Below are 72,089 nucleotides of genomic sequence, written 5' to 3' on the forward strand. Positions count from 1 at the left end.
CCCCGATCCCGACGCGAGTCATTTAATATTGAGTATCTGCCGATACCAAGTCCCGATCTGATATTTGTATTTTCCTAGGTAATACAGCTGCACAGTGCAAGTACATCAAAGTTATTAAAACCAATTCACTGTATATGCTTGACAACTGAATAGCAAATGCATTAAGGAAAAAAATTGCTGTTCCTTATTATTATTGTTATTATTTTCTTTATTTTACAAAATAACAAAGTAAACCTTCCTGTAAAGCTCCGGTAGAGCAGTGTCTGAAACGTAGTGTCGAGAGGGTAAGGCGTACTGTGGGAGTTGTATCAGAAAATATACGTAAGTGCTCGATTTTATTTAATCTTACAATAATTCAAGTGGTTAACTTGTCTATTTTGATACTTTTTCTGAAAGCCTATTTTGTATGCTGTCGTTATCAATCCCTAGTTAAGCGACTGTATTGCTCTTTGTGGTCGTTAGTTTAGGATAACCCGCATACATTATACAGCTAAAGCGTTAGGTGTTTCAATTTTTAAACGATACCTTGGTTGTTATTAGTAGCCTTGAGGATTAATATCGTCGGAGTATGCTGACCTAAAAAAAACGTGCAAATTTAAAAGTTGAAAGAAAACCCGTTCGCCTGGAACGCACCCCAATTTGCCGAATTTGAACGTACCTCTGTATTCGCTACCACATGGACTTGACATTCTTTTTGGCCTTGCCGCTGTCTCGAGGAAATTTCTCTCTCCTTTTAAAAGTATATCCTCCAATGTGTGTTTCTTCGGAGCAGCCTTTGTCTGTGTTACCTGAGTGAACTCACTGTATTCTGCAGAGTGTTTATTTTTTAGGTGCCATATCTAAGTGGCAGTAGCCTATTGAACGCAGCTCTGTGTTTCTACCGCCTCGCGAAATGCTCACATTGCAAACATTATAAGTGGCTGTTGGACTGCTTTCGTTTCTTGCAGACATTTCCAGACATTTTAGCCACGTCCTGTCACAAATTGTGCTCTCCGTTTACGACACCTGTGTGACAGTTGACGTAAAACAAAGGATCCTATCAGTTTCCTCGTTAAATGGTAAATCAGTACCACACAGACAGACAATAAATACAATACTTTAATACAATGAGCAATACTGTAAATTCTACATTGTTTCGCTTTTGTTTTTTTTATGTCTTGGGAAAGGGTTTTAGTGATTATGAATTTGGCAGTTCATAGGACATTCATTGGGCAGCCCATGGCCTAAGGGTTAGCGAAGCAGGCTTTTTTTCCAGGTTTGATTTCCAGGACTGGCAGGAAAACATCCATGGCTGAAGTGCTGATCAGGCACAGGTGTGCTAGCCACTGCTCCTGTGCCTAGTGGTTGTGTGTGTTCACTACTGGTGTGTAAGGATGGGTTAAATGCAGAGGTCAAATTCACTACTCACTGCTCACAGTGTGTGTGTGCAATCCCGAGATCTAATCTTTAAATTGTTACTGCTGAACACTGAATTTCACTATAACATCCTCTCAGAATGCCACTTCCTTTCTGTGAGGGAAAAATGAACCCACATCTCTGCACATTTGATATCTCTTCCTGTAACTCCCCCGAAGCATAGGCAGACACAAGTGGTTTCCCTTTAACTGATTTATTTGGAGGTTTCTCCAAATCTACCATAAAAACTAAACACAATTTAGAATACAGACACCATGTTAGTTTAACGTAAAATAATAGTAGGCATGGCATGTAAAATAACATTTTAGTAAAGTAAAATATAGACAAACAAAACAAATAACTTGTTGGCTGCATGCTTCAAAACAATTGTTTATATATTGTTTATATATTATATCTAAAGTTCGTTGTAAGCAACATAAAATCTTACCGAAGTTCATACTTGCTGCTTGCTTGTAGATATTTTCTGCAATCCTACTCATGCAAGAGCAGCCCAAAGGGATTTGCGTATGACCTTGGCTAGATTTTCAAAATAATAGCATTGCATAAATAACAAATGTAACTTAAATAATTTATAAATTATGAAACTGGTCTCAGAAAGCAAATAGACTATGCAAATCATACAAACAACAGAATGGCAACAGTTAGACTGTTTTAAACTGTTTACTTCCTGTTTTATCACACCTCAATCAGCTAATCAAGGGCTTGATAGAGAGCTGAAAAGCTGGATCAGGTCTGTCAGAGCAGGAGAGACATAAAACCTTGAGCTATGGGTGTATGGGTAGAAAATTCTAAGTTTGTTTTATTGAAGATATGATATCATGAATAACCAGCTGAGAGCATCTAGCGTATAATTATGATTACATTTGCATTACATTAGCACTTGCTTCAGCAGTCAGCAAGTGCTGAATCAGCTCCTCTAACTGAAACCACACTATACACCTCACTTTTTAGATCATAGCTGCTCTTATCTGAATTTAACAGAGAGTGACAAGAACTCAGGAGGACCCCACTGTGGGGTCCTCCTGAAAAATGGAGCATAACAGGTTTTTGCTCACTGCACTGAGAAAAAACCATCACCTTGTGGTAAGTCAGCTGGCTATGTTAGTGTTCCCTCAGCAATATGTAAATGAAGATGTCAGTATTGCTGTAAACTTCGGTACACATTCAAATAGTATTCCAAGCTGGGATGGAACAAATTTGGGTTGAATAAATGACAATTTGCAAGAAATTTTGAAAGTTCCCATTTTGCATCACTGCAATAGAGATTTCTGCAACAGACAAAATGTACCAAGTAAACTGACACAAATAAAAATTTTAATATGTATAGTGAGAAACCACAGGAGAAAACATCTCTCAGTTTCCATACAGGATCTCTTAAAGACACACTTACGAACTTGACTGCTCAGAAATGATGAATTGTAGGAAAAAAAGAGTATCACTGCATTGAAGCAACAGGTGAGAATTTTTAAACAAATAATGAATTGAATTTCATCTCTTTGATGACATCAGTCACTTCTCAGACATGACAAATAAGCTGTATCTTAATTCTGTACAAAATAAATAAAAAATAATCAGAATCACCTTTATTTGCTGTGGTACACTGCATGTACTAGGAATTTATTTGGCGCTCTCCATGCGGTACACAATAAACAATAAATACACAGTATGTAGCAAAACTCCCTGTGCATTGGGATAGTTGGGGCGATGATGTGTGTTGCGTCATTGCGAAACCCTCCTCCCAGGTTTTTGCACTGTTTTCAAGTTCGGTTTTGTGCTTCTCGGTGATGTGTAGTTCAGCAGTTAATTCTCTACCAACTTCATGTGCGTGAATGCGAAGTAAGAGACTTACAGTTCATTTTGTGTGTGTGTACTGCATATTGTTTTTGGGTTGACCTGGGTGACTATCTACTGGCTAGGATATGTTTACGATGCAGGTCTTGCTGACTCATCCTGAGCCAGAAAGTTAATTTGTTATGGTTTGACGCCATCTAGCGGCTCATATTAGAAATGTGTACTGTATTTGCAATGTCTATATTCCTTTGTGTTTCCTCGTACAGGTACCACACCCACACACCCACACGCCTATCATACTCCACTTCGATTGTCGATTGAATTTATAATAAAGGGTGGATTGCACTAACCCTCAATCTCCACCTAATCATCCTCCTAACAGAGGATTGGAGTGAACTCAGTTGGACTCCAGCATTCATACAGCTCTAACTATTGCACACAATAAATACAATACATTGTGCAGTACAGCATGTCCAATACAAGGTGTCCAATATATAATACAATACAAAGAAATTAAATAAAAATAAAACCTGACAAAACAAGTGTTATATTGTGATTGTTGAACACAATGAACAAGCTCTAAGAGTGATGATCATTTGGTTTATGCATTTAACTTCTGAAAAGTTATGTGATTCAGCTGCAGTTAAATTAACATGTAAGTTATTTTACTGATCATTTGGACAAAGCTGATAAGGATAACCAGTTAAGTGAGTTTTCTGGGGAGACAGTACATGCGTATTTTCTATGTACACGTTTCTTCTCTTCGTTCACTGTCCACTTTTAAATCTTCTCTCTTGCACTTTAGTTATTATGGATGGATCTACATTGACTACAAAAAGATCACAACCAGGACTTTTTGTACTGAACCTCTGTCAGAGGTGCCGGTCACAACTTTTGAATCTGATGTGATATGCTGTAAGGGGGACTTGTGCAATGTTGCCAAGAGTGTTGACCAAAGCATCTTCCTCTTATTGGTGTCTTTGTTCTCCAACATGGTTTTTCACTGAGATCCTCAAACTGCTTTCCTCCCAAATCAGTTTTAGTCTTAACTGTTTTTACTTTTTTTTTATTAATAGATTCTGAATTTCATGCAGCAAGTTTTTGGATTTAATGCTGTTTTCAGTTATTCAATCTGTCTATAAAACTTTCACACTGAGCTAGTTTATATCTTTCAGTTGAAAAAAAATATCAGAGGCCCTGTTCACACTCCCAGTATCTCCACGTTCTTTGATGTAACACAATGTTACAGGTAATCCACCACTGTTGAGTCATATTTTAGTCCTGACAGAGAGCTACTCATTACAGTGACACAATGACTGCACATAGCAGTGTTCATACAACGTCAGGTAAAATGTCAGTGTTACAGTTGACATGGGTTGGTTTTTGTGTTACTTATCTATGTCATTCTTTACAAAACAGTTTTCTGATTAACTTTATGTAGTTTGAAAAGCCACAGACCCACCATGGTTATTTTTCAGCTTTGTGCCTTTATGCAGTCAGCCTTCGTAGGGCAGGTGGCCTATTTTCAAAAACTGTGGCTTTGTTCACTGAGGCAGCGGCCTACATTTAGAATCCAGGAGCAAAAGGAGTTGAAAAATGAATTGATAACTGTTACTTTAACCTTTGAAAAGCCAAGTGGAGACAGTCCCAGGGTTGAACTTTTACATAGCTGGAACACACCATGTATATAAGGCAGAGGGAACAGAGAGAGAGAGAGAGAGAGAGAAAGAGAGAGAGAGAAAGAGAAAGAGTGAGTGAGCTGTGGGCAGCTTGGTACTGCTGAGTAGATACATATTTCGGGGTGATATGTGTGTGTGTATCTGTGTCTGTGTGTACATACATGTGTGCAACATGGACTCTCTATATGAGAACAAGATAGAATATAATAAAACCTCAATACCAGTTTCAACCACTGATTTCATTTATTCTAAATTGACTGAGACACCACTTTATTGTCAAATAAATCAACTGTGTTTGCATTACTTGCCTGTAATTATTATTATAGTAATCAGAATCACTGCTGATTACATTTACCCAACCCAGGTATTACTCCTTGTCAGTGCAGCACACACACACACACACACATATATATATATATATATATATATATATATATATATATATATATATATATATATATATATATATATATATATATAGGCAGCTTTCACAGGCTGGCAGGGGTCTTGGACTCAGGCAAAACAAACACGAAACTAAGAGCAGGTATGGGAAATCAAGACTGGGAATAAACCAGGAATAAACTGTCTTATCTCACTTAACCAACTGTCTTAAATACTCAGACTCACTTAATTTAACAGATAGGTGTTCTTCCTGCTAGGCTCTCAGCCTGCCGCACCTCCACCGGTGCCTGCTCTGTTAGCTGTAGGGTCATCAGCTAAGGACCACCGCTCCTGGATGTTTCACCCTTTATCCTGGAACATCTCCTGGTGGTGGGGCAGTGAACCGGGACGTCTCCCTGACATCCCCTGCAGCTAACCTTCCTCAGGAGTTGCTCGCTCCCCATGCCTTCTTTTCAGCCAGAGCCAAAAGCTGGATGTGTATTGCCTTCCCGGACTTCAGATGGGCTGCTCTGCAATGCAGGGGATGTGTTCCCCGCCAATGGTGAAAGTGGCCCTATCGTTTTGCTTCCCTTTTCGCAAGGAAATGCTCCTTGACTTGTGTGGCTTGAATTTCATCCTTGCCCAGCTGATCAGCTTGTCCAGCCTCTTCAGAAGCCTGGCCATGCATGGTGCAGTTTGCAGCAGGCAGGTAATGTCATCCATGTAGCTCCTTAGTGGGCGAAGCTTCCGGCCTACTGGCAGCCGGACTCCACCCACCACTTGCCTTGATCCAATGAGGATGGTTTCAAATGCTGCTACAAAAGGATGAGGGAGATGGAACATCCAATTGCAATCCCTACTTCCAGCTGCTGCCAGCCAGTGGTAAAGTTTCGCAGCACGAAGAACATGTGTATGTCCTGGAAGTAGCTCATGACTATGGTCTTGATGTTGTCTGGGAAGTAGGAGAAGTCTAGCGCGAAGGCAATGAGCTGGTGTGGTACTGACTCATATACGTTGGCCAGGTCTGGCCATGTGAAGTGCAGATCTTTTTTCTCTCTCGTTGCCATCTGGACCTGTTCCAAAATCATTGAGGCATGCTCCATGCAGCCTGGGAAACCTGGGACCCCGGCCTTCTGGCAGCTGGTATCGATATAGCTATTCTCCATCAAGTAAGTTGTCATCCTTCTTGCCATCACAGAGAAAAGGATCTTCCCCTCAACATTCAGTAGGGCTGTGCTCCTGAATTGGTCAAAGGTCTAGGAGTTCTGCTCTTTGGCAATGGGGACTGCCACTGCCCTTTGCCACTTGGAAGGGATGCTCAGTTCCAGGTAATTGTAGCACAGTGTTACAAATAGATTATTCCATTAATCTTAGTAGTTTAATTATAAAATATTGAACACCAAAATTAATGGTTAATAATTTTATGAGACTGATTTATATGAGACTGATTTGATAATCCTATCACACCTACATCCTTTGGTGTCCTCGTGTTAGGATTGCTATTGTACCTTGTCGGGCAGACACTGTGCAGCTTTCAGAAAGAAAAGGACATTTGTTAACCTTAAGTGTTCCTTAGTAATTAAAGTTGCAGTTGTGTAAACTCCCCTCCTCTTTTTCACCCTTCTCTATCTATTTCTATCACCCTCACTCTACCTCTCTATCCCTATCCCCTTTGATTCCAGTTCTCTCTTCGTGGCCCAGGCCTCCCTGCATGTAGGACCAATGCATATCAAAGCAGAGACCACTTGCTGTAACACCTACCAGGCTTGATGTTTTAGCGCAGCAACCCCCAGACCATTTGCTCAAATGCTGATAATGTTTAATTGTGAGGGAGACTAGATCACCTCGGGAGGTTAGTTTCCCTGTGAGAATGGAATTCTGACCATGTCACAGGCCCCATCTGCATTGCTCCACTCGGGCACAAACTATGTAGAACAAAAGAAAAATGAAACTAACCATACGATATTATCAGTTAAATACGCAAATCGAGTCATAACTGTTCGTATAGTCATAAATGCATGGTAAAACTTAAAAATAGCCAGGAGCCAAGTCCTGAGCAGCTAATTGTATGACCATCGGTGTAACTGTGCTGTTTTTAATGGTAAAGAAACCATATTTGGTCTTGTTCGGGATCATAAAATGCGGTAGATTCAAGTACACGGACGTAATTTTACTATTCTTTAATGGGAAAAAAGTTATGTAAAATTATTTCAACCGAGCTCAAATTAATACTTCCCAAATTCCAAGGAGTGTGTCCTCCTTTCAGGCAGAGACACCCCCAAAAGGATAGCAGCACCCCCTGTCTGCAAATCAGATAAAATGCCAGACTCTCTGCTATCCTACAGTTCAGTTCAGTTCAGCTGCGCCAAAGTTCAGTTCAGCTGCCCTAAGGTTCAGCTCCAGTTGAGCTGAGTCCGTCCGTTCCGTCCTGCTCGTCTTCACGAAGAATCGGCCCAGGCTCACCGCTACGGAAGATCCGCGACGCTAAAAGACTTTCCCGGCACCGACGCGAAGTCTCGCTCACGGTCTCCTTCTGCTAACCTCGGTAACTCCGGTCTCTCATACCTGAACGTGGCTTGGCCTGCTCTTCTTCTTCCTCATCCCATTTCTCTCCCTTCCTCACAACCCCTTTTTGTGTGTAAGTAACTCCACTAGAACATCACTCAGGTAGTTCTTTTTTTGGTTAAGTGTGCCTCTTTGTGAGTAATGCCTCATGCTCGCGTAGCTGTTCATTCATACATACTTTAGGTAACGAGGTTATTGTTATTGTCTACCGTTAATTGTTTCTTGTTAGTATTTTAGATGCTGTTGTATGTGTGTGTATAGCGGATGTGCCTTAATTCCACCTGATTTCCAATTTATTCAACATTAGATTCATTCTGTACTGTTGAATTTGATCATTGTAATAAACGTGTACGTCTGTAGTCCTACTCTTTGAGTACGTGATAAATTATTTCCTAGTTACTGAATGTGGTGATCCAGGAACTTGGTTAGCTAGAAGTATTGAATTCGAAGAGTATTATTGTACCTGCTACTTTAATGCTGTTATTTATTATATGTACGGCTAATGAAGAGGTATTCAGAATAATTTCTAGGTTCAGTGTTCAGAGCGCTGCGCTATAAATAGAGTTTTTCAGAATATCTGTAATTTCACTGGGTTCAGGTTCCAAAATAAGGTTATGGTTACAGCTAAGTGATATTAGTATTAAGTCTAATATTCACAGTGAACCATCAACCAGATTTTCCTCATACCTTTGGCACGACAACCTACAGTTTTTTCTCTCTCAAAAATCCAATACAGTGGATGAGTCTACAGTATTCAATTCAGCATGACACAGGGATTCAGGTGAAATAAGGATTACAACTCTTTGACAAACAGTTCAAATGTTATAAGCACAAATGTACTCTGAAAATTAGCCTGTTGGCAGTGCTACAGGGAATGATAGACTGACCCCAAATTTGGTGCCTGAGTACTTTGGACTGTGGCCTATGAAGGTGCCAGATTCCACCAAATCCACCTAGTGCCTCTATCACCTGACATAGAAAACCATTGAAAAAACCATAATACCAAGATGAGAATGGCAGACACACAGCATTCATAATTTCCCAGCTAGGGTCCTTTACTGTGGAGATGCACTAGAAATTTGCTTGAAACGTCTGCCTTGGTTTTCAAAGTGATAGGCATTTTTTCTCGTTTTTTCTGGTATAGCTCCCCTATGTGGCTAAATTTCATGAAATTTGGTGGGTACCCCGTATTCCCTCTGGCAATAAAATATATTAAGTTTGGTATGACTCCTGCCAAGCTTTGCTGACATATGGCTCATTTCCTGTTTTGGTATCTTTTCCATCAAATTTCTTTGGACGACGGCGGCAATATCATTTGCCCAAGCAAAATTCTTTGAATAGTTTTGGAACCCTCTGTAGATGATACATACCAAATTTGGTGGTGATAGGATCAATGATCAAGGACTGCTTTGCAAAAGTAGGCTTTTTTAAAAATTCAAAATGGCTAGCTGAACCAAGGCAAACCAAGATGTGACTAAGAAAACCTAACAAAGAAATGACCAGCAGAGGGGGAGAGAGAGAAAACCAGAGGGTGACTGCTCTATTTTGGTGTACATTTACAGAGGGTGCCTAGGTGTTGTGAACACTGCTTTTAATTGCATCTATTATTATTAATCTTGTTATGTTAATGTTAATTTTGTGGGGGATCCCAGGCTAATGGTTTCTGCATTATTACAATTTCTGACAGTCTGTTATAAACACTGCTTCTCTCCACTTATCTACAAGTTGTTCTCAGTGCATAAGAAATCTCACACTATGTATAATGAAAGTAATGCACTTCACTGCTCATTGTTTGTAACATGCTGTATCCACACAGATGTTTCATTTATGAATACAGACATGCCCTCACATTAATAGTCTTTTTAACAATCATCCCGTGTGCTTATAATCATCAGAAACAACTTTCCCTCCATTGCTATCATTATCCCGAATACTATCCCTCTCATCATCATCTTCCTCAGGAGAGGATAAGAGTGTTTGTGACTTGTGAATGTATGCAGCTGTTTCAGGTGCACAGAACTTGAAAGAACATAAGATATTCCTTGTGAAAATTATTTACTGATGATTACATGAAAGTGATGATATACAATTCAGTCCTCATTTCAGAAAAATGTACTAACATATTTAGATCCTGAAGCAATATGTTACTGGAAAGCATTATTTATAACAGCACAAAAGCATGGACAAGTCTTTTATCTAAATAAGACAAATGGAAGAAAACACAGAAAAAGATATTCTGAACAGCTCAGAGAGCAGTTTGTGGAACTCAGTGAATAATTATGATGGAGGCCAAAGACAGTAACAGAAACACACTCTGAGCCACACTCTTAGCACTATTGCACAAGTCCCCCTTACAGCATTCCACGCATTTTCCAGAAAGATAGTGAAGTTAAGTTTTTCTTGATATGTAGGTAGGGTGTGTCCTAAAAGTCAAAAAGACAGAGGGCAAGGTACTCTCAAATTCTCACCTGATTTACTAAAGCGGTAACCAGAAGCAGACTGAGAACACTCTATTTCTTTTCTCCAGTTGTGTATCTCCTCTTTACTACAAAAATAGCACCTGTGTGCATGTGCTGGAAAGTTATGAAGAAAAATACAATACAAAAGAATGAGTGACCCAAAAACTACAGTCCACTACAAGAAGTGCATTTAGGTGATATTTTTCCTAGAATATATATGGCAGAATGTTAAGAATGTTTTCAAGTATCATGAAATGCTTTCTTTAAACTTAAAGAAAAAAAAATTAAAATGCAGTTTTGACCTCTCAGTAAGTTTGAGTAGATCAGGATGAATGGTCTCAAGATAAGAAACACTGCATATATTTTACAGTCACAGTATACCTGTGAAGAAAAACATGCTGGTCAGTAAGAATATGATTTGAGGTCCCATCATAGGTCGAAGCTTGGTGATGATTAAATGTTGGGGAAACTTAACAAGTCTATAGAAACACTTATGTCAGGGTGGGGTGGTCTGAAATCAGGCTGCTCCAGTTTTCTGTGGCAATGTCATTGCTAAAGAGGGTAAAACTGTATTTTTCTCACAAGATATCAGCAGTACAATGAATACCTTCCTTTCAGCGATGAAACCAGTTGCCTTTCTAAGGGATAGGTGTTTGGAGAATGTTGAAATACTACTATTAGAATCCCATGCAGAGCCAGCATTCCATGAGCTCTTAGGTTGTATGTGGTTTGGTTTTAAGCTGAATTACTATGATGAAAAATAAGAAATAAAATGAAAATCTTAAATAAACTGATTGGGCAGAATTTCAGATTTAGTGAATTAACATGATGTTGAAGTAGTCTACGGCCTGTATCTAAGGATCTTTGTTTAGTCAGTCAACACCACACAAGACAAACTGTTTTGGGGACCACAGTGTAGTTGTTTTAATCAAATCAGTTCTTTACTGTGTGTGTCCCTTTCACTGTCATCCGTGCACCTTGACACTTCAGAATAACAAATCCACCGCAGAATTAATGTGATAGGGGGCAGCACATTATGATGTGTGCATCACAAAAGAACCAAATGTTTTTTAGTTATATTGTCAAATTGAAAAAAACAAAACAAAAACAAAAACAATAATTTGTTGCAAATGTAAATTTTTGTACATCAGCCTTTGACCAGTCAAGGGTAAAATACAATCTGCCCTGCCTAAAGGAATGTCTCAAGTTTCAACAGCCACAGAACATCAAAGCAGAGCAGACCACCCTGTGCTGAAGAGTTCTCAGTTTGCTCCTGCACCCTGTGTTTGGAGTCTGCAAACAGCTGTTGTATAGTCAGTTAAACTTTTGCTGGTCTTTTGCAATTATCTTTTTTTTCATATCTGACCTATTTTGGGGCAACCCTCAAAAGCAGATTTTGTCTTGTGTCCAGGGGTCTATGTATGTCCACTGGAAATTAACTGAAATTTCATTGTTGCCCTGAATGCATGAGAAAGGAAACCAGGCTTCATGGTGTTGACAGCATGACTCAAGGCTGAACTAACAAACTACCAAAGACTGGTTTGTGGCTTCTCATCATGGGACAAAACTTCTTGAATGTTATTAAGCAGGCAAGAGTGGGTTGAAAACCAAAGCATGTCAGCTACAACACTGACATCTTTCTCTTGTGAGCGACTCACTAGACTAAAAATCTTTTTTTTTTTTCTTTTTTGAACAAATGTAGGGTATATTTTATCATGTTATATTCATGTCAGCACCACATACATTTCTGTGCCAGAAGCACTTTTAATAGCTGTGTACTGTGTTTCCCTCCTTGAGCGTCTGAGAAGGGGACCTGGCAGCAAGTGTCAACACCTTTCTTCCATTAACACTCTGAAGACAGCTGTTTTGTCGTCCACAGGTTTATTAATGCAGAAAGTGTGAAATTACAATAAAGATGAAAATCAATATTAATGGTCTGAAGAACTTTCGCTAATCACTTGGTACATGTGTCAGTTATCTGCTACAACATTACACAAACTTCACAAGTGTTACAAAATATCAACAAAAATGCATAGGTAAGTATGACATAAACAATATACATACAGACAATGCCACGAAAGACAGAGGATGAGAGCAGATGTGAGTGGATCTGTCAGAGCATTCATCAACATGTCACAGGCTGCGTCCAAAACCGCATACTAACGTACTAAATAGTACGTCAAAACAGCACGCCACCATTAGTAGTACGTCCAAATCCATAGTATGCATAGAGTAGTATGTGAATAGTACCCGGATGACATACTCCTTCCGTTGGAAAAACGAAGTGTGTGAGCACTGGACACTTTTCAATCCCATAAGGCTATATGGAAAAAAGGGGCGTTTCTGATGTGGTGTTTAAATGTACAGATGTTTCTGGTTACAGGTAGTCGTCATTAAACCGCGATTATAAAGCTCACGCGCAAAATGTGGCACATTTTGATTACCTCATTAGTGCATCCAAATTCTAGCATACTTTCTTGTCTAAAATCTTTTAGTATGTACTGCGCACTACATACTTCAACGCAAGTTTAGTGTGCAGTATGTAGTATGCGGTTTTGGACGCAGCCACACTGTAGTGATTGAACAAACTTCCTGGTCATCCTTACTTCCTGGATCTGACTTCCTGTGACATCACTATGCATTTATTTCTAAATGTTACCAAACTACACCATTAGGAGGTGTTAAAGAAACAAAAAAGAGACCTTGTTACAACTGTAACAGCACATGCTGTGTTTTATTTGACTAGTAATTGACATAGCGCTGAGTGAATAATATGCAAACTGAGTTGACATGCAATGAGAGCAGCTTACATTTGTGGTAGGATCATTTCACCTTTTTCAAGCAGGAAGTGAGAACTCTTGAACCCTGTGGGAGCAAGATCCAGACACTCAATGATGGAACACTCGGGTATCAAGTTGAGGCCAATCAAAATGATTTTGCAATAGTATTAGGACATGCCATTGCTTTGAGATAGGTCAGTGTTGTTCCTTTGATGACACTGTAGGTGAAGACTAGGGTCAGGAACCAAATACCTACGGCCAAAAGAAGTTAGTGGAGCATACATACAGTACAAGTCAGAGGGCTGGCTCAGAGAAAGCTGCAGTAGTCAAGCATTGAGATGGCAAGGGCTGGTGGAGTTACACTATGGCCCTGGAGGAAAAAAAAGACTGAGTTCTACTAATTTTGTACCTTGCATGCCTACAACACCAGGTGGTAAATGAGATATGTTACACAAGAAACATTTAATTGTCCAGTGTCACCCCAAGCCTCTTGTTTTTATCAGAGGGAAATGTTTTTGTGTTGCTGACACTGATACCCTGGTAAGTGCAGTCCTTGCCTGAAAGAGGGAATAATTTGTTCTCGTCCACGTTTAGTTTGAGATGATGACTGAATACTCCACTTAAATACACCAAAATATGCCAGCAAGACAGATTAGAGTTACCCCAGAAGGAATGAACAGGAGAGTATGGTGTCTTCAACATGTAGTGGTATGAGAACCTACAAGACAGAGTCTAGAGACTTAGTGTGGAGAAAGAGGAGATGGGGACCAAGGACAGAGCCCAGTGGTACTCCACTTGAGCGTCTGCTAGGAGATGACAATGATCCTTTCCATTATATGTTGTGGGAATGAACTGACAGATATGGTGTAGTCTGAGAGAGTCGAAAGGAGCAACTAGTGATTGATAGTGTCAAAGGAAGGACACAAGTCAAGGAGAATAAGGGCTCATAAAAGGAACCTGGCTGTGGCTGAGATGAGGGAGTGTGAAATTGCAAAACAGAGCAGTCTCTGTGGAGAGACCTGCTTCATGGCCAGAATGGAATGCAAATGATGCAGGAAGATCACAAATTTAGCTAAAAGTAATTTTTTTTTCAAAACTGGATCTTTACAAGGCCTTCATAATTATAATCTACATATTACCTACATACTGTATGTATACTCAGTACCCTCAGATTAATAAATTCTCCGACCTATTTTTGATATTACCTTTTACTTTAAGGTGCATTACTTTTTTTGTAGGATTGTTTGTGAGGTTGGGTTTGTGGATCTGTCTGATCAAAGAGTGCGCTACACTTACTACATCCTGGAACATTCTGTGCTGCATGTTTACCCTGTCTTACATCTGACTGTCAATCAACTTCTTTGTTGTTCCACTGAGAAATGAGAAATAGACACAGACCAGTAGAGAGAATAATCACTTTAAAATTTCATCCAAGGATGCATCTATATAGTTATTTCATTGTATTACAGTCACTGGATTATTTTTCAAATAATCCAGTGACTGTAATACACTCATGATTCATAAAAGGTCAAAGTGATATTTATCAATTAATTTTCAACTCCTTTTATTCCAAGGTACTTTCTTGCACCTGAGTGCAAAAAATTATGTGAAAATTTTCAACCGAGTCTGCTACTCTATCCCGAAATCAAAAGAGGCAATGATTGAAAACATGTCATCTACCCCACAAAGGGTGAGTGCCTCAAGACACAGAGTTGAACAATGACCACAGAGAGGTTTGTGATTTTTCTTATGACATAAAATTAATCAGAAAATGCTTCTGTATAGGACAATGTGGGTGACAATGTGGGTAAGTAACAACAAGAATGACCCCTGTTGAATGTAACACTGACATATATGGGTTGTATGGAAAGTGCTACAGATAGTCATCATGTTATAATTTTTTGTTGTTTTTTGTATCATGTTATTTTGAAAAACACAGCACTTAGCAGTTGTTGTTTTTTTTACCAGTGAGTTTTGCTGATAGAACAAGGTATTTAGACAAGGCTTATATTATTTTCTTCACCTTTCCATTGACTAACAGATTCTGTAATTACGAAATGTAGTGACAGCTCTCTGTGGATGTGAGCCAGGCCTAACCTTTTTCTCTACAATGGTGGATTAGCTGTAACTCTGTTTTGCAACTGTTGCATGTGTAACACCTTTGTCAACTTTGTATTCACAGAATGAGAAGTAGACAGAGAACAGAGTGGACTACAATCACTTTGAAGGCCCTGAAGAATAAACTGACAGCCCCCCTTCCCTGACTTTCTTTTAATCAGCAGTCTTGTGCTTTTCAGGACACATCTACAGAAGTTTAAGCATGAGAGTCAGAAATGCAGCAAAACAACCTTAAGCTTCTATATGAGACTGGTTGACCTTTGTGACTCTATTCTATATATGAAGAAAATGTCCAAATTGTTAACTCGTTTTCACATCAAATGCTAGTTTGATTTTAATGTAATCAGTTCATTCACTAGCCCATAGTCAACCAGCACCACATATGAATAATAATCTTTTACCAGCTGTTTCCGACATAAATCAGATGGGGCCCTCTTTAGGCTTTGTCCAAGTTTTAACCTCTGCAGTGAGATCTTCTCTCCTGTTGTATTTTGTTCTAGTCCCAACATGGAACATGCACAAAACACATACACCACTAACACACACTTAGCCTCCCACACACACACCTCCACACTTCCTATACACACACATGCTATCAAACATTGTGCAGACATAGAAATAGAAGTTTACGCATGAATATTAGGAATTCAGCAAAACTTTTACAAGACAGGATGACCTATGTGATGAAAGAAAACATCCAAATTACTAACACATTTTAGCATCAAATGCCTATTCTCTTCATTGAACACAGAACAGTACAATAGGGCTAAAAATTTACCTTCAATTTACCTTCAAAATGTGGGTGATTCTAACATTATGGATCTGACATTTGCAGTGAAAACGTAAACTGTAATGCCTCTGAAAAAGTGCAAGTTCACACTGTATTTAAGCATTTATGTATATTTCCCTACACCCTCACAGGTACAGTCCAGACATCAAGAGAATTTAAGCTTCGATTAATTTCTCTAATACAGATATGGGAAATTTGCTTGCATTATGGATGTGACAGAAATGGATGCTACTTTTAAGGAGACAGCACAGCTTTTAGAAACTCTAAATGTCCAATTCAGTAAACAGTATATCCATATAACGCAGAAAGCTTGGCTGTACAAAGCACATAATATTTCAAATGTTCTCATTTACTATTTATCATTAGTGAGTAAAAACTAGTGTTATGGATGTGACCAGTCTGAAAGGGGCAATTAGAAAATGTGAGAAAAAAAATTATAAAAACAAACGTTTATATCAAAATGTTCACAAAATAAGATGCTTTGAAAACCTTAATACAGAGCTCCAGGAGGTCCAGCTACCCAGAGGCTTTAGCTTTGGAATTATTGGTATTATACCCATAATGCTCTGGTTGCCGGCGCAGCACTCTGGTGACATGGCATGCAGTAGCAGCTGGTGGCTAATTTCACTGTGGAGGCTGACTACCCAACATATGCACGTACGCGCATACACACACGCACACACACACACACACAGTATAGTTTTTTCAAGTGCATCCCACAACAGGATCGCAACGAGTGATTAGTTCAATCAGCCAACCTAAGGAAAATGTCCCACTTGTTCAAACCAATCCTTGCACAAGTTTCACCTACAGACTCAAAACAAATATCATCTGGTCCCTGCATCCATGATACCATTGTCAGTTAAAGCCATAAATAGCTGACACACAAGGACAAGCATAAAATTTCGGATCATAACGAAAGCACCGGACATTAAACCTAGTGTTACAATCTGAACATATGAAAGACTGAAAATTAATGCATCAGGCTACGGCAAGCAAACTTGATGTAGGGGAAAAACATTAGCCAGTTCTCAATACGGAGTACGCCAAGTACGTACTCCCATTCAAGTTCACCTGGGAGTCTGGAATCCTGATGACACGGGAGGATGCAGTATGCTCAAACTGCATTTGAAATAGCAGTGTTCTTGCTGGCTAAAGGCTCTGGAGCAAGCTAGCTCAGTCTGCTAGTAGATGTCACATCTCCGAGAATTTAGGACTTTCAAGGAGGCACTACCGACCCATATTCGAATTCTGAAATTTTAATTTCCTTCCTGAAAAATCTTAAACTACATTTGGTGACAGAACAACAGTCATAATACGAAACTTAGAGTTACGTGGTAGCTCGTCTGCCGGCACTGTCGTTATTTTTGTGAAATTTGGGTAAAATGCATTCTGGGTAACTTAACTCCCCAACACCACACAAGTCATCTCCTGATGCATCCCTGATAAAACCCATGAATCGAGAACACATCCGGGTATTTGATCTGTTCTTGGCTAGATTTGAACTTTAAAACAGTATTTCGGCCATGACTGATGATGTTTCACAAGTCCACGAGAACGCAAGTACAGAGAACACATATTGAGAAACAGCTATTCTGACTCACCAGTTACTTGTACAAGGCTGCTTCATCGATCAAAATGCATGGCCAACAAAATAGTTTTCTCAGTGATCCCAAGTCTGCTAGCCATTCTACTCCTAATTATGTTCCACACTGAATTAGTGTGATCCTGCAGCGGCAGTCTTCTGGACTATGTTCAGTTTAAGAGTTGCCCCCAAGTCGTTCGAATCACTAGATGCCTTTGTAATAGGTCTGCTTTTGATGATTGCCTCCACTTCTCATAACACTGAAGGTGTGAAGGTTTTCTTCCTCAAGGATTTGTTCTCTCATGATGGAATTCAGCACCTTCCTCACTGATCTTATCAACCTCTCCCACACTCTGCCATGATGAGAAGCTGTGGGAGGGTTAAATGTCCATTTAATCCCATTTTGATGAAACAAATGCTGAAATTTTGAGGTGTTCCAGTCGGCAATGGCTGCCTTTAGCTCACTAGTGCCCCCCCCCCCCCCCCCCCCCACCCCCCCCCAAAAGTTTGTCCCATTATCTGAGTAAATCTCTTTCACTCGTCCTCAAGCTCAAGGTGAACTGCGTAAAGGCTTGCTTTAAAACTTTCAATCTCCTTTTTTTCAGATCATCTGATCCTGCTGATCCTTGTCTAGGCTGTCTCTCTCACTGGCTGCACACAGCTTGTTACGTTTTCAACAGAGCCCCAAAAGTAAGGCTTTAAAACCTCTTCACGCAGATGGGACCGTCAACGGTCCTATTCTGATGGTCTTTTGTAAACGTCGAATATTCTTAAAACACAATCCAGTAAAACACAAAACAGTACCTCTGGGTTTTTTTTAGAACTAGTATAACTATGTGCATATGAATTTTCAGCTGTCTACACGCAACTGTTTGCCAGAAATCTCAAAGTAATATGCTACATTTCTCTTGTGTGTACACATGGAGGCACGGCCCCCTCCGAATGATTTGCCCTTTAGACATGTTTAGGATGCAAGATGATTTTGGATTTTGTCACAGAAAATTCATCTACACAGCACCATTGAACAGTTTACATGATGCCAGTAAAGTTGTTTATTTGCATGTTTTTGACAAAGTCGTGAGCAAGCATTCATTTTTATCGTAACTTGAATGTAATGTTCTTGAAGTCTTACCAACCACAAAAGGGAAGATTTCCCATAGAGTTGTTTGAGAGTTCAAAGCTAAAGGTGTCCTCTCTTAGATTCTGTGGTTGTTATTGGCTCCCGGTTAACTATTTTTCTGAATTAACGGTCTCTTACACCTATGGCATCAGCATTAGATCATGTTTGTGTTCAGACATGTCCTATCAAATCAGTTCACAGTTTCAGTCCAGCCTCCCAGAAAAGATTGAAATCTTTTTAGATGTATAGTGAGCCATTCTGACCGAAGTGTTGGCAGGTCAGTTGCCCCGCTCTGTGGACGTCAGGTGAGTGCATATATGAAACAACTGAGCATGCGCTGTGCAAGCTACTGAAGAGCAAGCGTCTTGTTTTGGTGCATATTTTTGTGATTTCCTGGTCATTTGGGATTTTCTTCAGACTAAAAAACACTTCTGGACACCATCGTGAGGAAAAGCTTTACTTTGGCCGAGATTCATGAGGAGCTGCTCAGGAGTGAACAGGAGCTGGATGCGGACAGTGACGGATCTATCGCTTTCAGCATGGATTCTGCAGAGGAGCACACATTCGTGTGTGGAATTAATGTTGTCCTCGACATGTAAGTAGGCTACATACCTCTAAATTCCCGTTTTTGCATGAAAGAATGCAAAATACTGTAATTTTCGATTTAAATGCCCCTCAGTCGACATCACAGGGTAGCCGTGTTTTGTTTGTGTAGCGCTTTTTTCATGAAGATTTTATCAAAACTATTGTAAAACACATTCAAAAAGCGATCGTCCTCGACATTTAAGTAGTCTACATACATCTAAATTCACGTTTGAACATAAAAGAGTGCAGAATACTATAATGTTCAATATAAGTGCACCTCGATCGACGTCACAGAGCAGCCGTGTTTTGTTTGTGTGGCGCTGTTTTTCATGATGCATATATTACATCAAAGCTATTGTAAAATATATTCAATAAAATACATTCAAGAGTGAAATAGGCTTTCATTATGATATTTTTTTGGTTTGCATCAAGCACGCATTTGTTTTGTTTGAGTAGTGCTTGCTAAATTCAGTCAAGGGAATGTCAGCACCAGTTGAGTGTCATGTTGGATGTGGTCTTTGAAACGTTGAGGCAATTTGTGGTTGTACTCATGTTGCCTGTTTTATCCTTTTGTTGTCCTATCTTTTTTTCTTGCAGTGAAGCAGATCCATCCAGCACTGTAACTCCCCTCCCCCACATGGCAGCTCTTCCACCTCCCAGAGCCTTACCATCCCTCATCTTATATCTTTGCTGGGTCTTCACACCTGTACCCTTCCCCCTTCTGTAGACACACCTCTGCTGGAGGACAGTCTAGTGCCAGAGGCATATCAAGGCCACTTCCAACAAAGAGAAGAGCACCCGCACTACTGCCTCCACCACCTGGAAGCTCCTCACACACCTCAGCTGGGCAACAACCTAGTGCCAGAGGCAGCAGATGTTAGTTTAGCAGCACCACCTGCAGCACTAGAGGGATAGATGGTGTGACCCCTCATTTTTACCACAGTAGCTGATGAGTAGAGGATTCACTCACTCGCAAAGCTTTTCCTAATTAGGGTCGTGGCCGTTGCTGGAGCCTCAGAGTCTCAGAATTCGGTGGGCTTAAGGCAGAGAAACACCCTGGACAGGTCACAAGTCCATCTCAGGGCAGACACGCAAAAAAAATCACACTCACACCTATGGACAATATATACCCCTTTTCCACTGCCGCGGTGCTGGTGCCCAATCGAGCACCAGGGCCGCACTTTTCCACTGACAAAATACTGGTGCCGATGCCAAAAACCTGGCACCGGCACAGCACCGCAGAATTGCTGGTCCAGCAGTGGGAACCGCTGGCGTCAATGGCTATGGGAGCTACGCAAGATACTCGCAAGATATTCGGAAGATAGTCGCAACAGACTGAAGGAATACAGAGACCACAAAAGAGAAATGTCAAAAAGCGGTGCAGGAAGAAAGAAGTTAAAAACCGGACTGAATATTGATTTGCTCGAAAACGCGCTTGGTTACAGACCGGCCAACCAGCTGACCAGCACATTAAATTCAGATACCGCTACCGCATTGCTAGAGGAGATATGCGAAACAGATGCTACACCCTCTTCTGACCCTGGTAACTTTTCCTGCGATATAACTGTGATATAACTGTGAGGTATATTTTTTGCTGTACATAGACGCTAATTTTTCCGGCCTGTTTTGTGTTGTAAGACGTCTCTTATGAAGAAGAAAGCTCGACGCCATCTGGCACCGACAACCCCGTGCCATCTGCGACCTCTTTGCCCCCAATACCATCTCCATCAACATGCACCAGAATCAGAAGGCGTAATTACAGTTCAATAAATGCAACAGTGGCACGGTGGTCACGGATATACATTATTTCATGTAACTATGAACATATACTCGGTTGCTGACGACAGTGCATTTGACTTAGAAGTAGCCATTGTCCTACAGATGCGTCCAAACAGACTTGTGCACAGCAATTACAGATGCATCCAAACAAACTTGTGCACAGCAATGTTTTGTCCCAGCCTATAAAACTAATCGAAACTGCATTTTAACTGAACTTGTTTCTCTTTAACATTATCCTTTTCACAGGGAAAAGGAAGCTACACCAGCAGGACCTCCAGAAGTATCTGGACAGGTCAGATGAAAAGTTCCTGGACAAGTTTCTTGAGCACAGCCAGAGGATGACTGAATCATTCCTGAACAGAATGGAAAGCCAAACCAGTGCTGTGCTTGGCCTCATGGAATGACTGGTTACTGCAATGGAAAAGCAGTAGCAGTAATATCAGATTGCTCCAAATTGTTTGTGTGTGTATGTGAGCATGTATGTTAGTTATTTATCTGTAGTCAACTTTTTTGTGTTGTACTTTTAAAAACGATATAGGTCAGAAACGATGACAAAATGTTCAAATTGTTATTTGTTTAATATTTTTATTGAAACACTTCAGTTTGCATAGCTTTTTTTTACATGTTCTTTGCGCAACTTCTTTACAGCTCTTAAAAACATGCAAGTGTTGAAAATCGTTAAACTGAAAATACAATATGTACAAAATGAAAATTGTTCTTCACATCGTTTGAGTTTTGCAGAATCACTCATCCTGGGTATTGAAATACCCCATTAGTGCAGCTCGGACATCAGCTCCCTCTTGCTGCCCATGCTCTGGCAGAGTGTGTATGGGGGGCTGCACGTAAACATGCATTTCATGGGAGTCTTCACAAAAGCCATCACCATTTTCTTCACAAATGTTGTGCAGCACACAGCATGTCAGCACCATTTTCTTTATCATGTCCACCTCGCAGTCATTCCTTTTTAACAGACACCTCCATCTACCTTTAAGCCTCCCAAAGGCTGTTTCCACAACTGATCGCACACTACTTATTCTGTAGTTAAATTTGCGTTGCTCTGGTGTCAGTCTTCCAGTATCAGCAAATGGTTTCATCAGCCATTTCTGCAGAGGATAAGCTGGATCTCCAATCAAGAAGTGCCCAATATCATGTCCGGCAATGTTCACTTTGTTTTGACTCATTATTTGTCCATCACTTAACCTTTCCCACAGATTAGATTGTCTGAGCACTTGGGCATCGTGGACGCTGCCTGGATAGCCCACACATACATCCCAGAACAGCGATTTGCCATTCACAACCGCCTGCAGTATAATGGAGTGCCACCCTTTGCGGTTGAAGTAGTCACTAGCATATTCTTCTGGTGCTATTATAGGAATGTGACTTCCATCAGTTGCCCCCACACATTGTGGCACTCCCCAACAAATGTTAAAAAAACTCGCCATTTCCAAAAACATTCTTTCGTCGGGAACAGGATATGCACAGGAAGAAGTACAGTAATTACAGAATTACAAAAATCGTTCAAAGTGTTAAATACTGTGCTTATGCCCACTCCAAAAAGGTGACTCACTGTCCTGTATTCGCCGTTGGTAGCCAGCTTCCAAAGTGCCATAGCAACTTGCTTTCTCACAGGCACACGCAATCGATACATGGTGTTTCTCCTCCCGATCATGTGTCCAAGCTGGCGGCATATGTAATTGAATGACTCTGGCAAAACTCTTTTGGATGAACTGCACGCGAGTAAATCCAGGAACTACTGTGTCCCACCAATGGCTCGTTCGTGGATATGACCAAACAACTGGAGACGCTCTTCTGAGATGCCGCATAATCTAAAGAGAAAGGGACAGCATATGTTTCAAACAATTAGCCAAGACGTTAGCAGTTGTGATGCATCAGCACTGAAGCTATTGTTCGGCCAACAAACTGTAAAACGATGCCTACCTGTCGTCTGTTACGTAATCGTCGTCTGGCAAGAATGATGTTTGCAGTCGATACAGTCAAGAAACCTTCAAACGCACGATGTAATGACTCTAAAAGTAGAAGCAAGTTCATAAACACCTCGCCTTAAAGAAGATGCTTTCTGTCTGCCATGGCTGTTGTTGTTTCCTCACCGAAATAATGCCCACTTCCGCTACGCAACCAGAGAACGGGCTATGACGTCACGTTCGGTTCCCAAACCTGTGGAAATGCCTGCCGGTGCTCAGTGGGCACCAAGGCAGCACCGGCTCCGGCACTGCACTAGTGGAAAAGAGCTATTAGTGTCTCCAGTTCACCTAACCTGCCTGTCTTTGGACTGTGGGAGGAATACAGAGCTCGTGGAGGAAACCTACGCAGACACGGAGAGAACATGCAAACCCCAAACAGAAAGGAAAGTCAGGCTGCCCAGCCAGCCTGACTTTCAAGGCTGTGATTCTTTTTTCTCTCAGCAGATGTCGCAAGGGTTCGCTTGTACTAGTTTTCTGTCTTTATATACATATATATATATATATGTATCAGGGTTTTATATATATCTATCGAGAGTTATAAGAGTTATAAATTAATATGACGTAATGTGCAGAAATAACAACAATAACTATGAAGCGCATTTTTGTTTCATGTAGGCATACATGGGCGTATCAGTTGTCACTAATTTTTGGACTAGCCTACTTGACCATGTGTAATTACTCATAATATGACTGATAGTTCTTGTGTAGACTATGGTAAGCTTGATTCTCATGCATTGAAATAACATTATTTTACAGCTGCAACAATAATTTACAATATTAAAATGCAAATGTTTTGTAACGTGGATAAACGTATAATAAACACATTTTTGTTTCACGTACAGGGGCGTAACTAATTATTATATGACTTAGATCGTTGGCAGGAATTTTGCAAATGCTAATTCATTCAATATAATAACTATGCAAGAGACGGCACAGTATGGGTTGAACAAACTGCTGGCAACCCTCGGGGTAGAGCACGAGAATGCAATATCATGAGAGAAACCCCAGGGCCCACATGTTATGCCAAGGACAATATTACAAGTCCATTAAGCAGTTTAGTGTGTTTGATTGACACAGAAATGTGGTGAAAGATTCAGAAATACTCTGAAGCAGAAACTGATCGAAATGATGCTGATAAGTTCAAACTGCGGGTCTCCTTTATTTGAGAGGTATTACGGGCGGTAAAAGCATGAACCTGGATGACTACTGGTCTGCTAACTTGGGAAATCACATTTTCAGAGACAGATGTCTCAACAGAGATTCTGAGATATCGAGCGCTATCTGCGCTTTGATGACAAGGATACAAGGGCTGCCTAATTTGTGACAGATAAATTTTTGATATTTGATTTTCGGTAAAGTATTGCTTCTCACACACCTAGTGAGAACATAACTATAGATGAACAACTGTTCCCTATCAAGCTGTTACTGTGTCGTTTCACACAGTACATGGCCATTAAACAGGGCTAATTTGCTATTAAATTCTGACGATTTAGCTGTCAATTTAGTTTCAAATGGTAAAAATTCGGTTAGCTTATGCTACGCTATTTACTCTAAAAGCCTACACACCCGACACAGCTTTGTTTACGAAAATCCATTGCAACATACATATTTTGTAAAAACAACTTCCATGCACATTTATTAATTTCTAAGCTGTGCCTAGATTTTCTATTACATGTGTGGAATTAGATTTAGCTGAGAATCATGATAGATGGTGTTAGGTTACTTGTGGTATGAACTAGTTTTGGCCAAATCATTCTAATGCGGGAAACTAACAATAGACTATGGCACTCTATTGGGAGGGGGTTGGGAGGTGTTACTTGTAGGTTACTTGGCAGGCTAGGTGTTAGGCTACTTATAGCCCACTGAATGCCTTGAAAAGTTGTAGTGTTTGCTTCTATCATGGCACAGAACGTTCTGTTAGTTGTGGTAGATAATTCATTTATTAAAATGCAAGTGTAAAGCTTGATATGCTCGGTTGGGCTTATTATGTGGTATAAGCGATAATTTCACGGAGACAGAGGAGTTTGGAACTGAAATGCTTTAGTCTACTCCTCCAGAGCCACCCACAGCAGTCTCATACTCTAAACTTCCACAGTGTCACAACCTGCACCTCCGTTTTGGACTTTTAATTTGATATGTCTTTGTGCTCTTGTTCTGTGCCTGTCTCCGCCCTTCACCTGTTCCCGTTTGTCTGATTATTACCTTGTTAATTTCTACCAATCCTGTGTTGCCCTGTTTTGTTCTCCTTCTATTTAAGTCCTAGTGTTTTGCCTTGTCTTTGTCTATCGTTGTTTGTGTTTTTGCACACTGTTATGCTGCACCTTTTTGTTATTGGTTTTGTTATTAGTTTGCACTTGTATTTTGATCTTCAGTTCAAGTAAAGTCTTCCGTTTGTCACCGTCAACCATCGTGTCTTGCACTTGGGTCCTGCACCACACCACCGCCGTGACAGAACGATAGACCAAACAAGGACCCAGCAGACACTTCTGTCCCCCGGGCAGAGACGGCTCCAGCTCCTGACCTGGGTGCGGCGGGGCTCCCTCTCTCGGTAGGTTCTCCAGCCCCTAATCCAGGGGGGGGAATTTTTTGGGGGGGGGCTCCCAGCCCTAGACCCAGGCACCACATGGACTGTGGTGCTGGGCCCAACCATCTCTAGGGCTGTGTCCGCTCCTGGGTCTCCTGTCTCTGCCACCCTGAATCCCCTTCAAACAGTGTCTCCGAAGGCTCCATGGAGGGTGCGCTGCCCAGCGCGAGGAATGCGCTGCCCGGCGCACCATGGAGGGTGCGCTGCCCAGCGCGAGGAATGCGCTGCCCGGCGCACCATGGAGGGTGCGCTGCCCAGCGCGAGGAATGCGCTGCCTGGCGCACCACGGAGGGTGCGCTGCCCAGCGCGAGGAATGCGCTGCCTGGCGCACCACGGAGGATGCGCTGCCCAGCGCGAGGAGTGCGCTGCCCGGCGCACCATGGAGAGTGCGCTGCCCAGCGCGAGGAGTGCGCTGCCCGGCGCACCATGGAGAGTGCGCTGCCCAGCGCGAGGAGTGCGCTGCCTGGCGCACCATGGAGGAGTGCGCTGCCCAGCGCGAGGAATGCGCTGCCTGGCGCACCACGGAGGATGCGCTGCCCGGCGCACCATGGAGGATGCGCTGCCTGGCGCACCACGGAGGATGCGCTGTCCTGCCCTGTTCCCGAGGCCGCTTTCCCGGCCCAGGTCAGCTCCCATGCTGACGCCCTGTCCTGGTCAGCTCCCATGCTGACGCCCTGTCCTGGTCAGCTCCCATGCTGACGCCCTGTCCTGGTCAGCTCCCATGCTGACGCCCTGTCCTGGTCAGCTCCCATGCTGACGCCCTGTCCTGGTCAGCTCCCATGCTGACGCCCTGTCCTGTTCCCGAGGCCGCTTTCCCGGCCCAGGTCAGCTCCCGTGCTGACGCCCTGTCCTGGTCAGCTCCCGTGCTGACGCCCTGTCCTGGTCAGCTCCCGTGCTGACGCCCTGTCCTGGTCAGCTCCCGTGCTGACGCCCTGTCCTGTTCCCGAGGCCCTTTCCCCGATCCAGCTCAGCCCTCTAGCCATCGTCGAGGCTGTTTTGAAGTCTGCCCCGTTCCTGTTCTTCTGCCAGTTTGAAAGTCTGTTCCAGCCAACCCCTCACCTGCTCGGCCGCAGAGGGGGCCCGTCTGCTGCAGCACCCTCCGGTCATCCCTCTGTGCGCCCTCTGTCACGGCGGTGGTGTGGTGCAGGACCCAAGTGCAAGACACTATGGTTGACGGTGACAAACGGAAGACTTTACTTGAACTGAAGATCAAAATACAAGTGCAAACTAATAACAAAACCAATAACAAAAAGGTGCAGCATAACAGTGTGCAAAAACACAAACAACGATAGACAAAGACAAGGCAAAACACTAGGACTTAAATAGAAGGAGAACAAAACAGGGCAACACAGGATTGGTAGAAATTAACAAGGTAATAATCAGACAAACGGGAACAGGTGAGGGGCGGAGACAGGCACAGAACAAGAGCACAAAGACATATCAAATTAAAAGTCCAAAACGGAGGTGCAGGTTGTGACACACAGGTTTTGATGTAGATGCATTGTAATTCCCAACCAATTACTGCCTGTCTTGTCATTCCGATAGGTTGTTCTACTGAGTGAGCATAAAGTCCAGTTTATAGCTTACTACGTCACCCGACATGTCGCCCAACAATTAGAATGTCCAAATCTGTAATCGCTCTCTACAATAGTTAATTTACAATCACAATTATCTGTAGTTTTTTGCACTACCTGGACCGTGCCCTTACAATAAATTAATCACTAGGGACAACGACGTGATCATTGTCAGTCGACAATTGAATGTTGACAAAGTCGGGCTACGCATTTACAGACCAACCCAAATGAAGGAAATAAAAGCCAGGAGGTGAATGAATGTCTGGGCCCAAGTGTCTGCTTCAATTTAAGCCCTGGATGATCATTGTGCTACATGTACAATTTGAGATAACTAGTGTTAAAGTGAAGTAGTGCAAGTCGTTTGAAAATGAACTTGAACTTGCCTTTGCACGAAGGGGTTAAGCTTCAAGAACCAAGCCACAATTCGTTTCAGCTTCATCCATGATGAGAAATGGTTGATCAATCTCTTGAATGGAGTTATATTGTCTTCCACCTTTATGGAATTTACTGTGACTCTTGATCTCGGGATCATCTAATGTGATTTCTATATTGCTTAGTGGAATCTTTGTACTTGACTGTACTGCAAAGGAAATCTGGACCAGACACCCAAGTTGTGTTCTTCATAAAATCTTCCACTTTTTGCGCTCTTGAGGCACGATCAGCTGGATTCTTATCAGTGCTGACATGTCTCCACTGTTCCACTTCAGAGTCTGCTGAAACTTTATTCACTACAAATGTACAGAAACGCGTGGTCTCATACTGGAGATACTTGAGTACTACTGTACTGTCAGTCCAAAAGATTGACTCTGCAAGATCCAGTTGTACCTCCCTTCTCAGCACCCCATCCATTTTCGCGGCTACTGTGGCAGCGGTCAGCTCCATACAAGGTATGGTGGGTTGCCTAAGAGGCGCTACTCTGGCACTATGTGTCTTGTTACTCCTGCTCCGCAACAGAAGGTAACTGACTGATCCATATGCATCTTCACTAGCATCGGCAAAATGATGCAGTTGCGCAAATGTATGATCTCCAAACCCTTTGGGTTTAAGACATCTTCGAACTGAGAAGTCTTTCAAAGTAGGAAGACCACCTAACCGTTCAGACCACCGCTTCTTGTTGTGCTCCGAGAGGTCATCATCGCATCCAATCTTCAGTCTCCATAAGTGCTGCAGGATCCTCTTTGCTGGCAAAATAATGGGTGCCAGTATGCCTAATGGGTCATAAACTAAACCAACAATTGGAAGAAGTCCTCCTCTCGTATAAGGGCGATCTCCGATGGTCATCTTAAACTTAAATGTGTCTGACTCAACACACCAATTGACACCAAGGGCTCTTTCCAGAGGAAGCTCATCCTGGTCAAGATCTAAGTTTTTCATCTCTCCTGCCAGTTCAGACTTTGGAATGGAGTCAAGTACCTTCCAGCTGTTGCTTATGTTGACCGACAATGTGTATGACACTGGACTCGAACCGGCGACCCTCGGGATGGGAGACGGGCGTGCTAGCAAGGAGGCTAAAACATACACATACACATTGTCGGTCAACATAAGCAACAGCTGGAAGGTACTTGACTCCATTCCAAAGTCTGAACTGGCAGGAGAGATGAAAAAAACCCATGGGCTAAAACCCATGGGCTCTAGCGTCAGGCGCTAGCACGCCTCTTAAGGTGTCGGGGGAGTGAGGTATACTCACTGCGCAGCACTCTACTTGCTGGCTACCGTTACACTTACCCATTTGTTAAGACAGAAACTGCCTTTGGCACAGATTTCAATGAGATCCTGATACATTGGTATAGCTGCTTCATCTGTAGCAACAGATTTCAGGCAGTCATACACATAGAAATTCTGTAACACTGTTTGTACCACTTCAGCTCTGAACTGCCAACTCTGATCTTCAGCGCACTTTCTCAAAGCAAAACTGGCACAGCTAGGCGAAGACGCAGCCCCAAACAAATGCACAGTCATTTTGTGTTCCGTCAAGACTTGGTTGTAGTCACCACCTGTCCACCAAAGGAATCTGAGTAAATCAGAGTCATCATTAGGCACCTTGACTTGATGGAACAGTGCTCCCACATCTGTGACGACTGCAACAGGTTCTTGCCTGAATCGAATTATAACACCAGTTGGACTGCTGGTCAGGTCTGGACCTTTAAGCAGTTGCTCATTCAGTGAAGTGCCCTGATAGGAAGCTGCACAGTCGAACACAACTCTCAGTTTCTGTTTCACTGGGTGGTACACTGCATGGTGCGCTATATACCACACTTTTCCTTCCGTGTGCGTCAACTCTTCATTGGACAATTGCACAACAAACCCCTTTGAATATAAGGTCTTCCATGAAAGCTGTGTATTCTTGTTGAAAGCAGGCATTCCTAATGAATTTTCGTGGTAAGTTATGTGCTCGCTGTTCAGCAATCTTGTGATTATTCTGCATGCTGACTATTTTGTTCTTTAGGGGTAAACATATGGTATAGTGGCCATCAACTAGTTTTGCCGATTCCATGACCATGTTCATGAACTGATGGTCTTCTTTAGACATTTCAACCTGATCATGTTTTCTTCCCTCAGGGAAATCCATCTTGAATTGTTGAAACCACAAGTTCTCTAGACAGGCCGCTGATATACGGTTTGCTGTTGTCTTAATTGGTTTTCTCATATCTGTACAACAGCAGCCATTCCTTAGGAGCCCGTTCACAGTTCAGCCTAGTTTGGTTCTCACAGCATACGGTCTGTTATCAATACTGCTTACCACCTCCCACGGCTCCATAGCTTTAGGTACATTTGCTCCAATAAGCAGTTCAGTATCGGCTTCTATTTGAGGACTATGGATTTCTTTAAGGTAAGACCACCCTCAAAGATCCTTCTGTTGTGGTATGTTTTCTTTACCTATAGGTATTGACTTTTGTGTGTAGACGTCTGGAAAATCAATGAGCTTGTCACCTGACAAACTGCTGACCTCCAATCCTGACACCATGTAAGTACGAACAGGCTTCTCTTTGTTCATGGTTCTCAGCATTATATCTGTGTTCCTTCCACTAAGCTTTAACTTATCCATTGTCTCTGTACAGAATGAGGCAGAGCTTCCCTGGTCCAGAAAAGCGTACTGCCAGTAGTCATCGAACCGCTTTTAAAAATAATCAATTCCTCCCTTAGTACTGGCTATGTACCTAAATCTTTTAAACTAGCAGTTATCAAACCCCTAATTAAAAAACCTGACCTTGACCCCTGTTCATTGACCAACTACAGGCCAATATCTAACCTCCCCTTTATTTCCAAGATCCTAGAAAGGGCTGTAGCACAGCAGTTATGCTCATACTTACATAAGAATAACATCCATGAACTGTATCAGTCAGGATTTAGGCCTCATCACAGCACAGAGACAGCACTGGTTAAAGTTGCAAATGACCTCTTACTGGCCTCTGATCAGGGTTGTGTCTCCTTGCTTGTGCTACTTGACCTCAGTGCAGCCTTTGACACCATTGATCATACCATTCTCCTTGATAGACTAGAAAATGTTGTTGGAGTTAAGGGAACGGCCCTCTTATGGCTTAGGTCCTACTTAACTGATCGTTATCAGTTTGTTGATGTAAATGGTGAGTCCTCTGCACATACTGAGGTAAAGTTCGGAGTCCCGCAAGGTTCTGTTTTAGGCCCACTGCTTTTCTCTTTATATATGCTACCTCTAGGTAATGTTATTCGTAAACACGGTATTAGCTTCCACTGCTATGCTGATGACACACAGTTGTATGTCTCAGCGAAGCCAGACGAGAGACACCAACTTAACAAAATTGAGGAATGTCTAAAGGATATTAGGCACTGGATGCTTACGAATTTCCTCTCACTCAACACTGAAAAAACAGAAGTACTTGTACTAGGATCACATGCAGCTAGGAGTAAGCTTTCCGACCACATAGTTACTCTGGATGGCCTTTCTCTTTCATTAGGTGCAGCAGTAAAAGATCTTGGTGTAATTATTGACCCCAGTCTTTCATTTGAAGCTCATGTAGATAATATTACCAGGATAGCCTTCTTTCATCTTAGAAATATTAACAAGATAAGAAATGCATTGTCATTTCAAGATGCTGAAAAATTGGTTCATGCTTTCATTACCTCTAGATTAGACTACTGTAATGCCTTACTGTCTGGATGCTCTACTAGGTGTATAAATAAGCTACAGTTAGTTCAGAATGCAGCAGCCAGAGTTCTTACTAGAACCAAAAAATATGATCACATCACCCCTATCTTATCCACACTGCACTGGCTCCCAGTCAAATCTCGTATTGATTATAAAATCTTACTATTAACATATAGAGCATTAAATGGTCTTGCGCCACAGTACCTGCGCGAACTCCTGGTCTTTTATGATCCACCACGCCTACTTAGATCAAAAGGTGCAGGCTATTTGTTGGTACCTCGAGTTATGATGGCTACAGCAGGGGGCAGAGCCTTCTCTTACAGAGCCCCACAGTTATGGAATAGCCTCCCAATTAATGTTCGAGACTCAGACACAGTCTCTATGTTTAAGTCAAGGCTGAAAACTTATCTGTTTAGCCAAGCCTTTTGCTAATAGCTCTTTACTAGGCAAAGGAGCAGATCTGGAGGGTTCTCGGGCATAGATTGTTTGGTGAACTGGGATGTTTGGATGCTGTCGCCCCCCCACTTTAACATGTTCACTCAGGTTTGTTGACTGTGGAGTGGGTGGCCGCCTTGTGTCCCAGAGTGCCATCATGTCCATATTACCTTCTAGCTCTCCCTTTTAGCTATGCTGTACTAGTTAGTCTTGCTGGAGTCCCTGCCTGCACTCGGCACACGATGTATATTTACCTCAACCATTATGTGGAAATGAACATCTAACAATGTGCCTCTCTCTCTCTCTCTCTCTCTCCCTCTCTCCCTCTCTCTCTCTCTCTCTCTCTCTCTCTCTCTCTCTCTCTCTCTGTCGAGCCACACATGCTACTCCTGAGACACCAGTGATCCTGACTCCTCCCGCCCTGTGGACTGATCCATCCTGGTGTCATCATCTTCCATCCCCCGTCAGCCTCCTGTCTACATCACCATCCCCTTTGTTCATGCCCCAATTTACTTTCAGCTGTAACTGCCCACGTGGTCGGCACCTATTGCACACCTGTCTGACCAAGGAGGGGTCTCCTCTCTCTGTGGTCCTCCTCAAGATTTCTCCCATTTTCCCATTTCCTTCTTGGGTTTTTGGGGAGTTTTTTCTTGCCCGCCATGAGGATTAAGTCAGGGGGTGCTGTCATATTTTGATTTGACTGTTGTGGCCTGTAAAGCCCCTTGAGACTGTAAACAGTGATAATGGGCTCTAAATAAACTTGAACTTGAACTTGAACTTAAGTGTGCACCACCACATTTCCTTTCTTGGCTTTGACTTGGACAGGAACTATTGCAAGTATGCAGTCATCTTCTCCGGCCCCAGTAAGCTCATAGCCCTCAGACTCTGCACAGACGAATGCGCTCAAAACTGTTTGACCTTCACAGTTATCAGCCCCCTTCTCCGGATCAGCAACCTTGTCCTTTTCCTTAACGTGCAGCAGTGTAGGGTGAGTTAAGGAACACGCCTGATGGCTCGGCTCACCTTTTCCTTACAGATTTGCTCATGTGACCATGCTTTAAGCAGCTAAAACACAGTCCTTTACCACTCAAAAATTCCAACTTCTCTTTGTGTGGCTTGCTTTTTAGCCGACTACATGACTCTAAGGTGTGTTCGCCCTTACAGAAGAGACGTCCTTGACAAAGGCATGATGGGATCCATGCACTGCACTGCGTTTGTCCTCTGACTATCCAACTGCATGGCGCTTGTGGTGAACAACTTCTTGATTCCACCTCTTTTCTGCACCATATGATCAACTTGTTTAGTTGTGGATCCTTTAGCGGTTGTGCCATCTCTTATGTCACCAAAGACTGGATGAAGTGCAATTTTGGCCTGCTTACTACTAAACTCAACCAGATCTTTAAACCTGACTCTCTTGTCACATTAGTCCTGTACACTACACACAGCAGCTCTCCACCTTTCGCGTAGCTTGCATTGAAGCTTTCCTGCTATAGCCTTCAAGTTCGCAACATTATCTAGTTCTTCCACATAACTCACTTCGGTCAGGGTGTTACAGCGTGCTGTCAGAGAGGGTGAAAAGGGATTTAAAGCTTCTCCATCCTCTGGCTTGATAGGTGCCCAGCTTAAGACCTTGTTCATGTAGGCTACGGCAATCTTGTAATTGTTCCCAAAATGCTCTTTTAGCAGCTGTTTTACCCTGTGATAACCCATATCTGGCTTCATATGAAGACAACTTTTTATTAGGTCTTTAGGCTGACCACTAGTGAACTGCTCTAAGAAACAGAAGTGGTCCTTAAACCTTTCGGTGCGGGATTCTACTCCATGCTCGAAGGATCTGATGAAAAGATTGTAGTCTAAAAGATCACCACTGAAAATAGGGATGTCTAATGGTGGCAAGGGCATCATTTTTTGCTGCTTTACCATCAACTCTGTAATGTTATTCTGGCGGGTCCTGACACTGCAGAGCGTTTCCACTGCATGATCATCTGCCACAAAGCTACTAGACTGACGAACTCCAGTGGACCGAAGAGGAAGTTGCCTGAAATCTTCATCTCTATTTTCCATGTTGCTGATTGAATCTGGACTTACATGTAGTGGCAGAGCTCCAGAGTTAATAGTCATACCACGTGTAGGACTTACTTGGGATATGTACTCATTTTCAAAATTTTCTAATACTTTGAGTTTAGCATCTGAGGCGACAGTAGCAGTTTGCAGTTCTAGTGTCGGAGAACTAATATGCTCCCTTAAGATAATCAGTGTAACAATAATGATAAACACCGTAACAATTATGTAACCATTGTTGTAGGGGTGAATCAATGTAATTATTTGTATTAAAAGTTGTAACTACACAATCTTTTGTATTACGAGAAATATCAGGCTCTTTGTGTTCAAAAAGAAGAGGTCTGTGAGGCCCTTTAGGGGCTGCATGTGAGATGACGGTGTGTTGTGGTCATTAGCAAAGCATGCAGACGGTGAAACATTCAAGGTTACATGGTATGTCCTATTCCACTAATGAGCGGGGCCATAAATATTGGCGACAACTTATACTTGTTGTAAAGGGAGAATATGAAATAGTGACGTATTGCAGAGTGGATGGGGAATCTGCGAGGTTGGGCTGGCAGGGGCACCCAACCGAAAAGAGATGAGGCAATGCATATCCTTTTTTGGGCAATTGATTAGAATATGTATAAAAATTGGTGCTTTGTGAAGGTTGCTCCCTGGACCGGCTCTGTTTGCTGTATGCTGCATTGAGTTCATGCAATAAACGTATACTGCATCAGACTCTGAAGACTTTGATTATTTACTTTGAAAGTAAGTGAACAGTGTGGTTAGAATCTTAGCCATATGTGGCTGAGGCTGAGAATTCTCTCCCACACTAGCTGTTCCTTTTTTGCCTTCAACTCAGCTTCCTGACATTCAATATCTTGTTTCTGTTTGAGAGCAGCAGCCTTTGCAAGCAATGCTGCTCTCTCCACCTCAGATTGGAGGCGTGCGAAAGAAGCACGCCTAGAGGACACTTTGCTTCCAATGTCTGACCCATGCCTTCTACACTTACTACTTAAAGCAATGAATGCCATGGATACACTAATCTGTAGGCTTTACCTCTGCATCACATTCTCTAGCTTGCTCTGCACACTCCTCAACTACCTTCATCCATGTTTCCACTTGTTGCATAAATCCTCGAATACGACTTAATCCAGGTTCATAGTATAAAACCTGATCTTCACTGAAATCATGCATTAACTGTTTCATGCCGTCATTTAGCTTGTACAATTCTCCAAGCGAAGCCTGGTAATCCAAATGTAATTTCTGTTTAACTGTGTTTACATTAGCATTGTCCTCCATCAGCTGCTCAAGCTGATTTGCTTGGTTTCTTAGATGACCTAATTTAGACTTTCTAGACTGGGTTAACCTGTGTAATTTATCCTCGACAACCCTCTCCGCTTTTGTTTTTGACAAGCTAGTTCCTCAAAACCTTCTTCCATAATGATACGTTGTGGAAGAAGTGGAAATACTCTATATGTAGCACACAAAGAAAAGAACAGAGAGAGGAGGAGAAAGTGACCAAGAGAGAGCTGTAAGCTATGAATGTGGTCTGAGTGAGTAATTGTGTTTCAGTGGTGTACGTGTCGTCTGTGCACATTCCACGTTGGAACTGAAACAAAATGTGACAGGAAGGATCTCACTGCAGAGGTCAAAGAAAACTTCAACTGAAACTAAAGCTTGAACAAAACCGAAAGAAGGCCCCATTTTATTTATGTTAGACACAGTTGGTAAAAGACTATTATGTGTATCTGGTGCTGATTGACCATGGGCTAGTGATTGAACTGATTACAATAAAATGAAGTGAACTGACATTTGATGTGAAAATGAGTTAACAATTTGGACATTTTCTTCATATGTAGATTATAATCACAAAGGTCATCCAGTCTCCTATAAAAGCTAAAGATTTTTGCTGAATTTCTGACATTCATGCTTAAAGCTCTATAAATGTGCACTTATAAGCACAAGACCATTGATAAGAGGAAAGTCCGGGAAGGGGGGCTGTCAGTTTATTCTTCAAGGCCTTAAGCATCCCTAAATACAGATGCATCCTTGGATGAAATTTTCAAGTGATTGTTGTCCACTCTATTGTTCTCTGTCTTTTCCTCGGTCCATAAATACAAAGGTGTCATACATGGAGCAGTTGGAACATAGTATAACAGCTAATCCAACACTGTAGAGGCAAAGGTTAGGCCTGGCTCACAGCCACAGAGAGCTATTATTAGATTTCATAACTACACAATCTTTATGTTGTTAGAAGAGAAGCCACAACTTATTCATGTGTCACATTTCTGAAAACCAGGGCGCGACTGTTTTAGAAAAAAAATAATCACGTTAAAAAAGAAAAAATACCCTCTTTGAGCATTTTCTCATTTTCCATCATTATAATTCTGTGAGAAAAAAACAAAGAAAGAAAGAAAGAAACAAACAACACAACACAAACAAAAGCCAAACAAAACAAACATGGAAAGTGCACTGCCTGGCCAAAAAAAAAAAAAGGAAAAAAAAGTCACCATTTGGATTTGGAGCAACGTTATGCTCCTTGACTGTTGAAAATCTGGAAACCCGAGCATTTGGAGGTTCAATGCAACAGTAGGCTAAGACACTTTATGTTGGTTTGTCCTTTACTTTGTCACCCGTCTATAATTGTTATCTTATATTGTTCATGCTCTAGCTCACAGACCTGCACCGTTGTAAAGTCCCCCTTATAGCATATCATATTAGAGTCACCCAGTGCGGTGTGCAGATAACCTGTGCAATACCTCTTACGTATATCCCTAGGTTGCATATGTAGGTCCATCCATGCAGTAAGGGAAGTGAAAAAGAAACAAACTGAAAGGAACAGATTCACATACATGAAATATGTGAATGACTGTCTAATCTTTTCATGACATTCCTCATTATAGTTTACACTTTGCTTACAATACTAAAACATGTCCAGTTTGCACGGTACTTGGTACCTACACTGCCTGGCCAAAAAAAAGTTGCACGCTGTAATATTTCATTGGACCGCCTTTACCTTTGATTACGGGGCGCATTCGCAGTGGCATTGTTTCGACAACCTTATGCAACTTCACAACATTCATTTCCATCCAGGGTTGCATTAATCTTTGGCCGAGATCTTGTTGACAAAGGGGGAGAGTTGAACCACTCTGTGAAGTCTTCTCCAGCACATCCCAAAGACTTTTGATGGGATAAGGTCAGGACTCTGTGATGGCCAATTCATGTGTGAAAATAATTCCACAATTTGAGGCCGATGAACCTTGGCATTGTCATCCTGGAATATGCTGTGCCATCAGGAAAGAAAAAATCCATTGATTGGATTACCTGGTCATTCAGTACACTCAGGTACTCAGCTGACTACATTTTATTGCCACATAACGTTGCTCCAAATCCAAATGATGACTTTTGTTTTCTTTTTTATGGCCAGTCAGTGCACTTTCCATGTTTGTTTTGTTTGGTTTTTGTTGGTGTGATGATGTTTCTTTCTTTCTTTCTTTCTTTCTTTGTATTTTTTTCTGGCAGAATTATGATGGAAGATGAGAAAATGCTCAAAGAGGGTATTTTTTCTTTTTTAACGTGATTATTTTTTTTCTAAAACAGTCACGCCCTGGTTTTCAGAAATGTGACACATGAATAAGTTGTGGCTTCTCTTCTAACAACATAAAGATTGTGTAGTTATGAAATCTAATAATAGCTCTCTGTGGCTGTGAGCCAGGCCTAACCTTTGCCTCTACAGTGTTGGATTAGCTGTTATACTATGTTCCAACTGCTCCATGTATGACACCTTTGTATTTATGGACCGAGGAAAAGACAGAGAACAATAGAGTGGACAACAATCACTTGAAAATTTCATCCAAGGATGCATCTGTATTTAGGGATGCTTAAGGCCTTGAAGAATAAACTGACAGCCCCCCTTCCCGGACTTTCCTCTTATCAATGGTCTTGTGCTTATAAGTGCACATTTATAGAGCTTTAAGCATGAATGTCAGAAATTCAGCAAAAATCTTTAGCTTTTATAGGAGACTGGATGACCTTTGTGATTATAATCTACATATGATGAAAATGTCCAAATTGTTAACTCATTTTCACATCAAATGTCAGTTCACTTCATTTTTTTGTAATCAGTTCAATCACTTGCCCATGGTCAGTCAGCACCAGATACACGTAATAGTCTTTTACCAACTGTGTCTAACATAAATAAAATGGGGCCTTCTTTCGGTTTTGTTCAAGCTTTAGTTTCAGTTGAAGTTTTCTTTGACCTCTGCAGTGAGATCCTTCCTGTCACATTTTGTTTCAGTTCCAACATGGAATGTGCACAGACGACACGTACACCACTGAAACACACTTACTCACCCAGACCACATTCATAGCTTACAGCTCTCTCTTGGTCACTTTCTCCTTCTCTCTCTGTTCTTTTCTTTGTGTCCTACATATAGAGTATTTCAGTTGTTGTGAATGACTTGTAAAAATCCTGGGTCTGCTCCTCACAGCCTGTCGTTATGTTAAATTTCAAGGGATCAGGATACATGGGCTAAGCTTGGATCGATTTATTAAAACACACAGGTTTCAGGTGCAGCAAAGGGCAATGCAGGCAGGACAAGAATCATGGGCAGGACATGGAAAACAAGATCAAATACCAGGAACATAAGATCCCAGCAAGACACATAGCAAGATACAGACGGATGACAAATTGAAGGAAAAGCCTGAATAAATGAGTGGAGAAACATAACGAATGCAGATGCTTCCACACAGGTGTACTGCATGGTACAATTGAGCAGTTAACTTCCAAACATGCTCTGTGGCATGTATAAAAATGCTGACAGCCCCCCTTCCCTGACTTTCCTCTTTTCAATGGTCTTGTGCTTATAAGTGCACATTTATAGAGCTTTAAGCATGAATGTCAGAAATTCAGCAGAAATCTTTAGCTTTTATAGGAGACTGGATGACCTTTGTGATTATAATCTACATATGAAGAAAATGTCCAAATTGTTAACTCATTTTCACATCAAATGTCAGTTCACTACATTACTTTGTTAAGGACTTATTGCCAGGTAGGTCAGCTGTTAGCTCGGTCACTACAATATGACTTTTTTTTCTGTTCTAAAATAGTCATACCCTGGTTTTCTCTTTCACCCTCCACTAGTCAGTCTCAAGGTAGATTTATGTTACTTCCTAGTTTCCTTTGTTTCCCCTTGTTAGTTTCATCACTGATTCTACCTGTTTTCTTGTCTATGTTTGTGTGAAATTGAGTTTAGTTGCATTGGCAGTCTGTTGTGTACATCTGATGCCTGAATCTTCTAAGAAGCCTTTGTTTCATGTTTTGTTCTAATAAAACTGAGAGAACCCTGCATAAACACCCAGCCTCTTCAACAAACTGTGACAAAAACCATGTTTTCATTTACACACTTAAGCCATTCTTCATCACATGATTTAGTGGTCTTTTAACAGAAACCGCAATAGCAGTTGCTGTTGTGTGTGTCTCTTACAAACATGTGATAAAAAATTAAACGGGTTCAGCTGACCTTTGAATTATTGGTGTGAACAGACAGGTGATCAGTACACCCGCGACAGTGAGAGATGAGTGGTTGAACCAGAGCAAAGAGAGGACGAGGTTGTTACACTCTATAAGAACCTCTGCAGCGTGGTTGTGGAGAACTTAAGAGTGCTGCTTCTGTAGAGAGTTCAGATAGAATATGGGAACTTTAGATTAACTGATGAAATGCATTGTCTATATATAAAACTGATAAGACATTAGTAGCCGACTGGAGGGTAGCAGATTTTGAAGATACTTGATGACTTCCTTACCGATGACTGTAATACAAACAGACAAATGGCAAATGTTAAAATTATGAGGCACTAATTGAAATGAATCTTTGTGTTTACCCTGTGCTATGCAGAATAGTCTTTTTGAGCAGTTTTTAAGTTACAAGGGTTTTGTATTGTATTAACTGTAGTATTAACTCAAGAACTCAAAACTCAAGAAAATGAGATTGTAAGCCAATGGCGAAAATGAAAATGAAACTCTTTTGGCATGGTAAGAAATAGCAGTGTTAATATTCTTTTCCCATCACATAATCCAGAAGAGCAGTATATGTTTGATTTACTTTTTCTTGGAGATCATAACATAGATGGTTACCATCTAGATATGACTCCAGTAATATGAAATGCAAAGTTAGTTTCAATAATTGTACGGTTTTTTTTCTGTGTTTGTGTGAGTTCATTGTGGCCACACCCTCTGAAACCAGTCCAATATAAGTTTCCATGTGATTCACAAGTCTCTCAAATGAAACAATGGAACTTCAGGTCACATTTCTATTGATCAGCATTTTTGTCTTCAAAGGTATCATGCAATCTCTTAACATATGTAGTAGTCTATCATTCTTTTTTTTCTTATTTACAATATTTATTTATTAGTAATTGTATTAATGAGTGTATTGTGGATCTAAACAAAGCTAAATTCAAAGACAAAATCCATTGAGACTTTGAAAGTACAAAATAGCTTATACACTCTCTTGAGAAACTATAATGTAATGCTATTTATTGCAGGCTTTTACTTATGTCCTGGCATTTGATGGTTGAAACGTGTTGTTTATTGTAGGTTTTTCCTTCTGTCTTGGCATTTGATGGTTGAAACATGTGTTGTTCTCATATTGCTTTGTTTCTTGGTTTATTTGTTTGTCTGTTTTTAATAATGTCATGATAATGCACTTTTGTGAAATGTGAAATGGACAGGACATATTTGTCATTATTCCACTCATGTCATTACGTCTGTTTCTTCTTCATGACTGAATCACTTGTCATTGGTCAGGACATGCACTCCAGTGTTATCGATGTGAATCAGATGCCCCTGGAGCATGCATATCCTCTAAAGTGAACTGTACTACCCAGTGCGGCAGTATAACTGAGGTTGACTTTAAAGGTAAATTTTAATAGATATTGTTGACTTGTAAAACTCTCACTGAATTATACCTGTATACTTATTCTACATACATATGTCTTCACATTACAGATGGTCAAAAAGGATCTGTACGCATTAAAAGGTCTTGTATTGTGCCTGAACAATGCGTCAGCGGCTCACTTAACTTTGGGATAACAAAGACCACCATCAACACCAAATGCTGCAGTACTGATCTCTGTAACACTCAGAACATGCCAGGTAGAGTAAGGACATTAACACAAGTAAATATTTTGGAAAGAGCTTTGAGAAATCAGAGGGAAGTCTTCTGGGGTTTTTTTATGTTTTTGTGCAGTACATTCATACATTGTTTTGATTATTGTTTGTTTATAGAACTTCCTTCCATGGGCCCCAATGGAAAAAAATGTTTCACTTGTGTGGGAAATAACTGCACACACACTTTGAATTGTGAGGGAGATGAGGATCGCTGTTTTAAGTCAAGAGGTGAGAATTTAAAAAAAAGAAAAGAAAAGAAAAAAACTAAGTTATATGTCATCTGTTAGTCATTTGGAGCATGTGTAGTTCTTTTTTTTAAACCTGTGAACAGGACTGTATAAATGTATACATGCGCATGTACAACACACTAATGCAATACACGGAGCTGTAGGTACAATAGCAATCCTAACACGGGGGCGCCAAAAGATATAGGTACAAAAGGATTATCAAATCAGTCTCATATAAATCAGCCTCATAAAATTATTAACCATTAATTTTGGTGTTTAATACTTCATAATTAAACTCCTAAATTAATAATGGAAACATCTAGTTGTAACACTGTGCTACAGTCTTAGCGAGTATCGCACTACTAACGTATGCAATTACACTACTAAATCTATAACATTCATGAGCAACAAGGTTGATGAGGGCAGTTGGAGTACTTTGATGGCAGAGGTTGGCATTCAGTGAATATTGCAGCAAAAACAGACAGGGCAACAGTTTACTCCAAAAATACCATTTATTAAAATAATAAACACTACTTATAAACTAGTACAGCTATTGTACAATCAATAATCAGCAACAAATAGAATGATCAAGGCACAAATGACAATATGATGGCAATAAGGCTATGTGCAGGTATTCATTGTAAGACTGAATGAGTGTAAGAGCAGAGATGTGTGTGTGTGTGTGTGTGTGTGTGTGTGTGTGAGAAAGAGAGAGAGCATGCATGTGTGTAAGGCATGTGTGCAGCTGCACACTGAAGAGAGAAGGAGGAGCGAGGGAGAGAGGCTGTATGCAGGCGCACAGGCAAGAGGTATGTGTGTGGTATGAGAGTGTAGTGTGCAAGTGTCTCCGCTAGGCACCAGTAAGAGTGGAGATTGGCAACCAGAAGCACGTGTTAGAAAGAGAAACAAAGGATCTCCAACCAAAACCTCTACCCAACCCTCAGCTAACACTGAAATCCTAATGTTGAAGAGTGTGTTGTGATGGAGGGAGTTAGAGAGAGAGAGAGAAAGAAAGAAAGCATGCACGGTCTTTCTAATACAGATAATAAACAAGGAAAAACAAAACACGGTCTAAGACCGAATTTCACGTGAATTACAGCGTGTACATCTAAACCACGAATGAATTCAAATAACAACACTTTCCTTACGTTAACTAAACACAACCTTATTCCCAAACACAACCTTATTCCCAAACACAACCTTATTCCCAGACATGAAAATGTCAATATCATGTGTCAGTAGCAACCCTTTGAAATAATCAATCATTGTTTTTTTAAATTTTTATGGAAAAGTAGGTGAAACGTGTGTTTTATGTTCGGTCATGTGACTGGTGCGTGCATCTATGTATACACATATTCATACAAACATAGTTCTTGTTCTACCTTACTTTCTACTCTGTTCTGAGCCTGCATTATGTTTTGAATCAATTGACCCTCTTTTCCAAAACATTTCTGTCATTTTGATTGTCTTTTTCCTTTTTGTTGACTTTTCTTTTCTTCCTTCTGTCCGTTGTACTGCTTCTCTTCACTCTTTATTGACTTTTCTATTTTTCTTTTATTAGCTTTTTTCAGCCCAAAACTCTCAGACAGCAGTTAACCCCACCCAGAGGTAGGGATAGGGCTGGACGATATGGCTAAAAAAACTCGTATCTCGATATGCTTAAGAGAAATGGCGATATACGATACAATACGATGAAAACCTTAGCAAAGTATAGTGTTAAAGTATCAGTATTTATTTGCAGGCAGTAACTTTTAAGCTTCTAGTCCTCGATTAAATGTAGAGTAAGACTTATGTATGGCTCACATATTCTGCTTCATGTTCTGTGTGTGTGTGTGTGTGTGTGTGTGTGTGTGTGTGTGTGTGTGCTCACGGCCCCTAGTGTGTGTGCTTACTTGCTCACCGCTGTTAGTGTTGTGTATGTGTGTGTGTGTGTGTTCACCACTCCCTCGAGTCAAATTGCAGAGGTCAAACTTCTCCATTGAGTAATAAAGGGATTAAACTTAATTTAAACTTTTTTTTAAAGGATTATCGTTATGCCCATAATAAACCCCTTAGTTCATGTAGCTATTTTGTGCAGAGGCCAGTCTATCTGTGTCAGGTCGACCTGAATGATCAGAGAGAAAGAAACAAAACAATAGAAGCACAAAAGAATGACATCTAAAAAAATTAAGGCTCTTATACAATTCACATGGTTTAAATATTCTCACTGTTCTAGGTTTAACTACAGTTGAAAAAATACTTCTAATGATTACTTAAGATGCACATTGTTTATTCCCACAACTTAACTATATTACATTTTCAGTTTTCTATACACACCCTGACTCCTTTCCTTCAATACGATCAAAACCAACTAGTGTTTGTATTTTTTTTTGTCTTTCTTCTTACTTTATCAAACTTTTTTGGTCTGAATTAACTCATTTAAGTTCAGTTTTAAAGTTACTACAGCAGTCATACAACAGTCCATAGGAGCCAAACCACAACAGCATCCATAACAACTGCTACAGCCCTCCCCACAGACACACGTCCACAGAAAACATTAATACAGTAACTTCACTTAAGTCACTTGACTTGAATAGCATAAATATCTTCACGGTTATGAAAGGTTACAGAAAATTAGAACACTTGTTATCAATATTGTTTTTTGGCTTTGTTTAAGGATCACATTGTAATGACTGGAATTTAAACAATGAAGCACACTTAAGATTCGGTCATTTATTGAGAGAGCAAGTACTGAACTTAACGCGTACAATTCAGGTATGCCATCATAACAGATACACTTCGCCACAAGGGTAACTCTGTCTCTACAACTACAAGTGAAAATGCAATGAACATGAACACACAAACATTGACGAATACACTACACTATTATAACGACTCAATAACAATGACAACAACAACAACAACAACACAATAAGCAAACAATTAAGCACAAAGGGTTACACACTGGGTAACTATGCTAAACTCTACATTACTTTGTTAAGGACTCATTGCCAGGTAGGTCAGCTGTCATCTCAGTCACTAAAATATTGTTTTTTTTGTTTTTTTTTTAATAGTCTTTTTGCATCATTTTAATTTGTCTTTTTCATTCACTCTCTGGATAACACAGATGAAGAAAAGAATACCATGATGGGATGTGTATCCAGGAGTTTCTGTGCTGATTATCCCTCTGATGAGGGTCTGGAGCTGACATGCTGTGAGGGGAACTTGTGCAACAATGCCAAGAGTATCAACCAGAGCGTGTTCCTTCTCGTGGTGTCTTCAGTCTCTATAATCCTCTTTCACTGAGGTCTTCAGACAAACTGCTCTCCTCACAGTTCAGTTTCTCCTCCCTGTTCTTGTTTCATTCAGCTGATTTAGGCATTTTGAGCTGTTTTCTGAAAGTTAAACAATTTAATGCTCTTTTCAAATTTCTGACAGGAGGATGCTTTTCTTTAATATCGGACAGGAGGATTGAATCGCACATCACTGCTTTTGTATGATTGTGTTAAGAATAAATAAGTAATTGCACATGAAATTCACTCGTAGTGTTCTGTTAATTTCTGAGCATTCTGACAAAATAATTAATACAATAAACATCATTACATAACGTCAAGCTCTTTTTTACACACTGAAACTGTACTTCATCACATGCTTCTCTGCACAAACAGGTATTTTACAGCCACTTACTGAAAATGTGTCTAATGACCCCGAAAGGCGGCAGTCACAGGATCATTAGAATTATTACAGCTGATATACAAAGATGCCAATGTTAAAAAAAAAGAAAGTTGAAATTATTAGTAAGTAAAATTAAAATCCAAAAACGTTTGTGAACTACTGCATTTTTTTTTTTGTGAGGGAAAAAACTGCTTGCCGAGAATGTGATGAAAAAAGTCAGATTCAGAGCACAGACAGCAATCAGCATCAGCAATTGTCCCCATGCTTTTCAACACATTTTATCCGAAGTTACCAAACTTAGACAATGTTAAAACAAAATGTACTTCTTTCAAATGTAGTTCTGATAGAAATCCATTTGAAGCACGATCCTGCAGATTCAACTGGATTATTTTCACAGACTTTTGAATTTGAGGTTACGAGATGAACTGCTAAAAGGAGGAGAGAAGCATGGTAAAGAACTGGGTGTGTTAAGACGATTACAATGTGTTTTCCAAACAGCCTGGCCATCTGCACTCTCTGCAGAAAGGTGAACTCAAAGTACCTTTTCCTCCATTCACAGATCACATTTTTATATAAAAAAAATTATATTAAATTAAACAGATTTACTTTAATATAAATGATCATGAATTCTTAATACAAAATGATTATTAATACAAAATTATTATGTTGATTAACTCTCACAAAAATGGCTACATAACTATTACAATGTTTTTCATGAAACAAAGAAACATTTTATTTCTCAAACACTGTGATGAATATGGTTAGCAAAATGGTCCATTTTGAGCCATGTAAAGATGTAGAAACATATGCAGTATTAGTACGGGCATTACAACATGTTCAGTGAGGGGTGAGTAAAGCTGGTGTAGTATAATTGGTCTTTACATTCATTCCTCCGTTGGCATTCCATTAGGGACTTATCAGCTGCCAGGATACTTTTTCTGATCACCTCCTTTTCAATAAAGCACTCCTTCAGCACCTCTTCAGTCTGTGAAAATGCTTGCACACACTCTAACAAAAGCCATTGTGGCCATGTCATCCTGGAATATGCCCGTGCCATCAGGGAAGAAAAAATCTGTTGATGGGATAACCTGGTCATTCAGTACATTCAGGTACTGAGATGACTTCATTTTATTGCCACATAATGTTGCTGAGCCAAAACCTGACCAACTGAAGCAACCCCAGATTATAACACTGCCTCCAGAGGCTCCAAATCCAAGCGGTGACTTTTTTTTTTTTTGGCCAGACAGTGTATATTGGAACATAAGTTTTCAGTCCTCTCTAAGCAGTGGGTTTAAAATACCCTCTTGCCACAAACACTTTCACTCTCGGTTTCCCAGAAATGAGGCCGTGAGAGGAATGGCGGGAGGGTGGAATGGAGTGTGTGTTTGTTGATAGTTGATAAGATGCAGTACAGTAAAAGATGAATTTCTGAGAGAGTGAAAGTAGAAACGTTTTAGAGATGTGATGTGGCAACTCTGATATTATACCTCATCTGGTGAAGGCAGCTTCTAATAATTGTTTAGAAATTTAAAAAATACAATAATAACAATACTCAAATTATAACAATACCACAATGTGTTTCAGTTTCATTTGTATCTGTGCATTAGATTATTTGATTTGTTTATTACTTGCCTTTTCATTGAATTAATTCTGTAATTATTTTTTGCGCATAAGTTGCTGTTATACTAAATTACTGCGTCAGTATAAGGGACATGTGTGTATGTTGACAAATAAGTCAGACAGACATGTTTTCTCTTATCTGCAAACCCAAGCCCTCTGTCTCCAGTGAGCTTATGCCACCAGGGTATAATTATAATGACAACTGACTTGACATTTGCAGCCAAAAGCACAGTCCCTTTGGTTGTCTAGATCAAAGAAGGCAACTGGCAAAGAACTACATTTATTATTTTTCTTTTCTTTGGACAACCTGTGCCCATAAAACATCAGTAAGGTCATTAAGTTCATGTTTATTAATCATTTGTACCTGAACCATAATTACTTGGTAAGTCTCAACACAATTTGATTAAAAGATTTTTTATTTATTTCTTTAGGTAACATAAAAGCCACAGCAAAAATGAAAAATGTAATATAGCTGCAAGCAGCAATGGGGAGGCCAAGCATGCTCAAGTAGTTGTTGAATTGTTGTCCAGATCTCAGGATCAAAAAATGCATGAATTCAAATAACAATCATGATTTTAGACAAAAGATATGAAGAATAATGAGCAAAAACATATTTTTCCTTATCATAGTGTCTCCAAGGGGTAAAATTGGGCATTTTTTCGGTACCCCCTTTTACATGTGGTATTGAGTCTGTCCACCAAGTCTGGTGTAGATATATCAAAGCGTTGCTGAGATATGGGCTCATTTTCTGGTTGGCGGCTTTGCCCACGATTTCAGTTGGCTGCTATGGTCGAATGCTTTGGAAAATCAAAAATCCACATGATAACTTTTGTGGAGCTTGGTCTGAACATCATCTGTGCCAAGTTTGGTGAAGATTGGGCAAACTTTGTGTCCTGTGAAAAATTTTTAAAGATTTAATACAATCCATTTTGGCGGCCACATCAATTAGGTTGACATGACAAGTTGCCATGTCTCAGCCTTGGGACTTCCCATGGTATCACCAGACATGTGAATCAGTTATTTAAGGCAAACAAATCAACAGTTATTAGCCAAAACACATTTTTGCTTATTGCAGCACCCCCCAGTGGTCAAATGACTTGTTTGTGCTTCCTCAGAATGGGGTCCCGAGTCAATGTACCAAGGGTGCATCTGGATAGTCAAAACATTATGTCCTATTTCCTTTTCTAACCACTTTTCCTTGACCTTGATGGAAAATGTCATAAGGTCAAAGAAAGATGGGAAGGGGAATTCATGAGGATTTAAGAAAAGACAACCGTGGTGCTAAGAGAATCCAGCTGCACTTGTACTAGGTTATGTAATTATGCGACGGTGCATGTTATTGACGGGGGTCCACTGTGGTGAAATTACAATGTTCCGAAGATGGACTACAAGATGTGCATCTCAGATAGTTCGCCCCATGTGCTCTTACCATGTTGTTTAATGCAGGTTATATAAATGTTGATGTGAAAAATGCTACTTCAGTAAACAAGTGTGGCCTACCTGGCAGGTTCAAGGCTTGGATTTACCGACATGGCATCTTACCTTGAGTCCTCTGGAGTAGAGACCCTGGAGAGAAAGATCAGTAGCCTCCTCCGCAAATGGCTGGGACTGCTGCACAGCTTTAGCAGTGCAACCCTGTGTGGGAGGAGCAAAAAACTCCAGCTCCCTATCAGCAGCCTCGACGAAGAATTCAGAGTTTCTCGCACAAGAGAGGCACTGATATATCAGGACTCAAGGGACTCTAGAGTGGCATCAGCAGTGTTGGGGAGTAACTCATTACAAGTAACGACGTTACGTAATTAAATTACAAAATAAATGTAATTGTAATATGTTACAGTTACTGAGAAAAAATATGTAATTAAATTACAGACACTAATCAAAATGTTGGTGATTACAAAGGGGTCATATCCAGATATATTCTTTTTGGTAAAAAGCTTATATGTAGAATATAACATTAATTCTGTTGCTTTGCTTTTCGCTGTTTTTGCTGTTCCTTCTTTTGGCATATTTCTGGACATGTTGCCAGATTGGACTGTTAGTTTTTCACCCAATCACATCGGAAAACCCACTCATTTCAACGAAAGCCGCCGAATAAAGATTTAGCTAACATGAAACCATTTAATCTATGAACATTGCAGGACAGTTCCAGGCAGAATGTCTGAGACTACATGAAATACATGAAATACATTATTATTATATTGCATCATTAATAGTAGGCTTTGCATTGAAAAATCATAGCCAAATGAAAATGACATCACAGACTGGCACAAATTGCTCAACAGAACCCCACAATTTTTCCCGAGTTTAGCCTAATTAATTAATAAACAGTAGAGAGTAATCAAATTTATTCGGACCAAATTTTCCCCTGCCTCGTCTCAATTTGTCACCGACAGTCAATTAAAAAAGTAACAATAGGCATATATGAAAATGGTCTAACCTTAAACATCTTGGTGGTATCGTCCAGGTAAAGAGAGTAAGGAGACTCACCGATATCTTCCCTTAACTCTTCTCTGAAGTGCGATGCAAGGACCGACTTAATGACAACACTACATTTAGTTCTGTGCATTTTAAATTCTCTGAATTCATCTTGCAGTATATCTTATAGCTCATCTACAGCGTTAATGGAAGTATGGCAAACAACATTAGTTGCAATCTGCAGTACCCTGTGTTTTTGGTCATCATTGTTTTGTAAACAAACTAATGCTAACATCAATGGTGGGTAAACAGTTGAACTTGTGCCTTTTCGTGGCAGCATAATCTTTCAAATCGGATCAATGGGCCTCAGATCAATGGGTCTTTGAGGGATCCTGTGGAACAGGCGATGACTGATTGGATGGTGCACATGTTTGTTTTGGTGGTTGTGCTTTGAAATCAAAATAATTCAAGTTATATTGAAGAACGTTTAATAAAAGTTTGACAGTAATCAGTGTTGAGTACTTGTTAAAAAGGCCGCCTGCTTCTTTAAGACCTTTGGTGCAACAACACCAGAGTTCTAATCGGACTCTGCACAGTGATCTGGCCTGTCCTATCAGCATAAAATTCACTTCAGTGCAGTATCTTCCAGTACTGTTGCAAGGTTTACACTGCCTGGTTTAAAGGAGGCGTCAAGGATGAACGGACCAGCAGGATGGTGGGCATGCGGCAGCAGGGATAATGGAAGAGGTGGGCCGGTGCGCTGGAGAGGAAGATGTTCTGGACAGATATCTGACAGGCAGAACCCAGCGTATCAAGTTCATGATCCAAGCTATGTACTACATTCTACCTCGCCCAGCAAATCTCCATGTCTGGGGCAAGAGTGATTCTCCAGGATGTGCTCTGTGCACCTGAAAAGGTTCACTCGAGCACATTGTTACGACCCCATCTAGGGTAGGGTGAACATAAATGGGATGGAACTCCCTCCTTAACTTGCCGCCACCGATCTCAACACCAACACCACGTTAGGAATCGTTAGTCATCGTTAGTGAAGAAGGCTGCCTACATTAAGGTAGAAAAACAATTTACAATTTGGTATTTAGCAGACGCTTTTAGCCAAAGCAACTTACAATAAGTGAAACGATCCCTCATCAGAGGGGAAGGTCTGCGACACCACTCATCCCCTACCTACAATGCTTTCATCCCTTCCCAGGAGATTTAACAACCATTCACACTAGGCCACGTGTGACTCCAATGACCGTTGTTACAACAGCCAGGAGAACTAACAAACTAAGTGACATGAATGACCTTGATAACGACCCCACAGAGGCTAAATACCTGGGATTGCCCACCATTCAGTCAGAACTGAAGAAGCCTCTTGGCGGGGTCCAAAATTTAATTTCTGGTCTAACTGCCAAAGGCTGGGAAACTGAGAAATTGTACCAGCCAAAATATTTTTCAGCCTGCCATAGAACTGCATAAGATACGATCAGGCCCGTAGCCAATGGACGGGCTTAATGGGCCTAGGCCCACCCTAAGGATTTATAGCCCCCACCCCCAAGTCAGGATGGACCTTTTTAATTTAATTAATTCTATTTAATTGAATACTAAAAAAATGTGTTATTGTTTGTTAAATTTGTTGCGAATACAATGAAAATAATCACAAACACTCCTGAAGTAAAGACAACGTGTTCTAATTTTTTATTTGTATAGCCTGATGCTTGATGGGTTTGACTGACATGCGTATTAGCCAGTTAACAAGTTTGGTTTTGACTTTATTGTTCCGGTGATGTAAACTTTCAACAGGAGATAGCAGCTGGTTTTTCACCCAACACGTTCGTATATTTTAAGCGCATTCATGAAAATTCAGCTAAGGAAATGTCTGTGTGCGTTTCCATCAGTTGTGTTATGCGGATTAAAAATGTACACTCTCCTCATCGTGGGAGGAGCTGTGAACAGGTGTGGGTTTAAAACTTGTCTCGGGCAATTTGAACGGAAATACATGATAAAATGGCAACAAACCTGATGTGACTAAACCTGTTTCCATCAACCAATATCATTTCAGCCTAAGCTAATCACCTCTTTCCGGCGAATACATTTTTTATGCAATTTAAATGATTTACGCTGCTTCTGGTCAAAGTGTGCTTGGTGAATAGCCTAAAATGCAGCAGTATTTTGTGGTTCACTACATATTCCATTTCAATGTAAACAAAGAACGGAAGACTGGACTGGCTTGGTTATTGCGTGCGCTACAGTTGTGATATGGGTGTCTGACCTGCCATTCGGTTCAGCACTAGGTTCTAAAGAATGTGAGGGCTATGGACCGTGTGTGAAAGTTGTGCCCGCTCACTTTTGCTGAGGCCCGTCCGGAAATAAGTTTCTGGCTACGCCACTGGATACGATGTCTTTAAAAATTATATAATTACTAATTACATAGTGGGCGGTGGACAGCGAGGCTCAATCAAAGAATTGCGAAACGTAGTCAATCAACTTATCTGTTGTAGCGATGAAAGTTTGCTGTGAAGTAGTCTTATTTCAGCAACCCGCACACTGACGACTGACCTCATTTATTTTATTCTCCAATGTAGATTTTTACTCGTTTTTGGCAATTGGCGGGTGCTAATTTTGTACCCTGCCTCTTGGACGAGAGGTGAAATGTCTTCAAGTATCTACAAACCAGTTGCCCTTGACTCAACCCCTTCTGGGATAGTAACTTGTATTTAATATGGTGATGAATTTAAAAAATATCTTGTTAATTACTACTTTTGGGATTGAAGAGCATAAATATCTTGATGGCTATTGAAGGTCACAGAAGATGAACACAAATGTATTATTATGAATGATTTTTTTCCCATTATTATTACTGAACTGTAGTCACCACATGTTTTGCTTCAGGACTGTATTATTTTTATTAGTCTTTTTGCTCATTTTCACCAAGAGTTTGAATTATTAATACATGATACTTCAATCATTTCCCTCATTTACTCCCGTCATTCACTTTCTAGTTAACAGAGGTGGACGAAAGGTAACCATGAAGGGATGTGCATCCAGGACTGTCTGTGTTGGTGGTCTGTCAGCTCAGCTGGGCCCTAATCTGGGCATGGAAATGACATGCTGTGAAAGGGACTTGTGCAACAACACCAAGAGTATCAGCCAGAGTGTGTATCTCTTGGTGGTTTCTGTGGTCTCTATAATCCTCTTTCACTGAGGGGTTCGGACAAACTGCTCTCCTCACAGTTCAGTTTCTCCTCCCTGTTCTTGTTTCATTCAGCTGATTTAGGCATTTTGAGCTGCTTTCTGAAAGATACACAGTGTAATGCTTTTCTTTAATATCGGACAGGAGGATTGAATCGCACATCAGTGCTTTTGTGAGACTGTGTTAAAAATAAATAAGTAATTGGCCATGAAATTCACTCATTGAGTTCTTTTAATTTATGAGTATCCTGACAATATGAACTCAAACACTGAACAAACAGAGCAGTGGTGGGATAAAATGAGCACACACATAAAATCAAGCAAAGGAGACGTCTGAAAAGCTGGATGTCATTCCCTCCCTTATTATCATGTGTAACTTTACACATGCACACCCCACAGATGACTGTATGCTGCAGCAACAACACGGTAATCATGGTGAGCACCCCTACAGCTGCTGTGCCATTTGTGATAACCTTTGGCTATAATGCCTTCACATAAGGCCCAAACAAAAGAATGGCTAAATGCAAAATGTGCAGTATCAGAATAAAGGATGCTGGACTGACCACATCAAATTTTATCAGGCACCTCAAAACACACCTGGATAGGTCAGTCAATCACTTGGTAATGTGAAAGACAAGTTAACATTAATGCCTATGGATGGTTAGCAAACATGTTAGCTCAGCATCAGCTACCTAACATTAGCTTGTTACTAGTTTTGTAGCTAAGGGAGGTTAACTTTATTAGATTGGCGTTCGCTGAATATTTTCAAAAGATGAGTGAGTGTTTGTTTGCTTGCCACACTTGTTCACATAGACTGCTGGATTTGCCATGACTACAAAAATGGTCAGGTAACTTAATCAACAAAGATGAACAACACCATGTATCCTGTGTGTGCAAAACAAAAAAAATAACAAAAATGTTGCAAAAAACAGTTATTAACTTTTTAAAGGAGAGCTTTCGTGTGCGTGTGTGTGTGTGTTTCATATTGCATCGCAATAGCCTGTGTAAAGTGATCACATACCAAACAACTAATCAGTGCTGATACTATATGCTAATAGATAAAGGAGTGATGATAGTACAGTACATGCTTTGAATTCCTTAGATATAGCAATGCAGTGTTCTAAGCAGACTGGATGACATGCAACAGATGATGGAACGCTCATTACAACCATAAGAGACTTGAGACTTGACTTGGACTTGTGACCAAAGACTTGAGACTTGCCTTGGACTGGCCCCTGAAAGACTTGAGACTTGACTTGGACTCTAGCTCAAAGACTTGTGAGCACCTCTGGCTCCCAGAACCTCCAGCTACAGCAGTGAAGTCAGATTCTGTGAGATTAAGGAAGGGTAGTCAATAACAAATGATGCTGCCAAGATTACCATGAAGAGAAGCAGAGTAAATGCAACAGAGTCGTCTCTGTTGGGATTAGTGTGGATGAAGGCAGGAACAATGATAAACACCAGGGAGAAGAGATGTCGGGGCTTGGATTCCTTTATCCTGCAACCAGATGAATATGGTGATGTTATATCTTTACCATTATTAAGAACCTTGAAAATTGTGTACATAGTGTAAACAGATTAATTTCATTTTTGTGCAAAAGTGGCAGGGAGTGTGTGCTGTTTTATTCAGTTGTTCCGTTTTCTCCTTGCTCTTTTATTTTTTGCTTTGTTAGGTTACCTCATCTCCCACTATTGCATAGTTGCATTTTGTTTGTTATTTTGTCTTGGCCCAGAAAGTCTGTTTAAAGTCTGTTTGTTGTTTGCTTCCATTTCACCAAATAGACTAATAAATTCTATTAAGATTTTACATATGTAGCCCTCCCACCTATAACCTGGCTCATAAGTTTACTTGTGTTGTTACCTTGCTGTGGTGGGGAGGCTTGGATGCCTTGATGACTCTGGCTATACCGGTGGGGGTCATACCCCCAGCAGGTCCAACAAAGTCGGGCAGGTTTCAGAGTAGAGGCTAGACGAAAAGCAGCACCTGGCCCTCCAGGTTGGGGTTGGGCATGGGGCTAACAACTCCACCCCGTAAAATACCATCATGTTACAGAAACTGCGATAAATGCTAAAACAACGGGCCCCATAGTAGACTCGAGCCAACCCATGGGCATTGGCAATATGATCACTCCTGATGAAAGCCTTCAACAGGAAGTCAGGAGTGTGATGGACAGTCTACTAGGGCCCAAAATGAAGATCCGCCTAGGTACATGGAATGTCCGCACCATGTATGAGACATCTAAACTGGTTCTGGACGCCAAACAACCAGCGACGGATCAGTTATCCTCCACTCAGGGCATGAAGACAAGCACATACACGGCGCGGCTCTTATAGTCTCTAAAGAAAAGGCAAAAACCTTGGTAGAATGGGAACCTGTAAGTGACAAACATTGTAAACTGATGATCATACAATGCTATGCTCCAACAAATGAAGCTGAGAAAGAGTACAAGGATGACTGGTATGAGGAGTTACAACGAACTGTCTCCAAGGTCCCTCAACACGATATGTTGCTGATCATGGGTGACATGAACGCCAAGGATGGAACCAATAATGACAACTGTGACAGAGCTATAGGGAGCCATGGCTGTGGTGTGAGGAACAACAATGGTGAGTGTCTTGTTGACTTTTGCCTTGAAAATAACTGCGTAGTTGGTGGCACCATCTTCCCACATAAGAACATCCACAAATTCACTTGGAAGTCACCTGATGGTCTTACAACTAACCGGATCAACCACATCTTAATCAACGGGAAGTGGCGAAGGTCTCTCCAAGATGTTAGAGCTTGTCGTGGTGCGGATGTCAACAGTGACCACTATCTGGTGACAGCTTACATCAAGCTGAAAGCAAAACAGCAGGGTCAACACTGGAGACAACTTGACATCGGCAAACTGAAATGTCAGAATATCAGCAAACAGTTTGTGTTGGAGCTGAGAAATCGCTTTGGTGCTCTTGGTGCTTTGGCTGATTCAGCTGATGAGGACCCTGATATTGACACCAAATGGGAAACCATCAAGAACACCTATGTTGAGACAGCAACCAAAGTCCTGGGCTACAGAGAAAAGAAGAACAAGGAGTGGCTGACACCTGGCACTTGGCAGAAAACAGAACAAAGAAAACAACTCAGGGCCAAGATGCTGAACACCAAGCCACTGAGGCTCCAGAAACAAGTCCAGGGAGCCTATAAGACCAAGGAGCCTATAAGCCAGTCTGCTCCTGTAAAAGATGAGGATGGTAAGACTCTCTTAACAGAGGCTGAACAGGCAGCGAGATGGGCGCAGCACTGCCCTGAACCAGAACATCCTGCTAACCCCACACCTGCAGATAACATACTCAACATCAACACCAGCCTCTCAACTCAAATAGAAGTGAAGAGTGCCATTAAAGCAACAAAGAATGGAAAAGCTGCAGGCATTGACTCCATTCATGCTGAGATGCTGAAGGCTGACCTCAACACCTCGGTCAAGGTTCTCACAGACCTGTTCAGGAACATCTGGGACAGAAATGACATTCTTGAGGACTGGGTCAAAGGTCTGATTGCCAAAATTCCAAAGAAAGGCAATCTACAAAATTGCAACATCTGGCGAGGCATCACATTGCTGTCCATACCATCCAAGGTCTTTTGCAGAGTTTTGCTGGGCAGAATTGACATGGCAGTTGACACCAAACTGAGGCAGGAACAGGCAGGCTTCAGGAGAAGAAGAGGGTGCACAGACCAGATCTTTGCTCTAAGGAACATCATTGAGCAATGCCTGGAGTGGAACAATCCAGTACTCATCAACTTCATCGATTTCCAGAAAGCTTTTGACAGCTTACACCATGACACCCTGTGGAAGATCGTGTAATCATATGGAGTTCCCCCAAAGATGACCACATTGATGAAGATGTTTTACAATTTGAGTGCAGTGTCATCGTAAATGGCAACCTTACTGATTGTTTCCCTGTGGAATCTGGTGTACGCCAGGGATGTATCATCTCCCCGATACTCCTCCTGATTGCCATTAACTGGATCATGCGAAAGACCACTTCAGACAAGCCCAGAGGCATCCACTGGAGTCTCTTTACCCAGCTAGAAGACCTTGCTTATGCTGATGACCTGGCTATTCTCTCCACAAATCACACTCACCTGCAAGAGAAAACAGACAGGACTAACAGATTTGCCAAACAGCTGGGTTTGAATATTAATATCTTCAAAACTCAAGTGATGTGCATAAACTCAACACCACAGGCGCCAATCACTGTGGACAGTAATGCTCTCGAATATGTTGAGGAGTTTATGTATTTGGGAAGTCTCCTCAGTACAGCCTAAAAACCAAGATCCGACTGTACAGTAATGTCAAATCAGTTTTGCTGTATGGCTCAGAATGCTGGCGAGTGGTTGAGAGTGACATGAAGACGATCAATGCATTCCACAATCGATGCCTTAGGAGGATATGTCGCATCTTCTGGCCACAAAAGATATCCAATGTATAAAAACACAAACTGTCGCAATGTGGTGCTGGAAATTAAACACCGACGGCTCTAATGGCTTGGACATGTCCTTAGAATGGACCAGGACCGCATTCCTAAAGTAGCCCTGAGATGGACTCCACCTGGAAAGAGGAAACCAGGGAGCCCAAAAACAACCTGGTGGAAAACTGTGATTTTAGAACTGCAAATGGCTAACTTAACTTGGGGTGAGGCACAACATGCTGCACAGGATAGGACTAGGTGGAGACAGATAGTTGCAGCCTTATGTTCCACAGGGAACGAAGAGGATTAAGTAAGTAGTAGTATCAGTTTACTTGTCTAGGGGATAACACAAAATGGTGGGATGCACATCTAAATCAGCTGTATCAAACAACACACACTTCCCTGGGTTCAGTAACTAAACATTAGCTTTAAAACAATGACAGTTTCTATCCAAATTTTCTTATCAACCAACTTCCACTCTGACACTGTAATAAATTTTGCATTGAAAACGAATGGAACATTTATTCCCATGCAAACTTTTCTTAACTGCTTTTCACAACGGAAACATCAAACATCAGAAGTTTTATCAATGGAAAGTTCAACTCAGAAAAATACATAAATGTCCCACCTGGCTGGGACAACTAGTTAAGTTTCAGTAACCACGTTGGCGCGCTTCCATTGGAGCTCATTGAAACCTGAAGAGTAGAGAAGTGGTGGTGTAGCCTGAAAATTATTCCACTCACGACAACCAAGACTGCATCCGTAGAAATCCGAAAGAGAAAATTCAAAGTCCGATCCAAAGTTCCTTTGGAGCGATGAATGGCCAAGTTCCTTGCTCCGACAGTTCATGAGTAGTCCAGCTAGCGCAATCCAGTGCTGCACAGAACTAACCTATAGAGTTAGTGAGCTATACCCTCGACTTTTGTATGTAGTTCCTACTGAACACACAGTCCCCCCCCCAAGAAAAGTAAAGTGCATTAAAGATAACAACGTTCCAATGTTCCTACACTGTCTTTACACTACTCTTCCCTTTTCACACATCTTTCTCTTTTAACTCCCCGCCAACAACTTGTTCAGTTCTCCTCTCTTCTCTCTCTCGAACTTTCTCCGAAAAAAACAGATGAAGCAATCTCATTGGCTGTCAGCACCTCGCATCTGATTGGCAGAAATCCACAATACAGAAGTACATATCTACACACAACATGAATTCACATTAATAAATTCCTTTGAACTACCACAAATGGCTTTGTATGTATTTTAAAGTTTTAAAACTCACACATGAATTTAACAAATTTAGGAGGGCACTACACATAAATTAATTGGTTGTGGCCTGGTAAAAGATAGGGGACTCTATCTGCATAATTTTATGTTTTAGACTCAAACTGAGTGTAAGTCTAAAATAGTAAGAAAATTAAACATTCTTTGACCCATAATGCTATTTACAAGAAGTTTTGCAATTGCCAGATAATTTATCAATGGACAAAAGGCCAGTGCCCACACTTCATTTAATTTTCACACATTGGTCCAAGACCAAAATAAGGCCAAGTACTTGTAAAGGCCATCAAGAGGGAAACTTTGTGATCACAGATTGACGAGCTGATTGGCCATCTTAAAATAATCAGCTGACTGAATGCTGAACCGGCATCCACCAGCGGTGAGAGTGTTCAAACATGTGTGAATGTGTGTGTGTGTGTACCATGACTAAATAAAAACGTTTCTAGAGACTTTGCATAGCTTATAACTTCACATAACTTCACATTTACTCCAGAAGTCAAAAGATGATGGTCAAACTGCTGAGCTGTTCACAGGATGGATGGATGACATGACTATGGATATGTAAATGTAAATATATCACCATAGCTCCTATACGACTTGAGAATATGTTGGAAATTATTCAAGTTTTTACCACCAGGCCATTAGGCTTCTCAACTCACACATCTAAACATCCCCCATTGGAGACTGGACTACCTGCTTGTTGCACTGTCCACTGCCAAGTGCACTGTTATCTCAACTTACTTAACTTGCACTGCCACTGATTACCTACACAGGTTACTCCCTACTGCACTGTTCACTGTTTACTGCCGTTTCATTGCACTGCTGCACATTGATTACTCCACTGATTCACAATGTTTACGTAATACTGCACTGACAGTACACTGGTACATAAAACTGTACGTCCTCCTATGTGCAATACTGTTGTTCACACTTGCCACTTTAATTATAGCCTCCTTCACATGTATATAGTGTTATATTTCATATTTTGTTATATTTATTGCGCACCCTCCTTGTATTTTAATTGTTCTATTGCTCATACCTCTCTTTTCTATTATTTTTCTTAGTTAACTCCTTTAATCCCTTATTTTACTCTTATTCTTACACCTTATTGTCTTACTCTTTATTTATTTAAATCCCTTATTGTACTCTTATTCTTATGACTAGTGTGCTCTTATTGCTGAGTTGACCTGTTTCTCTCATCTCATACATTTCATTGTACCGTTGACCCTGTGTCAACCTACATATCACAAATAAACTCTTGAAAACTTGAAACTTAAGTCAGTTTTTGCAGTCTTCATTGACTTCAGATTAACTACACTACCTGTTCTCTGGACACTGCCTTCAGTGGGGATGGCTTGGAAATACTAATACTGCCATAAACTCACATTGCAGAAAGTGTAATAATAGTGAGAAAAATTCTAACAGTTAAAATAGTCGCCTTGCGCCTTTGGTGCTTTGGTCCTAAAGATATAATACAGATACAACAGCTGTACAATGGCTCTTAGTAATATCTCTGTGTTGCAGATGTAGATCCATCCACACAGTAAGTGAAGTGAAGAGCAAACAAACTGAAAGGGACAGATGCACACTCATGAAATATTTGAACGCAGTGTCCAAACTTTTCATTACATTCCTCATTATAGCTTAAACTTTGACCACATTACTAAAAAATGTACAATTCTTACGGTACTCGGTATCTGCTTTCCATGTTTGTTTTGTTTGTTTGTTGTCCTTGTTCATTGTTTGTTTGTTTTTGGCAGAATTGAGGAAAATTAAAAATTTTCAAATAGGGCTTTCTCTTGTTCTTTCCTTTCCTATCTTTTCTAAAATTGTCACACCCTGGTTCTCTCTCGGGGCGGCACAGCGGCACAGTCGCCTCACAGCAAGAAGGTCCTAGGTTAGATTCCTGGCTGGGCAGCCAGGGTCCTTTCTGTGTGGAGTTTGCATGTTCTCCCGTGTCTCCGTGGGTTTCCTCCAGGACCTCTGGTTTCCTCCCACAGTCTAAAGACATGTAGGTCAGGATAATTGGAGAGTCACCCTAGGTGCTTGTGTGTCTGCCCTGGGCAGTCTTCCCTTCATTTTGCCCAATGACTGCCGGGATAAGCTCCAGTACCCTCCGCGACCCTAATTAGGATAAGCGGCTTTGAAAATGAGTCAGTGACTGGTTCTCTTTCTCCCCCTCTACTGGTCAGTCTTGTCTACTCCTGGTTTTCCTGGTATTTAAAATGACAGAGAAAAGACATCCTTACTAGATTTCCAGTGAAAAGAAATCCAGACTGTACAGAGTATATGGTAGAATCTAACAAAGTGGAAATGCAACTGATAAATTCATCAGTGCTAGCCAGCTATCTAAACCTGGGAGCAGACAGTTTGCGGGTTTTATAATTTGTAATGATTTTTATGTGACCTTACCAGACCGCTGAAAATGAAATGGAATGGATTCGGTAAATTTTCCTGCAGGAAAAAAGCAACTGATTCTGTTGGACTGACTGAGCTTCCCACGGTAGCATCATGTGTGATGGGCTACCCTCCCTTGGTCTCACAGAATCTGACTTTACTGCTGTAGCTGCAAGTGCTGGGAGCAGAAAACACTCATATTTTTAAACCTTTGTGTGCATTACCTGCATTTCATCATCTTTTCTCAAATTTTATGCGCAATGGCTTTTTTTTTGTACCTGTACAAATGAAGCCCCATACCTGTACCAAGAGCAGATGGTACAGGTATGCGGCTCTCTTTGTTCATTTTTAAACAGTCTATGGCAGATAAACTGGCTTTAAACAGTTATTTAACAAAGGGCAAGCAAAACACAGAAACATAAAAAAAAACAAGAACAAGATTCGAAAGACAGGATTCAGAATAGCTCTCTAACTCGTGAGGCATGCACTCAAGTAAAGTCATGGGAGACAAGACCTCATAAAGAAATTAAGGTAAATAAGACATATTCAAACAAAGAGCAAACCAGCACCGATTCACTAAACCAGGCATGATTCATGATTGAATAACTAGCTGAACCAAGGCAAACCAGGAAGTAACTAAGAGAACCTAACACAGAAATGACCAGCAGAGGGGGAGAGAGAGAAAACCAGGGGGTGACTGCTCTATGTTTGGTATACATTTGCAGATGGTCCTTAGGTGTTGTGAACATTGCTTTTAAATGCATTTATCATTATTAATCTTGTTATGTTAATGTTATTTTGTGGGCGATCACAGGCTGATGGTTTTTGCATTATTACAGTTTCTGATAGTATCTTATAAACACTACTTCTCTCTACTTATTTACTAGTTGTTCTCAGTGCATAAGGAATCTCACACTATGTATGATGAAAGTAATGCACTTCACTGTTCATTGTTTGTAACATGCTGTACCCACACAGATGTTGCAGTTGTGAACACCCTGATAACACTGGTATGGCAATATAGACAACTGACACTCAGGATAATGTTCATATTCTTTATGCTAGAGCAATGATACTGGTAGAGTGCAATAACAAGAGCAAATGTTACAGGTATGGGGCTCAGTGAAGATCTAAAAGTTTGCATGAAAATAAAGTGAATGATAGAACACTACGGTATCTGAGCTAAGCTTTATAATAGCAGTGTCTAAAACTACTGATATTGTGAAGGACAAAGCAATATTTAAGCATTTTCTTCCTTACATACTATTAAATTTGTACCTTTAAATATTTCTGAGTCTTTTTAACAGCCATCCTGTAGGCTTATCATCATCAGTAACATCATTATTATCCCAAATACTCTTTCTTTCATCATCATCTTTCAACACCTCATTCTACACTTAATTTGCACATATTTAGAGCTGCATTGTACATTCTATTGTATTCTATTTATTTTTTATTTATCTGTAGTAGTTTTAGTAGTTTTTTGTATATTGTAAATAGGGTGTTTTTTACCCACCTCCCTGTGTGTTTTTGGTGTAAGCTAGGTGTTTTTGTGATTTATGTGAATTGCCGCTGTAACACAATTCGCCCCTGGACATCAATAAAGCTATCTATCTATCTATCTATCTATCTATCTATCTATCTATCTATCTATCTATCTATCTATCTATCTATCTATCTATCTATCTATCTATCTATCATCCTCCTCAGGAAAGGATAAGAGTGTTTGCAAATTGGGAATGTATGCAACTGCTTCAGGTACACAGAACATGAAAAAACACAAGTTATTCATTTTAAAAATTATTTACTGGTGATTACATAAAAGTGGTGACGTACAATTCAGTCCTCATTTGAAAAATATTTTTGGTTACTGCTCAATCCGTTACTGGAGAGCACTATTTGTAATAATACAAAAGGAATGAGTCTTCTATCTAAATAGGACTAATGGAAGAAAACACAGAAAAAGAAAACGACTCAGAGAGCAGTTTGTGGAACTCAGTGAATAGCGATGGTAGAGGCCAAAGACGCCAGTAAGAGAAACACACTCTGAGCCACACTCTTAGCACTATTGCACAAGTCCCCCTTACAGCATTCCCCACCAATGATGGCCATCTGTCTTGGCTCTTCACAAAGTTGTCCACAATGCTTCACAAAAATCCTTTTCCCATTGAAATTAGCTTGAAAGACAGAAAGGAGGAGAAAATAATGGAAAGTTGAGGAAATTAACAGAGCCAACTGACAATGAGAAAACATCTGAAAAAATGGAAAACAGATGAATACAACTGTACAATTAAAATGTGTCTGTCAAAATTCACAGTGCTTAGCTACTGTTATATAAACTCCTTTGTCCCTGTTTAGAAGTAGCATAAATGAATGATATGTTTCTTAACTACTTTCATAGTTGGTTGGGAACCTTAAAAATAATTAGGCTACTTAGCCAAAAGCTTTTAGAACTAGCTTTTTTAAAAGGATCATAACCTCTCATGCAGCTTTCTGAGACCTGAGAGATTCATGTTCACTACAGCTTAGGATTGACTGAATACTTTGATTTTCCAGAAAGATGATGGAGTTAAGTTTTTCTTAATATGTAGGAGGGGTGTGTCCTAAAAGTCAAAACTATAGAAGGCAGGGTACTCTCAAATTCTCACCTGATTTACTAAAGCAGTAACCAGAAGCAGACTGGGAACACTGCTCGTGTTTTGTACAGCTGTGTATCTCCTCTTTATTACAAACGTAGCACCTGTGTGCATGTGCTGGAAAGATATGAAGAAAAATGAAACACAAAAGCATGAGTAACCCCAAAACTACATTGTACTATACGAAGTACATCTAAGCTTTTTTTTCCTGCTATATTTAAAAAAAAAAAAAAAAGACAAAGTTACGAATGTTTTCAAGTATAATGAAATGCTTTCCTAAAATTTAGATTTAGATGGAAAAAAATAGATTAAAACACAGTTTTGACCTCTCAATCAGTCTGAGTAGATCAGGATCAATGCTATTGAATGAGACACTCCATATATGTAAGAGTCACAGCATACCTGTGAAGAAAAACATGCTGGTCAGTAAGAATATGATTTGAGGTCCCATCATAGGTAGAGGCTGGGTGATGATGCGGGGGAAACTGAACAAGTCTATATAAACACTTATGTCGGGGGGGGTGTGGTCAGGCTGCTCCAGTTAGTGATTACTGTAATAAAAAAAAAGACTGCTGTCTTTCCAAAGCCAATGCTACGTGAAAATCAGTGGTAGCGGAAATGTGAAAATTAGCATTAACTTCTGCTAGATCGCCCACTATTAGTAGTAGCTTCTAGCTGACCAGTCATAAATGGATAAGGAGTGTATTTGAGATTATGGAGATCCCCTTCCTATACAGTGTCTATAAATTTTAGTAGTAACCACAAAGTGATGATACATTTAATGTTGATATTATAAACTCTCAAAACAACTACATGTGCATTCTAGTCACTTTGCCTTTTCTTACAACAGCCATTGACTGTTTCTGAAAGATGTTTTACACATACAGTATCTAACAACTCTACATGTGTAAGCTCCACTTGGTTAGAAGGTTAACAAGTGGTTTTGTGTGGAGCTGCAGCTTTTCCTGTTGATATTTTTGAATCTCAGTTGGTCAGAATTTCCACAGTGAGAGTGAACTGCTGTGCTATTTATATTGCTACCACCATCTCCACAACAATAGTAGATTTCATAATTAATCTGCAAGTGCTGTAGAAAGAAACTGATAAAACCAATTGAACTGGATGTGGATATATCTGCATTGTACCATGGAGCCAATGCAAAAGCATCCTATCTGTTTGAAAACAGCTTCATTGGAACTCTCAGACCTCTACTCCATCACTAAACCACAGGAGACAGTGAAGGAAAATACATTGCCTATGCTACAAAGGGTAAGTGCATGGAGACACAGAGCTGCAAAATTACCACAGGTGGGTTTGTGGCTTCTCTTCTATGTACAATTCATCTGAATTTTTCTTTCTTTTGTAAAAAATGACAAGTGGCAAAAAATTAAATCATGTCAACTTTGACAATGACAATTTATTTTCAATACCATGTTGTTTTGAAAAGCACAGCAATTTTTTAGATTTGTTTTTAAATATTAGTGTTGTGTTTGTATGACAACATATCTAAGCCTATATCATTTTCTTACCTTCCTAGTGACTAAAAAATTGTGTGTGTTTCCCACAAGACATTTCATCAGTGGTACAACGAGTACCTTCTTCTCATCAATAAAACCGATTGCCATTTTAAGGAATAGGTGTTTGAAGACTGTTTAAATACTGCTATTAGGATCTCATGCAGAGCCAGCATTTCATGAGCTACTAACTTGTATGTGGTTTTAAGCAGATTTACAATGATGGAAATGAGGAATAAAATGAAAATTGTAAATAAAATGATTGGACAAAACTTCAGATTTAGTGATGTTGAAATAGCCTGCAGCCCATGTCTAAGGATCTTTGTTTGGTTGGTTAACATTACACAAGACAAACTGTTTTTGGGAACCACACTGTAGTTGTTTTAATCAAATCAGTTCTTTACTGGTTGTGTCTCTCTCACTGTCAGCAGTGCACCTTGACACTGAAGGATGACAAATCCACCGCAGAAGTTGCTGTGGCTTGGGGGAGCACATTACGATGTGTGGATTACAAAAGAACCAAGTGTTTTGTAGTTATATTGTCAAATGAAAAAAAGACAATAGCTTGTTTGCAAACATACATTTTTGTACATCAGCCCTTGAACACTTGGGGTGAAAATACAATCTGCCCTCCCTACATGATGTAATTCCTGTTTCAACAGCTACAGGACATCAAAGCATAGCAGACCATCCTGTGCTGAAGACTTGTCAGTTTGCTCCTGTACCCTGTGTTTGGAGTCTGCAAACAGCTGTTGTACAGTTAGTTAGTAAAACCTTTGCTGGTCTTTTGCAATAATCTTTTTTTCCTATATCTGGCCTATTTTTGGGCTATTCTCAAAAGCAGATTTTGTCTTGTCATCAGAGGTCTATGGGTGTCCACTGGAAATTATCTTGATAGTTTGTTCTTGCCATACATGCATGTGAAAAGAAACCACTAAGCTTCATGGTGTTGAGAGCATCACTCATAGGCTGAACTGACAAACTACCACAGACTGGTTTGTGGCTATTCTTCATGGGACAAAACGTCCTAAGTGACATTAAGCAGGGAAGAGTGGGCTGAAAACCAAAAGCATGTCAGCTGTAACACTGATCTTTTTCTCCTGTAAGCAACTCAATAGACTGAAAATCATTATTTTATTTTTGAACAAATGTAGGATTTATTTTAGCACATTACATTCATGTCAGTACCGCATACATTTCTGTGCCAGAAGACTTGTAATTGCTGTGTTTTCTTTCACTAGTATTTGACATGGTGCTGAATAGACAGGTCGTAGATTGGGTTGACATGCAACGACAGCACCTTACATTTGTGGGAGGATCATTGTACCATTTTTGAGCAAGAAGTGTGAATTCTTGAGCCCTGTGGGAGCAAGATCCAGGCACTTGCAATGATGGAACAATCAGACCTCAAGTTGACACCAATCAAAGTGATTTTGCCATAGCATTAGGACATGCCATTGCTTTGAGATGGGCCAGTGTTGCTCCTTTGATGGCACTGTAGGTGAAGGGTTTGGAACCAAATACCTGCAGCCAAAAGAAGCTAGTGTAGCATACATACAGCACAAGTCAGAGGGCTGGCAAAGGGAAAGCTGCAGTAGTCCAACACTGAGGCGGCAAGGGTTGGTGGGGCTACACTATGTCCCTGGAGAGAAAAAAAGACTAAGCTCTACTCATTTTGTACCCTGCATACCTACAACAGCAGGTGGTCAGTGATATCCGTGGCAAGAAACATTTAATTGTCCAGTACAACCCTCTTGTTCGTATCAGATGAAATGTTTTTGTGTTGCTGACACTGATACATATGACCTGGTAAGTGCAGTACTTGCCTGGAAGAAGGAATAATTTGTTCTTCATCCACATTTAGTTTGAGATGATCACCGAATACACCACCAAAATACCCCAAAATACACCAACAAGACACACAGAGATGCCAGATGTTAGAGTCACCCCTGAAGGAAGGAACAGGAGAGTTTGGTGTCATCAATATGTAGTGGTATGAGAACCCACAAGATAACATGACAGAGCCCAGAGACTTAGTGTGGAGAAAGAAGAGATACAGACCAAAGACAGAGCCCAGTGGCACTCCACATGAGAGATTGCAAGGAGATGACAGCGATCCCTTCCATTAGATGTGGTGGGAATGATCTGACAGATATAGTGTAGTCTAAGAGAGTCAAAAGAAGCAACTAATGATTGACAATGTCAAAGAAAGCAGACAAGTCCAGGAGAATAAGGATCCATAAAAGGAACCTGGCTGTGGCTGAGCTGAGGCACTGTGAAACTGCAAACAGAGCAGTCTCTGTGGAGAGACCTGCTCCATGGTCAGAATGGAATGCAATGCAAATGATGCAGGAAGGTCACAAATTCAGCTGAAAAAAGTAATTTTTTTCAAAGATCGAATCATTACAAGGCCTTCATAATTATAATCTACATACTAACTACATAGTGTACATATACACAATAGCCTCTGTTTAATCAATTCTTTGACCTATTTTAGATATTACATTTTATTTTAAGATATGTTTTTTTTCAGTGTGTGGGCTTGGTTGTGAGGTTGGGTTTGTGCACATCTGTCTGATCGAAGAGTGTGCTAAACTTACCACATCCTGGAACATTTAGTGCTGCATGTTTTACCCTATCTTACATCCAACTGTCAATCAATGTCTTCATTTTCCTGTAGCTATTCCACTGTCCTATAGCCACTGGACTATTTTTCAAAATAGATACTTTACTCATAAAAGGTCAAAGTGATATTTATCAATTCATTTTTCAACTCCTTGTGCTCCCCGATACTTTCTCACGCTTAAGTGCAAAACACATCAAAGACCAAACCCGATGTGCAGCACTTTAACTGAGTCTGCTACTCCGTCCCTAAATCAAAAGAAGGCAATGATGAAAACAGGTCACCTGCCCCACAAACAGTGAGTGCATAAAGACCCTGAGCTGAACAATGACTACAGAGAGGTTTGTGATTTTTCTTCTAATGACATAAATTTAATCAGAAAACTTTTACAAAGACTCACCCCTGTCGAATATAACACTGACATATATGGAAACTGCTACATCTAGTCATCATGTTATTATTGTTAGGCAGAAGGGTTTTTGTGTTATTTTGAAAAACTAGACAAGGTCTATATTGTTTTCTTCATCTTTCCAGTGAATAACAGATTCTGCAGTTATGAAATGTAATTATAGATTTCTGTGGCTGTGAGCCAGGCCTAACCTTTGCTGTGTACTGTCTTGTGTTTCTCAGCATGCATTTATAGAAATTTAAGTATGGATGTCAAAAATTCTGCAAAAAAAAAGTCAGCTTTTATATGAGACTGGTTGACCGTTCTGATTATAATCTACATATAAAGAAAATGTCCGAATTTTCACTTCATTTTATTGTAATCAGTTCAATCACTAGCACATAGTCAACCAGCACCACCAGCACCAGATACGCATAATAGTCTTTTACCAAAAACATAAATCAAATAGGGCCTTCTTTAGGCTTTGTTCAAAAATTGACTTCAGATTCAGGGTTTTTGAAACTCTGCAGTAAGATTTTCTTTTCTGTTGCATTTTGTTCCATGCTGTCACACCGGTGGAGTGGTACAGGACCCAAGCGCAAGACACGAAGGTTGCGGTGACAAAAAGGAGGACTTTACCTACAAACTGAAGATAAAAATACAGGTGCAAACAGGTGAAGGGTGAAAACACACAAGGAACAGGAGCACAAGACATTTCAAACTAAAAGTCCAAAAATGAGGTGCAGGCTGTGACATGTGCACAGACACACATACATCGCTAACACACTTAAAGCCCAACAATAAACAAACTGTTCCCCCAAACCACACAGCTCGTCAGACAAAAATAGGGCAGCCTTTCATACACAACATGTGTAGGGAGAAATAAAAATAAATATATAATAAATAAATATATAAATCTACAAAAGGCAATGAACACAGATTGACCATATCTCAAATGGCCTAACTTCTAGTGTAATTTAAATGTAAATGTTTTGTGTGGTTGACATAATTGTTATCTTTTTTCATGCTCTAGCCCACAGTCTTGCACTATCGTAAGTTTACACATGAATCTTAGGAATTTAGCAAAAACCTTTACTTTTACAAGACTGGATGACCTTTGTGATGATGAGCTACATACCGTATAATGAAGAAAACATTCAAATTATTAACTAATCTTAGCACTGAATGCCAGTTCTCCTCATTGTATTGAAATGAATTCAATCATGGATCCATCTTTCTTTAAATTACATTTTATTTTCAGGTCTGTTTTATTCTTTGTGTGTTTGTCAGTGCGAGTTAGGGAGCGTTTGTGGGTTTCCATCTGAGGAGCGTGCTGCACTTACTACATCCTGGAGTTCCCTGTACCTCTTCTTCGACCCTCTTTTATGTCTGAATCTCGAATACTTTTTTGGTTCCCTAATACTTTAAGTGCCTGCAGCAACTTCAAAATTTTATAGAGGTTCTTTACTGTGACTAAGTCAATATAGTCAGTCAGACTCTTCTCTAATTCACAATGCTTCATCTTTTTTTTTTCAAGATTTTCCCTTTTGTCCTGTGTTTTTGTTGTATTGTGTTGTATTGTGGTCCCAATGTTGCATACACACATACATACATACAAATCCAAACACAAACACACACCACTAACTCACACCTACTTATCCAAACCACACTAAGTAACTCATAGGTCTTGCAAAGCCCTGAAGCCATCTTTTCAAACTTGTACAAGCCCAATGGGGTAATAAACACTTTGGGTTCTTTGGATCCTTTGGGTCCACTTCCACTTCTTAACACTGACAAAATGGCTCTGAGAAAATCAGTAATTCTGCTGTTATTCTACAGTTCTTGGTAAAATGAAGGAATCTCTATGAGTTAGGGCATTAATTAAATCCACACAAAACTGCCATATCCCCTCTTTCTTTTTCATAAGGACCATTGGAGCAGGCCATGGGCTAGAACTTTTTCTCACTGTATTGTTCTTGGCATTTGGTTTCATACATACTATTAAAGTTGTTCCTTTAAGTAATTCTTATGGAGTCTTTTTAACAGTCATCCCATTGGCTTATCATCCTCAATGCCAATTTTATATCCATCATTATAATTATCCCGAATACTCTCTCATCATCATCCTCCTCAGCCAAGAATAAGTGTTTCTATCTATACTCCAAAGTTGAAAGAGCGTAAGCACACTTCATTATTTGTTTTTTAAATTGTTTATTATTGATTACATATAAGCATTGGTGTATAGTTCAGAGAAATATATTGACACATTCAGAATTTGTTGTTTACAAGCAATTGTCTATAATCACACAAAATGAATGACAAATCCTTTGTCTAAGTTAGCCTAATTGGAGAAAAACAGGAAAGAGAAACTGAAAGGTCCAGAAAATAGTTTGAGGAGCTTAGTAAGTAAGGACAATGGAAGCCAAAGACAGCATTATTAGGAATATGCTCTTTCCCACACTTGCAGCACTGTTGCACAAGTCCCCCTTACAGCATTGTATGCCATTAAGGGCTACCGTCTTTGGGTCTTCACACATGCCTCCACTGCATCCCTTTAAATATATAATTTTACCTTCAAAAGGTGCTAGAATCAAAAGAAAGGAAAAGAGAGGAGAGGTAAGAAAAAATGACAGAGTAAATTATCAAATGAGAAAACATCTGAAACAATGGAAAACAGATGAATACAACTGAATGACTGAATTTTGAATTGTCTGAAATCACTTACGATGGTTTAATAATGATTCTTAATAGCTGATTGGTCACCATAGACATAACTACTCAGCAAAGACCTAGTGAAACAGCATTAATGAGTGTTTCTGGCTGTTTCTTGCTAAGAGAACCTCAACCTCTCTTCCAGCTGTATGAGACTTGATGAGAATAATACATGAGAGATTCCTGTTCAGCCCATCTCAGATTAAATACTTTTATTTCCCATAGAGATAATGAAATTAACTCTTTCTCTTTTATGTAGCTATGGAGTGTCCTCAAGGCAAAAAAATAGGAAGTAAGAACTTGTTCTCAAACTTTTACCTGATTTACTGAGGCAGTACTCAGATACAACACATTCCCTGAATTCTGAACAGGCAGTAATCTCCTTTGCTTCACAAGTGTAGCACCTATGTGCATGTGCTGAAAGGTATGAAGAAAAATAAGACACTAAAGCATGAGTGACCCAAAAACCTCTTTCTTGATCATTTCACGACACTACATTCTCATATAATAAGAACATTTAGGTGATATTTTTGCTGAAAGGTTAGAGAAGAAAATGTACCTGTGAAGAAAAACATGCTGGTCAGTAAGAATATGATTTGAGGTCCCATCACAGGTCAAAGCTTGGTGATCATTAAATGTGGAGGAAATTGAACAGGTCTATATAAACACTTATGTCAGGGGGGTGTGGTCTGAGATCAGGCTGCACTAGTTAATGATAACTGCAATAAAAAGACTGCTGTCTTTCCAAAGCTGATGCTACTTGAAATTCACTGGTAGCCGATCTTCCACTAGATCCTCCACTATTAGTTGCAGTTGCTTGTCGACCAATCATAAATGGAGAAGGAATGTATTTGACATAGGAGATCCTCTCCCGATACAGTGTCAATACATTTTAGCAGTAACAACAAAGTGATGATATATTTGATATTGATATTATAAGCTCTCAAAACATAACTACACATGCATTCTAGTTGCTCTGCCTTTTCTTACAACAGCCATTGATTGTTTCTGAAAAATGTATTACGCCCCCAGTATCTCACACCTCTCCATGTGTAAGCTCAACTTGCTTAGAAGTTTGATAAGTGGTTTTGAATGGAGCTGCAGCTTTTCCTGTTGATCTTTTTGAATGTGAATCAGTCAGAATTTCCAAAGTGAGAGTGAACTGCTGTGTTTCATACTTAATCTGCAGGTGCTGTAGAAAGAAATTGATAAATCCAGTTGAACTGGATGTAGATATACAGTACATTCATTGTATTTTGGAGCCAATGCAAAAGCATCCTATCCGTTTCAAAGCAGCTTTATTGAAACTCTCAGGCCTCTACCCCTTCACTAAACCATGGGAGGCGGTGAAAGAAAATACATCGCCTACACTACAAAGAGTAAGTGCATGGAGACCCAGAGCTGCAGAATTACCACAGATGGGTTTGTGGCTTTCCTTGTAAAATAGAACTATGTACAATTCATCTGATGTTTTGTTTGTTTGTTCACCTTTTTTGTTTTTTTTGTAAGGAATGACAAATGTAAGTGGCACAAAAACTGAAGTATGTCAACTTTGACACTGGCAATTTTTTTTAATACTATGCTGGAAGTGATTTTCAATATTTGTGTTGTGTTTGTGTGACAATGTATCCAAGCCTTTATCATTTTCTTACCTTCCTAGTGACTAAAAAATTATGCTGTGTTGCATTTTGTACTGTACTTCACTCTCTGCAATAGAGTCTTTTGTTCCACACATACATCCAACCTCCTCAGTTTTCTGTGGCAATGTCATTGCTCAATAGGGTAAGAAAGTGTGTTTGTCTCGTAAAACATTTCATCAGCAGGACAATTAGTGTGGGGGATTATGGGATGTCAGGTTGCCGGTCGTACACCCACTGGCCTAATTCTCCGGTTAGAAAGAATGCAGCTCTTCCAAGGAGATTATATTGACAATTTATTTTGTAAGCTTGGAGGAGTGTATCCGTATGTCTGTGGTTTCTAAACAAGAAATAAACAATGTACAATTAGTGTAACATACTAAA

The sequence above is a fragment of the Chanos chanos genome, chromosome 9, assembly GCF_902362185.1.
Source record: "Chanos chanos chromosome 9, fChaCha1.1, whole genome shotgun sequence".
In the NCBI taxonomy this organism is placed as follows: Eukaryota; Metazoa; Chordata; class Actinopteri; order Gonorynchiformes; family Chanidae; genus Chanos; species Chanos chanos.